The following is a 72,089-nucleotide window of genomic DNA, read 5'->3' as shown; positions in this document are numbered from 1 at the left end:
TTAGTGATATTTAATTTCACGTCAACGCGGCGCCATGTTACGACCAGACATTAAGACAAGTCGAATTTAGCAATCTCCCGAGACCTAAAGCACAACGAGTAAAGAATCTCCCCAAACACCATTAATAAGGCCTATTCACACAAACACCATGTGTGCCACGATTGCGCGTCTACTTCAAATTCAAAAAGACCTAAGAGTCAAACAATGTTATACAAAGACAATAAGTGAGTAACGAGAGCGTTTGTATCACAAACTTACTGTAAATTATTTTTATTTTTAAGAATGTGATATTGTCATTTGCAAAATGAAAGCAAGTACCTATATATTTTCGATTTGACGGTGCGGCGCGGCGGCTGGTTTCGTAAGGCTCCTTAATTAAACCTACCTATTTAATAATTATTATTTTTCTTTATTTATTCGACTTTTTGCCGGTATAAGGCATACACTGTAGGTAATCAGTTTTTATCGATGTTTACTTGCTGACGATTTCGGAGATACGACTTATTGATTTTAAGCTCTGTTTAGCAACCCGTAGTCCCATATGGGGTATAAATCAGGCCATCGCCTGAACAAACGGACAGACGAACGCGTATTGTTTTAACAGCGGTTGGAGACAAATTGCCCTTTTGGTGAAAAAACTTCAACTCCAGCAGGCAGGCAGGCTGCGCAAGATTACCGCCTTTTTTCTGCCGCTGGTCATAATTTTTTTTTCGACACTGCCATAAAGACAATACAGCTTCATAGTAGCTTTTAAGTTGCTGATTAGATTAGCTACTATAATGCTTATAGCTAAATTACTACTATATCAAGCTAACTATCAATTTTCGACCAAGTGTAACTATAATAACATAGGTACCGAAAAGCACGACTTTTCCCAGTACGGCGGACAGGAACCGCTATTCCTGCATTATTAATAAACAATTGACAATCGACGATCAGTAAAAATCGTGGCCACGCGCCGCGCGTCCCCGGAATCGTATAATTTTAATTGGATTCCACGAGGCGCCATATTGTTTTGATCGTCTTGCACGCCAGTACGTGACGGCTTTGCTAAGAACCTGGGGTTTTAAATTTGGAATGGCTGATTTTTCTAATGGATTATTGTAATTCGAATTTCGAATTGTTAAATTGTTATAGAGATGGGACATCGTCGATTATGTGTCGTGTCGGTGATTATAATTATTGCATGGTTAAGCCGACCATTTCTGAAGCGCAATTAGAAATTTCAGGACATGTCATGGTGCATAAAATGGTAAGTATGTATTGTAATTTGTGAGGGGTGTAAATGCACAACAATGGGTGTATGGTAAAAAAGACATGCGGAACATTTAAAGTAGGTATATGTATGTTTATTATGTGGGTAGTTGTACAAAATAAATCGAACGACACGAGGCTCGACAGATCATAGTGGTCATTCTTGGGAAAATCCTTGTATAAGTAATAAATTAATAATCAAAAGTTGCTTTCGGTTAAATCAATTAATTCAAACTATTTAAGGTTCAATTCTATTAATCTAAACAACTTAATTTAAAACTACATAAAAAATAACGCCATTAAGTATGTAAACAAGCTACTAAGAATTATGTGGCGGTTCTGCCCAATCCGTTTGGCATTCAATTGCACCTCCCACTCGAGACGGGCTCCTTATTCGGAAACCAACTAATGAACGATATTTTGAACGACACCGTCTAGGCTAAATCCTGCATCAGCCAATAAAACCATTTACGGCATTTTGGAATAATGTTTCATTCTTGTTTGGACATGTTTGGGATTGTCGTCCGTTAAAAATGGCCAATTTGCTAATAATCCACTTTAATACGCATTCCTTTCCAATATTTTACATGTTGTTTATAACACGGATAACACCTTTTTAAATTTCATCAACCACGATTTTTGTTGGTTTACTTCACTTAGCAATAAAAATAATCTTTTAAACTCTCATTTACTTGTTCACTTAAGTAGCTTAATAATAGACAAAGAGCAACTATTAAGCAATGGTATGGTGATGCCCGTGATGGTGGTTATCACAGATCGATCCACATAAAGGTCAGAGAAAGCAATAATCCGGTAGCGCCAGCATTCTACTTGAACCACATGTTCGGCTTATCACAAATTAGAGGTGGAAACTTACGAGCTGTCAAACTAAGCCAACTGACGCTTCTAATAAATGTGTCACCGGCCATACTTTTTCACGCTATGGTTTAAAAGTTCTCTGCCCTTTCTTTGTCTCTCGATTTTCAAATCGGGAGTGACGCAACGGTTTTGAGATTTGAAAATAGAATCTTTACAGACAAAGGGAGTATTACAAATCGTCATAACGGTCGATAATGCGTTTCGAGAGTGACAGCTAATTTATGAAACGGCGGCTTCTGATTGTTTTCACTGGGTGACGGCGGGAATCCCGACTGAAATTTATTAATGGCTAAATCCAAATAGCTGGTTCTAAATAAGATTGAAGTAAAAATTACAACTATGTATTTTCCTAGGGAAGCTTGACAATAGGTTACGTTTGCATAAAATAGTTAAAACAAAGACATATATTATCTAATTTCATACAACGTATTAGTCCCAGAGTCCCAGACTATTCCGACCATAATTTGCTATTTTAAGATTTTCAGTAGCAAGAGTTTGACTAGAGCATACCTGAAAAAAATACTCCTTTTTTAAATAACGTTTACGATAAATAAAAGAAGTCAGTAAGATGTATAGAGGATATTTTTCTGTTGTTCAAAATACAAGTCACTCAAATAAATAAAAAATCAAACATAAAATACTACAGTCTCTTAAAACGATTAGTCTCCTTATTTCAAATTATCGATGACAGTTGACATTCGATAAACTCCAGTAAAAAAGGAAAAGGACCTCAATTGCGTTCTATTTTTAAACATTATTGTTTGACCTTTTTTAAACGTTAACTGGACTAATTACGCTGACAACGTGGTTTGTGGCTTAAACTCCCTAAACAAGCCCTCGGGATTATGACAAGGACTTTATTTGTATTTAATAAGGGCTACATTCAAGTGATTGTTGGAAAAGTTGGCGTTGAGTAATCTTTAGAGGACTAATTCGTTTGACAGTCGACAGTCAAGTAAATCTCCGTAATCATAATCGAGACGAGTCGAGGCGCGTCCCTTCCCTAGCGAGCACTGGCGCCGTCACTTTTTAATTTCATATTACTTTCCGAATGTCACATTATATTAAATTCTTCATTTTAACTTGGACTTCATTCCGACATGACAAGAATGCTTTTATAAAATCATGATGAGGAGTAAAAAGATGTGAGAGTACTTAGCGATTATATTTTTTATTTCTGATGACACAGGCTGACAGTCATAATGCTGGCTATTAAACTTTTTTTAAAGTTTGATAAAAAGGTGTTGGTAATTGGTGAGATTAGGAGTGCCCTCAAATTGGGATGTTTTACTCTTTAATGTCAACTGTAATTTTTCTGTCAAAGGACTAGATCAAGAACCATTTAAGGATTTAAACATTTCTGACGTCAATTAAGTGACCGATGAAAATACTTTATTATGATAAAAATAAAACTATGTATTTAGGATACATGTTGTTGGTTGGTGCCTCTCTCTCAGAAAATGACTTATTTTAAATAATTAAACTTTATTTCTCATCTTAATCAACAGCATCCGCACCAGCAGATTGAACGAAAGGATAAGGAATGGTGAACGAATGTAAACCGACCGGAAGGAACGATTAGCCCAATATCCGGACACGGAGCGATTAGGCAGCAGTTATAAAACGCGTTTAATTGATAAGTAAACGAGGTAATTGCTGTTAAATCACTCAGGGTCATAATGTTAGATAAAACCACGTTATTATGACCAATAGACCATGGGAGTTGAAAGCCCACACTACTTGAATGTAGACGCGGCATTACTGCAATGCTGAAAAAAAACTGGTAAAACTTTCAAATGAAAGTGTCCTTATTACACTTGCAGCATAAGAATCCTTCTAAAACCACATTTTTTTGCCTACGTTTTAGTAGAAACTGTGCTCAGCATTCAGAAGCTGTGAATACATTGACGGAAATAATGTTGCAATTTTTAAATGCCTAATAACTGATGAGATGAGTGTAGGTAAAATGAAAATGATCGTTAAGTAAAATTTAACTTATTTAAAACATCAATAGTATTAGGCATATAAAATAACACGTAATACGAATGTCATGTTACAAATTAATTTAATTATTTTTTTGCAAAATTGCGCTGATCCATGCACTACCTCATTATCATTAACAATTTAACACAAACATTTGTTGGCCCGCCTGCGTCGCTCGCGCACAAAAGGAACGCCCTTTCTGCGCGTGCACATATGGTCACTATACTACTCCATTTACGTCCAAAACGACATAAATTTACTTTAACCTATGTAATCCTATGGCTTTTTAAAAATTTAATAGGAGTTCCATTGATCAGAATAGACATTATTCCAATGGCGTAAAGAGTCGTATGTTCAAGGAAAAAAGTAGTATGAGGAGTGAAGTGGACCTAATCACTAATAGTCATCTCAAGAAGCTTGTGCTGTGGGTACTGACGTTATACTCATAGCCGATGATTATGGCTACAATTTCACTATCCATAAGGCCAGACTGATTGTCAAATGAATAATGTTTTTATTAAAGCCTGCTTGGACTTTGATACAAGCGGACTGCCACCCAACTGTTGGCGTGTAGTCTCCATATTACATGTTGCAGTTCGGTTGCAAATTGCAATCCATTTGTATTGATTTCCCCTTGCGCTGTAAGCTACGAGAATAAGAACACATTGCAACAGCTGTTGGCAGAATCAGCTGACGCGACGTGACATTCGCATTTCAAAGTGACAGTTGGGTGTAATTTATGTTGGGGTGTATGGGTCAACTGTATGAGGTCTCTCTGGACAATAGGTCTCTGGCATCTTTGGGTCACAGGCTTTGAAGCGGCATTGTTATTTTGTAAAGAAGATGGTGACGCGTTTGAGAATCGCAAGCTGACTTTTTATATTGAATGATAAGATTCATTGAAAAGTTATACGGCTTGAGCCGCTTGAGATACCTTGAGTTGTGCCATTGATTGTAAGGAATTGAAAGATTTCAATGGCTTTTAACTTTTTATTTATACGAGTAGCAATGGATATTGAATCTTTTTGGTCTTAATAGGAAGGGATGAAAAAAGCTCCCGTGTTTTAAATATTTTTAGGTTAAACAAATATTCTAATTTATGATATATGATTAAGTTCATACATAGTTGGATATGAGGCTGTTTGTATAACATTTTGCCATATGCTTTGGGGAACCTGAAGGGCGATTTTTGAATCTCGCATACAGGAATTTGTCACTAAAATACCGGTTCAAAACGGCGACTTGCTTATTATTTTCAGTGACAATTTTCTGAATTTGAACGCGTGAGACTCAAAAATCGGCCCGCTGGTTACAAAATTTCGTTTTCATGGGTTTTGGACGAAATGTATCTGTAGACAATAATCGAGAAGGGATTATAACCATTTTTGACCAAGCTGAAACGACTGAAACGGAACCACTTCTATTCTGCACGCTTGCGCAGATACTGCTGTCAAGTTGACATGTAATCCAAGACACAAGGCCAAGAGTTACGAGCACAAGTTATGACACTGTCACTGTCATGGTCGTGGTCCGAGTAATCCTAGACATTGCGTAACACAAGTATCTCAATCATGTAATCATAAAACAATATCCTGTGCTTCAAGCTGCAACGCCTGAAGTAGATAACTATGAGTCCTCCTTGCTTCGCTCTCCTCAAGGCTGCAGAGGGTCATGACCTTCTACGTGGATCACATGACTCCGGATGACATAATATATTTCCAGGCCTTTCGGTCCCTTGCGACTTCTAAGGCATCATGGAGATAGCCATGAGAAAATTCAACAAAATTGTCTAAATCGACGTCTTTCTATAAAATTAAATTATAATCGTCATCATGTCAGCCTTACTGCCGAGTATTCTTGCTAATCGCAAGGCGGGTGCAGTCATGCACCATCAAAGGATGCTCTTGGATATCTGAACACTCCTCTATCGTCACAGGGTGCATCTAATTATGTTTGAACTTAATTAATCTCGTTTCTTTGTTTACAGGTATGTCCGTCATTTGATTCAACTAGAATCCCAAGACTGGTGTGATAATAGCTCAATGTAAGTAACTGTGTTTTAATCGCACGTCAAGCTATAATGACGCTTTACCAATATCATCATGAATAAAAAAGACCGCAAGTGTAGCATGATAGATATTATGCTAATATTTAGTGAATGAGGAAACGCTGTTAATGAGGGTAGTTAACAGGCTGATTGTACACGCCTACGCCACGCTACAAATACAAAAAAACCACTTAAGTTGACAATCAATTAAATGAAGTCGAACTTCAAGAAGACGCAATCCTTTATAACAAATGATAAGCAGTGTGTAAATCGAATACGGGCGAATCTCTCCATGGTGGTTAATACATATACCTAGGACAAGAAATGTAATTAGATAACTTTTACGTATAAACGAAAATGTTATCCAAAATAATTCGGCCCTCAATGTAATGCAAACACACTCGCATTAAACGCTCGTTGGAAGTTACTAAAAGCGCGTATGTAATGTAACCCTCACCTTGTTTAGGTTAAGTATATTGCGGCTGAGAAAATTTACAAAATATAATTTTGTGCTAAATATTAATTTAAAAAACCGCTCAATTAACGACAACACTAAAAATTCGGGTGTGTAATGATTGGTATAACTTTTTTTGGTATAGTAACATTTGATATAACAACATTTGGTATATTCTTAAAGGATATAATCACTCATTTGACATAATTAACATTTGGTATAACCTCAAAAAATCTACTTTTATTTTGTATAATCATTATTTCGTATAACAATTATTTATAATAACCGCTATATGGTATAACTATCTATTGATATACGACTAGTATAATATAACTAGCAAACAGTATAAATCATTTCATGAATTAATTTTATTCTTTTTTTAAGGGATCACAGTTTTAACCTAACCTAGCCTACTTTTCTGACAGTAGATGTATTTAAGGGTCACAGTTCTAACCTAACCTAACCTATTTTTCTGGTAGCAGCGCGTTGTGTGTAGGGGTCACAGTTCTAAGCTAATCTACTTTTCTGGTAAATGATGGATCTAATTTATTGTACATTTTTTTTATTCTAACTGTGCTTTGGAAATAATTAATTTGTGTTATACAATTTATTTAATATCGTACATAAGCATTATACTAAAAGTATGTTATAATAAATGTTTTTCGAAAAAATGATCATTATAAGAATTGTACAATTTGTTAGTATATTATTTGTTGTTATATGATTCAATAATTATATCAAATGATCGTTATAACGACTAAAAATATATCAAAAAAAGTTATATCGATCGATACGCACCCTAAAAATTCAATGTGTGATTTAATTTATCGCCTGTATACGTACTTACACTTGTGTAAGTGCGAACCACCCCTGTATGTGTTTACCTACGACACAGTGTTATTTTCTTCCGTCAGAACTGAAGTTTGAAAAAAAAAGGGAACATGTGACTAAGACAACATTTACTCATCTTATGACAACTATAATGGATGCGCCTTCGGGATTCCATTTGGACCATAAAGTAAATCTAAAGAAATATCCTCACATTCGACCTATTGTTGACAATCACAAGAATTTTATCTCCGCCTAATCTCTGGCCCAATTAAGGTCTATTATACTATGATATTTAATATAAGTACTATCCTCTATCTAAAACGTCCAAAGTCCATATAACTTCACATGCTAATTTAATACTTATTGTAAAAAAACTGACGGTTTAAAATTGGTTGCCATTTACCCATTTACCTAGGTTTCGGTTTTATAATCCAATCATCTAAGTTTACATTTTAACACATGATTATTGTAATATTTATTAGTATCTAAAATTCATAATATATTTTGTTCCGTAGAGTTTAAGGAATGTATGTGAGATATTAATTTGTATGTAACTGGCGTGGCGTGGCGGTGGTCCGGCCCGGCAGGCCGGCAATGGATCCTCTTGGTCGTTTTGTGGCCTGTCACGGGAAAATGTCAGTTCCTGTTGTATTGAAAGAAGCTTGTTTTGTAAGGAATGCTATTGACAAACTTAGTAGGTAAGTATTAGCTAGTTTTTGTTTAGTATATTTTACTTTAGGTATTTAAGTCGATGTATTAGATATGTATATACACGTTTAACTATTTTAATTTATCATAAATTCAAAGATATCTAAATCTAATAAAATTAAATGTTATTTATTGATATTTATTTTAACAAAAAAGAATCATTACTTATAAGATTTTTTGTCAAGGAAGTGAAGGAAGGAAGTTTTGCAATATTAGATATAATCACATTCCAATCTAACGCATCATATTTAACGCCTTTTCAAAAATAGCCATGATATAAACATAACGTTGTAAAGGTCACTAACATATCATAACATATAACCGACATACGAAACTGGTCGATCAGCTGTTCACAAACTCGATATTCGACTCTTCTGTCTCTTTCACTCTACAGTGTTAGTAAGGATGGTAGAAAGAGATGGAGATGTCATCCGGCCGGGCCCGTTTGGCCGTTGATATTGAGGCCTGCGGGTTAAGAAAGTGGTTTCGATTGATTTTTTTTATGTAGCATCATTACACTGAACTAACAATTAGCTTCGTGCATTTTTGGTTCATTCATTTTTTCGATATAACTAAAATGAGAAATTTTCAATATCTTGTTACATTTTTATAATGGTTGGAATTTAATTATGAAGTTTTATTTCATAATTTAGATTCGAATGTTATCCTTGTCCATCCATATTTGAAAAAGTACAACATAACTGCCTCTTTTCTTCAGGATTTTTGTTAATTCTGTATGAAAATATGTTAAGGATGTTTGTCAAAGAGTAGGAGTTGATGATTTCACTTGTCAATTCAGAATGTAACCAAAATACGTTTTAACAGTAAATCGCTCAGGAACGTATTCATCATTATTGTTTGTTGTTGTTAAGTTTATGTTGATGATTATCTAATCTACCCCTGTACAATAATAATAGACACATTTACCATACATCATCGCCATCTAATACTTATCTCCCCTAACAATATTTGCTTTTCCCACAAAGCATTAATTCTATTGTTTTCCTGAATATATCGACTGTCACATTAACGGCATAGCTCTGGATAATTAAAAAAAAACACGTGTGCAGTCCTATGTTACCCCTATACCCACAACCCAATCCAAAATAGACTGACTATACTTTATATTCATTGCATTATCAACTTTAATACAATGTCAAAAGTTTTCAAATAGGATGGAAAGGTGATTGATATTTAGGACTTTTTGATTAAGCCTTTGTTCAATTGTTGCATTTGTTTCGTTACTAATTGTTTTAAGGATAAATTGTTATTTTCTATTGTTAAGACCGGAAATCATTTTTAACCCTCGTTAAGTGCAATAATGTGTTAATACCCTTATCCTCATTGAGGGCTCTTCATAATACTTGTAATAAACAATCCAGAAAAGGAATTGTTAGAAAATATCCTAAATATTATGTACAAACTTAAGGAAGCCAAAAAACCGTTGCCTGATCATTTGTTTGTGTAATTACTTAAATACATAATTTAGGTGTCCGTGCCTTCGCTTGAACCACTAATGAGATTAACACCTTCATAACTCGGCCCTAATCGAGTGAATTCCTCGACTAGTAGCGCCATCTGGCGCGCCAGTCAAGTACTAGTGTCGCCCGGTTACCAGCGCTCGGCTGCTTTTTCCTCAGTACGCTTTTGTAACTCGGCCGAGCAACACGTTTACAAAAGCAAGTCTTAAAAAGTTCGAAAAATTTAAAACTACGAAAAAATTATGATTACTTCTAACTTCGTGATATTCCGCTTGGTGCCTTTGGCCCAGAGACGAGACGCAGTGACCTCCTGTAGGCACCGTCATAAATACGCGGATACATATGCCTCACTCACGTGAGACTGACATGGCGTCGTCCCGTGAGACGACAGACGTCGTCCTGTGAGACGACAGACGTCGTCCTGTGAGACGACAGACGTCGTCCCATGAGACGACAGACGTCGTCATGTGAGACGACAGACGTCGTCCCGTGAGACGAAAGATGTCGTCCCGTAAGACGATAGACGTTGTCCTGTGAGACGACAGACGTCGTCCTGTGAGACGACAGATGTCGTCTCGTGAGACAACAAACGTCGTCCCGTGAGACGAAAGACGTCGTCCCGTGAGACGACAGGCGTCGTCCCGTGAGACGACATGACGTCGTCCAGTGAGATGACATGGCGTAGTCCCGTGAGACAACAAGCGTCGTCCCGTGAGACGACAGGTGTCGTCCCGTTAGACGACATGGCGTCGTGCCGTGACACGACAGGCGTCGTCCAATGAGACGACATTGCATTGTCCCGCGAGACGACAGGGTTGTTCCTGTGTGGTGGCATGGAGACGATGAAGAAAATTGACAGCGATGGGACGCAGTGTAATCCTATGCACCGTCATAAAGAATATAAGGGACAAATGCCACACTCACGTAAGACGAGACAGAGCGACGTCCCGTGAGACGACATAGGTTCGTCCCTTGAAAAGTCATAGCTTCGCCTCGTGAGGTGACAGGACACAAGAGATGTCTTGAAACGACAGATGAGGTCCCATTAGATAACCTGGCCTATGAAAAGATAGGGCCCACGATCCGATAGGGCATCGCCTCGTGATATGACAAAGGAGATCATTCATTGTGCAGACATGATTCGTCATTAGAGACAACATGAGTAAAGTTGTGCTGTGCGAAAAAGTACACTGTCATATAAATTGACAAGCGTCGCCCCGTGAAAGATTAAACTTAGCAGCGACTTGGAATTTGGATTTCGTTGCCCTATGCAATGATTTACGACATCCTGTGAGAACCCATTGGGTTATTACATGCTATGCACTAATTCACCTTTCGTGTCATGAGACGAGCGTTATGATCACGAGGCAAAATGTTGTATTTGTACTCGAATCTCAATGAGATTATGTCGCTTTAACATCTACTTTGCGGTAATTAGCACAACTCTTAACTAAACATACTTTGTATAAGGTATTTCTAAACATATGTACTTCGTGGAAGGTCTTTCGAATCAGAACCACAGCGTACGTGTTAACCTGAGACATACACAATTACACTTCATTGTCTTATTAGACAAAAATCATCACGTGATGGGTTCCCATAAGTGGGGTCGTTTTAGACAGGTAAAGTGAACGACATCGGCGTCGTCTCAATTGCCTAATTAGCTAATACATAATAAGCGTGGTCACCTGACCAACATGAATGATTGTGAGGAATGTCCAAATTTCTCTCACTTGTGAATATCTGAACGGCTATAATGATGACGAATGTGTGATCCAATTACTGTAAAGCAACGCTGTTATTGCCAACCTAATTTGTCATGTCAACTTTTAGAATGCTCGTCATGATAGAGGTTGATTAGGTTTGACGTTGTGAAAATCCACTTCCACATCTAAAAACGTGTGGGTGGAGCTTCGATAGCAATTAACTAGCACTTTGTTGCCAGATACTAAGCGAATTAAGAAATATACATAATAGTGATGCTAAACAGAATGAAAAACCACTTTATATTACAAAGCCCTTCTTGTCCAATCAGAAAGAGAGAGGGGGAGGCGAAGATACCAATGGGAAAAAGAAAATCCATTAATTTATGCCACTGTTTTACGCTATTCCTAGAGTGCAGATTCTTTTAAATGAATGATTAGAGCTCTAGTCTCATCAACTCACGGGCGTCAATAATTGACGCATGGTCTTGGGTCTTGAGACGGACTTTAGAAATGCAGAAGAACCACTCAGGTACTTAGCAAATGTTGACTATTAGCTACAAAATAACTTACCGCAAAGGAAAATTCTTGTACTAGGCTCATTACTCTGTGAAACCTGGATATTCGTCTGTATTTCAGAAAACTTATAGCTGTCCGGCTGAAACATCCAGTCGGACTAATGGCGGATAATGTTCCAGTATATGTTGTTCAGTATACCGAACTGACAAAAGTATTACTTCTGTAACAATCGACCCAGTAGAGACTTCTGAACCAATTTATTTAGAAATAAAAAGCTACAGCTCGGAAAGTTTTCTAAGTACGATATATACATATATGTACTACAAATTGACCTCAAATTGCCGTTAATCGACCAACGGTTAGAATACTCTATCATGCATTATTACTAACGTTAGCTGGACCAAGGTTACAGACAATCCTTGAAGAGGTTAATTACAAAGACAACAAACTCGTACCGGAAATTTGACTCCCAAATATATACGATATTTTGTGGATAGTTTGGCAAGATGACTTAAAGGATATGTTATTTAGTACAATAGCATTTTAGTATGCCTTGTTGCATTGTTACTCAGGACGGACTCTCGTCGTAAAAGGATTTGTCGGTTGCCCAGTTCGATGGCGTAATGTTACGAATCCTATGTTTCTATAAATAACTAACGAATTAGATTAAAGAGACGACCGAACAATATTCTCAAACTATTTACAGCGAAGAACTATGGCTTACATCTCTTGACCGAAGTAAATGAAGTTGGTCCTAAACTTAAACAACTACACAAAACAAAGCAAGAAACCTTGTAGGTAAATTGTATTCAAAGTGCTTATTTGTTGTATGATATATCGAAAACACTTTAAGCTCATCAAAACCAATAGGGCAATACATTTTCCGAGAGAAGCCGATTTTCACAATTTGCTAAGGCACTCTTATGGATAAAATGTTGAAAGGTAGTCACTGAATGTGGAGGCCTGTTTCTGAAATAATAAATTAAACGGAAATTGAAGGATGAATCTCTTTCGATTTTAGACCACAGTTTCCTGTTACAAATAAAGAGGCGCTCGCATCCTAAAATTATCGCCCGCTACTGCGGTATTACTAACAGAAAGTTCCCGTTTATTTCATTTGACAAATGTTTTCTGAATAGGTTTCTGGGGCCTAGAGAGATTAACAGAAGTTGTATATTTACAATTAACTTTTGGGAACTCCATTAGCGCGTTGTAGGATCGATACACATTTCCGCAGTTGCTTACTAAGCACCATTTATTAGAATTTTGCGGCGGGACTATTTGTCAGTAACAGAGGAGACGCCACAACTTATTCAAAAACGGTTCGTAAGGTCAGAGGACGAGTCCCAGTCCCAATTGAATTTAGTGTAAGGAACTAGAAATATGATGTTTATAACATTACTGTGCTTATGACTTAATTTAGAAGACTTCGGACTCCTAATATACCTGACATACAAGAATTTGTTAGGACACTCATAAAAGGGAGCGCAGATTCTAGGCAAAATGGGTTTCTAGTGGTAACAGAAAACTTAAAATTATTGCCGTTTAAATAGATATTGATGAACTATATTTATCAGAAGTAAGGTCTTGAAACCTAAATGAAAAATAAAAGCTCAGCGCTTAAGGTACGCAGTACTTATAGCTACGATATTTTGACCTATTGGTCTCCGATGACAGGCAAGTGTAAATACCATTGTCATCGTCCATGGCGCTACATGCTACAGCCGTGACGCACGTACGACTTTTAAGAAAATTCTAATTGTATGCCATACGATAAATAAATGATTGTCATCTCGATATAATTGTAGAATCAGGTATTACCCTACATAACAGTTGCATCTTGTTTGTGGGAAGTCCCGCTGCATATGGATTTTGGGAAATAAGCAAGAATACAGTAAATATTAACCCGTATGTTTATGTGTATACATCAGTTTATAAAGAACGTGAGACATATATATTCGCACAAAAGAGCAATATAAATTATATTGCTTTGCAATGTGATAAATTACGAAAGTTCTGAAAAGAAAACTATTTGCTATCTTAAGCTGATGACTGAATTTTAATTATAAATGGGTAATCGTACATAATGATGTTTGAAGCCCTTATTTGAAGAGTTATCTGTCGTCTTACATTCTTATTAGAATATCGAAATGGACTAAAGAGCCATAAGTCGTAATGTTTTAGAATTACTAGCTCACGAATCGTACAATTTTGCCTTTATAAATTCGGCTAGCCAGCACATAAGTCATAAAAATGATAAGCCTAAAAATATATGCATCACATATTCATAATTATTCAAACACAAATTAAATATTTCAAATATCTAAAAAAGCATACTAGCTAGACATAGTAAAAGACTAAATAAAGTTGACATTTCATGTATATTCATGGAAGTATCAAAGTCAATTTAATTAGAAATAATTGCCTTCATTTGATCTTCGCCTAAGTATGTGTGACTCATTAGATCATTGATTCGTTTCAATCGCTTGTATCCCAAAGCTTTTTGCTCAGTTGACCCATTTTAATTTAATAGGAAAAATTTTCATAGTTTCCGTTCTCGTAAAGACTGAGTAGGAGCTTACCTTTTTTTTTTTATATGGATCCTTAGCTAATCATGGCCATGGTATTGTTAATTCAGTCAGAAGCCGAAAATGTATTATCATCTTATTTGCAGTTTTGCTACCAGTCCAGCAGTAACGCATACATTATCGTGATGTGGGTATACATTACAAATTAACATATGATAGTGTGCAATTTCTTCCAACTCAAGCGTCCATTTCAATTGTTTTGGCAAATGTATATTTCATATACAGAATTCATAACACATTATGCTATGGGAAATATTGATATTTGGCAGTGGGCTGTGTAAGACAATGTTTAAGCTATGTCAATATTGCTTATTACTCAGTATACTAACAATAATATATGCATATTCGGAGATACATATAGGCGCATTACTTATGGTACAGTAATCAATTTACATGAAAAATAAAAATTTCAACATAATGTCATAATGCTCATGGCAGTGCTATGATATAATTGTGTATTATAGTTACATGATATAATTATAGTTATCTTAAGCAGAAGAAGACTAGTATCTTGGTGAATTTATAAGAAAAAAAAAAAAAAAAAAAAAAAAAAACATGTATATGATCTTGTTCTGACTAGGGACTGTTATAAGGGAAACGTGAGACAAATTTAGCCGACGTTGATGTAACACCCATTGATGAAGGGGAAGCTCTTCAGAGTTTGGGTTGCTACAGATATTTTCTCACAAAAATGTTATTGAAATAACAGGTTTTATTTCCGTAAATATTGTAATACCGATCTATTAACTACTGGCTTCCTGTCGGTTTTATGTTATACATAAATTAAGTGATTCACCACCATCATAGAGTCATAATGGATAACTGTGCTGTGCTGTGTGGAGTCAGTTTCAACTCATGAAACCTTAGTGGCTAAATTTTGAAACATCCCGTTGTATACCTTCCTATTTCTCATTATGACATTTCTGTATAAATAAAGTATATCAGTCACAGTACGCCCTAACCAGCGCCGGCAGAGGTTTAAACACGTCTCATTAGTGGTTCAAGCGAAGGCACGGACACCTAAATAGAACCGTTTTTCCCCCGAAGGGTAAAAAACGGATATTTAGGTTCCTGCCGAAGCTTGAACCACCCTTAAGGGCCTTGCCGGCTAAAGGTACTGAGGAAAAAGCAGCCGAGCGCTGGTAACCGGGCGACACTAGTACTTGACTGGCGCGCCAGATGGCGCTACTAGTCGAGGAATTCACTCGATTAGGGCCGAGTTATGAAGGTGTTAATCTCATTAGTGGTTCAAGCTTCGGCAGGAACCTAAATATCCGTTTTTTACCCTTCGGGGGAAAAACGGTTCTATTAAGTAACAGAAGTTTTTCAGCAGTTTTCCTTAAGTTCCTCTAAATGACTGTTGGGAATTTTTTCCTTACCAATATCCTAATGGCAGAGTACATACTCGTAGGAGGGTTTGCGGAAGATAGCAGGAGACACATTGTTTTTCTTATATGATTATAGGTATATAAATGTATGTCGTACGATTTCTATACTTATTTTACAAAATTATGAAGTGGGCTCAATTAAAATGTCAATAAAAAGATACTTACCTAATTATTTTTACAAAGGGGTGGCAAACTAAATGAACCTATGACATCCAATCAGGAGCGTGTAATAATGCTGACATAGACAAGACGTGCATTTTACGCTCTGCCTCTATAATTTATGGGCCCCGAAATACCCTCCTCATTTCGGCTGCAGCTTTAGACGGGAGACTAATTCCGTGTAGTCGGCGACAAAGTACGGGTTGCAGTAGAGATGGTAGGAATAGTGATTTTTGCCGAATACCGGATATTCGGCTCAAATCAAATCAACACCATGAAAAATAATAATTTGAAATCAACAAAGGCTTAAAAAAGAATCTCCGTAACGCACAAATTTTCAAGACTTTAATGGAAAACTTCTTGATTGCGCAAATGTCAGTAGTATTTTTTCCTTTTTAGTTAGGTACTTACTAGTATAATTAATATTGGGATTAGGTTGTTGGTTTTCGGCCAATAGTAGACAATATTCTGCCAAATATCAATTATTCGGCAAAAGAGGCAAATACCAAATAGTTGCCGAAAATTCGGTACATCTCTACATTAGCTTTTAGCCCTTCGTCGTAGGTATGTGCCGTAGTAACTTTTCTCTGACGATCTTTGAGCCCTACTGTAAGGATATACGACTCATGAGTGGTGAACGGAGAAAGTTGTTTTTGATGTTGGTACAATAATGAACCGGGACAGTTTGCTTACGTCAGTTTAGTTAATGTGACAAGGTGCTAGTGACAAGTAGTAATTGTTTTGTATGGTGGGTATCGAAATATGGGAGGGTTCGGAAAGGACGCAATTAGGACTAAGTATGTTTACATGTTGTCGATGTAGGATTTTAAACAATATGATGTTGGGGGTCATGTTGTGAAGAGGTAATAAAATAATAATACTACTTATTACTTATAGTTTTTTTCTTAAATAGCTACAACAGCTAACAAACAATTCGTAACAATCAACGCTCCAGTGGGATGGCCCCACATTCAATTCAATGAAATTATTTATTTATTTATTTATTTAAACTTTATTGCACATAAATAAAAAAAAAATGTACAAATGGCGGACTTAATGCCTAATGGCATTCTCTACCAGTCAACCATCGGGCCAAACAGAGACAAGTAAAAATGGTGCAAAGAGAATGAAAAATAACAGATTAGAATTAATCGAAAACAGCTGAAGTACAATACAAAATAGTGATAAAATACATAAATAAAAATATTATACATATATACTTAATAAACTTATTCTATAATTAATACATACAAATATTATATATATACTAATATTGATGGATGCTACTCGAACTCTTGTTTCAGCAGATACTGATGTACCAACCGCTTGAAAGCTAACTTGCTTGGGGCTTGTCTGATATTGAGAGGGAGCGAATTCCAGAGACGGCTCGCCTGGACAGCAAAAGAGTTAGTCATAAACCCAGTACGGTGAGCTGGAATAGAAAGCTTAAGAATACGAGATGTACGCAGCTCACCGCCTGGACGAGGGGTGTCAAACAGGAACTTGTTTTTTAGATAGTTAGGAGCAGAAGGCTCAAACAGGATTGAGAATAGGGTGCAGAGTATTCGAAGGGACCTACGACGGCGGATGGAGAGCCAGTTGAGCTGGCGACGGTAAAACGAGATATGGTCGAATTTACGTAAGCCAAAAATAAATCGTATGCCGTTGTTGAGAAGCCGTTCCAGTTTATTAAGGGACTCTTGGGTGGCATTCGTTGTACACACATCACCATAATCAAGCATTGGCAAAATCAACGTCTGTACTAACATCTTTTTTGTGCTCACTGGGAGAAAATTTTTAAATTTGTATAACATTCTTAGAGTGCCAGTGACCTTCCGACTAACATCAGCAAACTGGACGTTCCAGGAAAGGGTAGAGTCCAGCATTAGTCCTAAATTCTTAGCCTTAGTGCATATGGGAATGACAGACTCATCAAACAGAATCGGTGGGATGGCAACTGTATTCAGCTTGCAGATCTGACGCTGGCTGCCCAGAATTACAGCTTGACACTTCGTTGGATTCACACTGATTCCGAAACAGCTAGACCATTCAGCTATGTGGTCAAGATCAGCGTTGAGTAAGGAAATTGCAGTGGTAATATCATCAACATCAACTTGAACATACAACTGGAGGTCGTCAGCATACAAATGGTAAGAGCTGCGAATGTTGGTGGTGATTAAATCAATAAAAACTGAAAACAAAAAAGGCGAAAGAATGCCGCCTTGAGGAACTCCAGTACTTACTTCACACCAATCAGAAAGGGAGCAGCTAGCACGCACCGCCTGGACACGATCCGACAAATAGGAGGAGAACCATTTTGTTGCATCGGCCGAAACCTGAAGGTGTGCCAGAGTAGCTAGGAGCAAGTCGTGGTCAACCACATTGAAGGCGTTCGAGAAATCGATAAGCACCAGAACCGTGATCTTTGATGCTTCCATCCCCAGCCGAATATCTTCGGTAACTTTAAGAAGAGCGGTGGTGGTACTGTGACCTGATCGGAAGCCAGACTGAAATGGGGACAGAAGATTGTTCCGGTGAATAAAACTTGAAATTTGTTTATGGGCCGCTGCCTCGAGAATCTTGGATAAAAATGGAAGAATAGAGATCGGTCGAAAATGATTGAGAGAACTGGGGTTGTTTACTTTAGGAAGAGGAATGACAAAGGCCTTTCGCCAGCAAGATGGAAATACCCCAGTAAATAAGGATGTGTTGATAATGTGCGAAATTATTAAAAATTATATTATAGGTACGAACCTAACCAGGGTAATAAGTAATAAAACTACTACATAATAAAAGTACCTTCAACACTCTCAACCACTCTCAACACATAGATATGTGTACCAACGTATAAATTGTTATGTTCGAAACGAAGTTGTGCACAACTTCTTATTTTGAATATTTTAATTAACCCCGACGCAAAAACGACGGGGTGTTATAAGTTTGACGTGACTGTATGTGTGTGTGTCTGTCTGTGGCATAGTAGCTCCCCAACGAATGAACCGATTTTGATTTAGTTTTTTTGTTTGAAAGCTGAGTTAGTCGGGAGTGTTCTTAGGCAAGTTTTATAAAAATCGGTCGACTATGTCGTCGGGGGTTTTCAAAATTTTTTTTTTCTAATTAACTGTGACAAATGTTAATAATTAGATTAATTTGCTACCTAATAAGCATGTACAATTGTAAATACTATACGAGTATGTTTAGATCTAAACATACTCGTATATTTACAATTGTCTATGATACGTCTGTCAAGCCTAACCTATCATAACACAGAGAACACAGGGAATCTTCAAACAAAAGGGGTGTGTACCCCTTCGCGGACCCCCGGGCAATCGGGGCCCTTTGTCCTCGAGGGCCTGCAGTTGCGTCAGGGGAGACTCATAAGGAAGCTTTGCCTGTTAAGATAGTATCTTAGTTCTAAGCCATGCGGACTCCCGTGGCGAGAGACATGGGGACGTAAAGCGCAATTTTCGACGTTTATAATGTTTTCATTAACGAATTGTTTCGGTGCGCGAAATGTACCCTGCGTGGCAGTGACAGTTAACAACATAAATATTGATGAAGCAGTGATGAGACCTTTGTTAAATAACAAACCCAAATTTTAAGATACATAGTCAATTACATTTCAATTTGTATTTGTTAAGGGCAAGTATCTATTACTTCTTGAGATTGTTTTTTTTTATACCACGCCGGTGGCAAACAGGTATACGGCCCGCCTGATGGAAAGCGGTCACCGTAACCTATGGACGCCTGCAACTCAAGGGGTGTCACAAGCGCGTAGCCAACCCATTAGAAACTTGTACACTCCTTTTTTGAAGAACCCCACATAGTGTAGTTCATGTACGTAGTATCATGTAGATACGTGTATATATACGTATCATCATGTACATGTATATATATTCTTCTTCTTTTTCAACTTAGCATTCTAGCGTTTCTAGCGTTTTTTTTATAAAAGGGGACATTTAAACCCACTAAACCCAGCTAAGTCTTATACACGTTAAACTTTCGTGAGATATATATTCAAATAATTAATGAATCTACGATTGAACTCACGTTATTATATCGCTATTGCTGCGACATGTTTCGGGCCAATTCGGAGGCCCCTCTTCAGGCATATAGGAGTTCACGCGACGGCTAAACTCTGTGGACTGAACGCTAATTCTTGTCTACAGAGTTTTTACAAGCGCCAAGTTCGTTAAAGCTACTTTCAAGAAGAGCCCTCAGCCTTCCTAAAGGAAGCTGGCACGAGATCTCCCTTGGATCTGAAAAGCTCCATTTTTTAATAGCTTCCTCGCTGCGGGCGGCAGCTGCGCGCGCGCGTGCGTTGCCGCGGCGCTGCGCGGGCGCAAGCTCCGTGTCCGAAGGGCTACACACCACGCTACACTCAGCAAAAAGACGTTCTTTAATGCTATTTTATATTCCAGTACTAATACAATAATAAAATATTGAATTTGTTTGTGAAATTACGTTGAAATGCCCACGCGTAGGCAAAATATGAAAAATACCTAAACTCTACAAAATTTGATGCCTCAGAGCAATTTGAATCTGTGTAAGTTATAAAACTTTTATAACTTAAAACTATCAAAATTCTAACCAGATGGTTACTTGAATATAAACTTACAAATTATAAACTGTTTTAGTTTTTAATTACAATATGTAACTTACGTCAATTTTGTTAGTATCCAACAATAGTTATTTGTTATACAAGGGGGCAAAGTTGTATTTTAACGCCGAGTGTGGAATTGAAAAACGAGCAAGTGAAATGATTCTATAGTTGAACCACGAGTGAAGCGAGTGGTTCGAGAATAGAATCCTGAAATTGCGAGTTTTTTAACACACGAGAAGTAAAATACATTTGCACCCGAGTGTAACACAAAACTTTTCACCTCACTATAGCGAGGAAACTACAACGCAAAAAATGCGTTTATCACTGCTTCCAGTAGTTCCACAGGTGGTAAATCATCTTTATTACTAGATTCACCTACTTTTATCAATTTTAAAGCAGTTAATTTGACTTTATTCAAGGTCAAATTACTTTACCCACTAGTGGATAAAATGCGTTTTTACCCGCTGGTATTAAAGGACAAAACACGTGTTTCCGAGCTAGTGAGGGGAAAAATTATTTATATAGGCAATGCTGCGTACAGTTTACAACACAATGCAATGTTAATACCAGCCAGCTCCACCATTAAGAGTTATTTATACATTGACCGTTTAAATTCAAACTGTCCAAGTTTAAAACTGAGTCCAAGGGTGGCACCCCGCCGTAATAAGTGTTATTCCGGACCTTCATGGCCACCGCGCCGCTCATTCCCGAGATGTGGGTCGAATGCAAGTGCAACGACCAAATGCTGTAACTGACATGTAATTATGCACCATAATACTGATAGCAAATCGATACGATTATTAAAGGTTAGAATTAGAATCTTAGTGTTCTTAGACATGATGAATTTGTTGAATATTTAATGCAGATAAATATTAAATAGGTCGCGTGCTTCATATGTGCGTAGGTAATTTTATTTTAAATGGAAATCCGCGATCTCTGCCTACCCCTCTGGGAAACAGGCGTGATTGTATGTTTGTATAAATGTATGAAATTATTGTACTACCAGTAAAAAGTTATGAAGAAGGATGTAGTGTAGACATTAGAAAATAATAGGTAACTATGTATATGTACTTACTTCTACATGTATGTATTTTATAAGCAGATGTAAGGATTGTAATGTAAGGACCCTTAGTGTTTTCATATTGTTGTTCTTTATTTATCTTCCGTTTTATACTTGGATAACATAATAATTTCTGTAACTGTCTAAATAGACAATTGCCGATTTAGACCCGACAATATTTTGTAAATATTGAATGATATTATAGAAAGCAATTACGCAGTAAACGACATAATAAAATAATGTGAGTTACGTCATTTGGCAGTTATGGGGAGTGTATGTGGCGAGTTATATTGGTTATTGTTTCGTTCCGCCGGCAGCTGCCGGACAGAGGTTTACTTCGCCACATGTCGGGCATAAAACTTCATAAATAACCACAGATGCATATGTTATATATATTAACAATGGCATTTATTGAACAGGGAACCTAAATAGGGATATAAATATTTGTGTCACATTCGATCCAGTCATTTAGCAGTTTACACAATAGAATCACTAGATACTTACATAGGTAGTACAACTCCTACAAGTCCTACAACCTATAAATAAACTTGTACAAATTCAATAATATTAATGAAGTCAAAACTAAAACTCGTAGAAATCAAAATACATAGTATACATAAACATATGGGCCTTCAAGTTGAAACCAAGTACTCACATCACACTATAGCAAGTACCTACCTACTTATAATTTATAACCTGAGGTGCAATATACTGTAACTATCCTAGGTGTCATAAAAACGCTAGAAATGCGAAAGCGAATTCCTTATTAGCTCTGAACTTTACCGTACCAATTAAACTCAAGCTAAACGCGAACGCATATCAATAAACAAAAGAGTGCACGGCTTGCATCGACGCACACACGCGCACGGCGTGCACACAAGGTCGTAAGTGCAGCGGCGGCGCGGCGGGCGGACTTACGGCGCGCCGCCGGGGGGCGGGTCGCGGCTGCAGGCTGTTGTAGACTAGTATCCGGCACTCGGCACTCGGCCGCCGACCCCCGCGCCGCGCGAACGTGTGTGAAGTGCAGTGTTCATGGACAGCCAACATGGTGCGTTCCCTGTCTCAGTGGACGAAGACGCTCAGCTTCCCGGCGAGGCTGTCCCCCAACCGCACCTCCAAGGAGAGTGTGGTGAACGTGGCCCCCGGCTCCCCGGGGGTCTCCCCGACCCCCAGCGCCTCCTCGCTCCCCCAAGGATCGGATAAAACGGTCTCCCCCATCCCCATCACGGAGATCAGCCAAATCGTAAGTGATTATTTACCATACCTACATCTCACCCTCCAAGAATTTTCATTAAGATTGTTGACGCGATGCGTTTTGCATCCAAATAGGCACGTTGCACGCTTGCATTCGAATTTGATGACTTAAAACTTTTTTGTTTACAGTTTTTATGATTTAAATTCCAATAGAATTATTGCAATTTATTTAAAAACAATTTTTAGATGATACATATACCATGTAAAGTTTTTTATATACCTACTCACAAAAAAAAACTTTTTGTGCAATAATTACCCAACGATATGTGAAAATTGGTTAATGCACAGTTACACCATAATCGATTAATGTTGCCAAAAATGTCCTTTACGTCACCCGGACAAGGTTTTAGTATCAAGTTCAATGTAATTTAGAATGTGCCCAAATTCCGCCGCCGAGCTTCGTTATCCTTCACCTTAATTCATGGTGCTGATGCCCAGACTCGTTAGCTCTTCACGTGGCGACATCACATTGATGTGCACTACTGAAGTAACGCATTGTTTACCTCAAGGCATTCTGACGTTGCCAAAAGACTCATCATTAGATCTGAATTCAATTGGAAACTACCTTTTGTTATTGTTGACACAATTCTATTTTGTTAAGAAACTTCAATGGAACTTCGAATTGGCACATAGCAACCGTCTAATAAACAAGTTATTTATTTATACGTCCTTTAAGGTTGTGCCACAGTTAGATCCACATCCCGAAAAGGTCTGCTACGTGTCTCAAATCCGAATATGCATTCCATATTTGCGAAGCAATCCATAAAGGAAGAGGATCTGGAACAGGTACGACTGAATCAATTCCTGCGTTGTAGAATGCTGTGTCTCTTCCTCGCTACGCTTGGCCGGTCTTGTCAGACGGGCGTTGGATAACGTGTTAGTGTTGAGTAACGATGGTGGTGGCGTGTCGTGGTGCGCAGGGGCCGGTGTAACCGTTATGCCCCCCCTGCAGTCACCTTGGCAAGGCCGCTGAGATGCGAGTTTTTGCAAGCACATGACTTTCACCGCTGGAGACACCTTTCTAAATGTTTCAGGCCTTTTGGCTGGGATATGATATTTTGTACATACCTAGCTAGAAAGCTCTTACCATGCAGATATAAATAAAGAAAGTCCTACTAAGTACTTAAATACTCCAACTACCTGGGTATGATTTTTGATGTCCTTTACAACAATTTACAAAAGTCACAGAATACATATTAGTACAACAAAAGTTAAAAAGTAACGTCACTTACTTGAAACACACATGATACTTATCAACATTTAAGTTGACAGTCAAATTATTCACCTTAAAAATCTTGTCACCTAAACTATTATGAAATCTAAATTGATCAGAGCTTCCGAGGATGCACTTCTGGATTAGATACTCATCTGCTACAGCTACACAATAAATACCAATGGTAATCACTGCGGTTTTACGCAATTTTAAATGTAGAATGAAACAATCAACGCAACTTTCATTGTCCTACAGATAAGTTTGTGGCCATTGAATGACTATAGCAATTACGAAGATTTTAGATAACACGGCATAATTCACTTTCCCCTATCTAAACACTCTGTTGTGTTGTAGTTTCCACAGTAAAACACCTATCAAAGTGTTGCTGTTTGAAATTTGCATAAGTGTTGCTAATTTATTATAAACGTGAGAATTCGTTCATTAAGAAGTGTGTTGTAAACTTTAAGCGGATTGATTTTAATGACAATTATGAATTACATTAACCTCAATATGGTTACAATATTTCATACTTTGAATACTCAATCAATGTAAAGAAACCTATTCAGATAATGCACATTAATACCTTAAACTCACAAGTTTAATCTGAGAACCACTCACTGTGAAGCCAGTTCCTCATGGTATCATAATATCATAATCATCAAACTAATCATTTTTCAGGGCTCTAAAAGTAATTTCCCTTACGACTTGCACGAAGTCGTTTAATGAGTTTAAAAAGTTGTCACTCTCGTTTTTATGCTGCTACATATATTATATTGAGATTGGTTTTGAGCGGGTCTTTTACAAGAATACTAAGTATTAAATGAACAATGATCCAGGACACTACAATAACTTGTCAAGTCTCGTGACAGTAAATGACACCGTAAACAAGAACTATAAAACTGGAGCCGTAAAAGAAAGCCATCAATATTCTGCCATCCGGATTTATAGCACGCCGGTGCCGCGACGAATTAAAAAAGTTTTATTTAAAAAGTTCGACTTTTCATTTATTGACGATAAAGTTGTAAGGCCGCTTGCAAGTTGCAAGTACGTTGAACTTGACTTGTTAATGTCAGCAGCGTTAATAAATTCTTGTTCTATTTTAAGTAGATGACTTGCTTGATACCTATTTATTGCAATTAATAAATTATTAATAACAACCACTTGAAGTCGTAAGTTAAACTTTTAGTTTTAAAATATTTTTTCTAGTTATTTACTTATTTATATACTCGTAAACACAACTGACGTAATGGCTAATTTTAATCCTTTACAACAGAATTCAAAAAAGTATATTTTTAAAATTTACTACTAAAAAAATGTTTGTTTGACTATTTCTTGCGTTGTTTTGTTCATTATATGCTATGTTATCCGTTTAATTAATGTTTAAGAAACTTATTACCTCATAATTCCATAGTTTTATTTCATATTATGTATAATTACTGCGGTAAACGACAATTATATTATAGGCGACTTGTTTATTACGCAAACATTCGTAGCAGATGCAGATGCTCGGTGCAAGGCGTATGTTGCTTGTTGAGTCCGATACCTGGCGCTGGCGGATTCCTGCGTGGAATGCGTTTGATTGCCGCACACTCTGCCGTTAAACCTCCGGTAAAAGTCAACGTTCTTCCACAATATGCACATTCACGTTCTGCGATATTGTACAGCTTTCAAAAGTGTTGCTGCTCCTATTATATCGGCATATTATGTTGTATAAGCGAAAGATTTTAAAAACATTATAGGCTGCAGAAGTCTATTACGACTTCGTATATACGTGGATATAATGATGATTTCAGTGAAATGATATATGAAGTAAAAAGTCTTCTGTGTTTCCCCAACCCAAATAATACGAATAACACTTTACTCTCGCGTTTTTATACATATTTAAACGTATTACCTAACGTGACATATTAGCTTTTCATTATATTTCCAACGTTTCAGCTGGGTTATATCGTGTTAATATTTTGTCTGGTTAAATCACCTTTTCACTTCATATATCATCCATTCACTTTTTATAATACGAGTACATACAATAACAGGAATTACGCAATAAAAAACCGGCCAAGAGCGTGTCGGGCCACGCTCAGTGTAGGGTTCCGTAGTTTTCCGTATTTTTCTCAAAAACTACTGAACCTATCAAGTTTAAAACAATTTTCCTAGAAAGTCTTTATAAAGTTCTACTTTTGTGATTTTTTTCATATTTTTTAAATATATGGTTCAAAAGTTAGAGGGGGGGGGGACGCACTTTTTTTTCCTTTAGGAGCGATTATTTCCAAAAATATTAATATTATCAAAAAACAATCTTAGCAAACCCTTATTCATTTTTAAATACCTATCCAACAATATATCACACGTTGGGGTTGGAATGAAAAAAAATATCAGCCCCCACTTTACATGTAGGGGGGGGGTACCCTAATAAAACATTTTTTTCCATTTTTTATTTTTGCACTTTGTTGGCGTGATTGATATACATATTGGTACCAAATTTCAGCTTTCTAGTGCTAACGGTTACTGAGATTATCCGCGGACGGACGGACGGACGGACGGACGGACGGACGGACAGACGGACAGACGGACAGACAGACATGGCGAAACTATAAGGGTTCCTAGTTGACTACGGAACCCTAAAAAGTCGATTGCATCGCTTGTTCAATTCCGCTTCTAAACGTTAATTTTCATAGAATAATTGATTATGTTAGAGACATTTTAGTAAATGTCAGAGCCCTTTAATGTTTTTAACAACAGGCAACATTTAAACATGTCAAAATGTTCAATACGTGAGACTGTTATGAGTAAAGCACGCATCGCTAATGGACGTCCCAGGCCAGGCACTTTCTTAATCGGTCAAATGGCGACGCCGTGATTCACATTATGCCAACTAGATATAGTATGAATTTTTTGAAACGAACGTTTCTAAACAAAGGTATTGTTCCTTTTGTGTTGAGCGGGAGCTTCTGTATTTGCACGCGCTAAGACAACAAGAAGCAACTGTATCCTGATAATTGTAAGGTTCAAATCTGTACAGCAGCAAATTTGAGATAGATTATTTTGGAAATGTGAAGCGATAGACCACACCGCTATAGGTGCGAAAATACAGCGCTTCTAATACTTTGATACTTGAAGGTGTAAGTATAGTACATATAGTTATAATAATCATCGGTGATATGTCAGTCTGTATAATAAAAATAACACGTTTAAACAGCGAAACTGCCAGATTAAAAGGTTGATAAGCACCTGGCACCTTAAGGTGTCATCGCAAAGTGACAATAAACACTGATAAGGTTTTTCAATCTGACCGCCATTGTTATGTTTTGTTATAAATACGGTTTACGGTTTGTTTAGTTATTTATGTTATTTTATTTATCAAGACTTGTACCTAATATTTATGTAATTACTATTTATATATTGCTATATACAATTGTTGATTGTTAACAAAATCATTAATAAAAAAACCGGCCAAGAGCGTGTCGGGCCACGCTCAGTGTAGGGTTCCGTAGTTTTTCGTATTTCTCTCAAAAACTACTAAACCCATCAAGTTCAAAATAATTTTCCTAGAAAGTCTTTATAAAGTTCTACTTTTGTGATTTTTTTCATATTTTTTAAACATATGGTTCAAAAGTTAGGGGGGGGGGACGCACTTTTTTCTCCTTTAGGAGCGATTATTTCCGAAAATATTAATATTATCAAAAAACGATCTTAGTAAACCCTTATTCATTTTTAAATACCTATCCAACAATATATCACATGTTGAGGTTGGAATTAAAAAAAATATCAGCCCCCACTTTACATGTAGGGGGGGTACCCTAATAAAACATTTTTTTCCATTTTTTATTTTTGCACTTTGTTGGCGTGATTGATATACATATTGGTACCAAATTTCAGCTTTCTAGTGCTAACGGTTACTGAGATTATCCGCGGACGGACGGACGGACGGACGGACGGACGGACGGACGGACGGACAGACAGACATGGCGAAACTATAAGGGTTCCTAGTTGACCACGGAACCCTAAAAATAACAGTGATAATATACGTGTTTCATTACTTACAGCACCACCACCAAGTATCAAAGTATTAGAAACGCTGTATTTTCGCACCTATAGCGGTGTGGTCTATCGCTTCACATTTCCAAAATAATCTATCTCAAATTTGCTGCTGTACAGATTTGAACCTTAAAATTATCAGGATACAGTTGCTTCTTGTTGTCTTAGCGCGTGCAAATACAGAAGCTCCCGCTCAACACAAAAGGAACAATACCTTTGTTTAGAAACGTTCGTTTCAAAAAATTCATACTATACTACTTTCACGAACTTGATAAAATATGGCTTTAATTCTTTAATGGACGTTAGCTTTGCTAAGAGAAACATTAGTCTCGTTTTAAAGCTTTGACATATTCTTTGATATTTTAATGTGAGAATTCTTTTATAAGCAATGTCCACTACAGTGTACATAATTCGCGTTGTACGTACTGGAAAGTCAACAATTCGGATGTTTAAGGGACACTATAGGTGCCTGGCTGCTCAACTAAATTATCGGAAGCTCTTTAAACGGAATAATAAAAAAAAAACATAACATTGTTTACAAAAAAATACCTAAATGTTACACATATGATAAATTACAGTAAAACAGATTTACTTTTTACGAGCTAATGGCAGATAAAATTCGAGAACAAAATCATAAAGCATTTCACAGTTCCACATTATTTATCATTCAGTATAAAACATGTTCTATTTCCGACATGGCAACACTTGAACGCTAAGACAGAAAGTGCAGCCACATTTATTAGGTATTTTATTCAGTCGGCAAAACATCTGCGTGTCAAATTCCGGAGTGCCATGTGCAAGCGGCCTCGGTGGGAGCGGGAGCAGAGCGCTCACATGACTTGAAATATAAAGTTATGTAGATTCGAAAATGGAACGTCGTGCTTTGTTGATTTTGGGCTGGCAGCTTGTCTATGTTTTAAATCTTTCGGGAGATTGTAATGTTTGATAAATGATTTTTAGATGGAGTTTGATAAACATTAATTGAGATTTTTAATAATAAAAACTATAAACCAATATAATTTTAGTAAACTTTTGAGTAAATATTTGTAGATACATTAGCTAACATTACGTATTACGAACCAAACCAAGGTCAACCTAACAATGTTCTTAAATCTTACAAAAGTTACAGAGTAATGTAAAGAAATCATGATAATACATAATTAATGCATATAATCATCTGCCCGTGACGGCCTACTGTACGCATTTTCATAAATAAGGTATCTCATACATCTTCATGCTCTTTTTCTTTGTTACGCCATTTCTACTACAATTAGTAGTTGCTATACATTTCTTTCCGAAGAATGATTGCCAGTAAAGTACGATTAAGACAAAAACTGGAGCTAGCCTTCCACATATGTAATTACCCCCGTACAATATGAAGCAGTGAACCATAGACAAGGGTTGTTTTTTGTGCCGTCAGCTGTTCGTCAGTGTTGCGGAACCCGACACCCACTCGCACAAAGGGCATAAATAATAGAGATTTTGAACGGAACCTTTTTTTTGCGTGGCAACAATTTTATGCTTTATTCTTGACGCGTATGTTCCTTTGAATAAAGAGTAGGTACCTAACAATATTACATATTACACGTGCGTGTTTCCAAGTATTAGCACTATTAGCCAAAGTGTTTTTCAAAATAAATGTTGAAATGTGGTTGAGCTGTTTAACATTTTTACACAATCTCTGGCTGGACTTACTGCAGAAAGGAATCATGCTTTTTTCGAAAACGACCGGACAAAATATTTATTGAAACTTTATTTTTGAAAACATTAAACCTTATCTTAGGTTGCAAAAAGTTATCAAACAAACGTTGCAAAAAATTCTCGTACACATAATGCCTCTTAACGATATCAAATATCATCGGCGAGTAACGGATGCGATACCCGATATTTCTCGTCAACATATCAATATGACCCTCTTCGTGCCGGATACATAACAAAAAACAAAAAAAACAGTTCCGGAATTTATTCGTGAAGAATGGATGTCAAACGGTTAGAACTGCCGGGAGTAGATAAGATTTTACAATACGTCATCCGTTAGGGTAAATAACAAGAAACTACACAAAAAACAACTTATAATAAAATATGGTGATATGGTTGTTACAAATATAAAATACAGCAGCACCTTTTCTATTATAACCACGCATAAAGAATGATTATTTCATGAAAGTACTACAACGCACGTAATAACAAAGCGGTGCGTGAAATAACGAAATAAGACAATAAGTATATACACCCTACGAAAGGCTAAGAGCGTACTTGAAATAATTGTCCAGTGGCAACACTCAAATTTAAACACGGAGTTCGAAATACAAAATGGCACCTGCCGAGAGCAGATGTTGGCATAATGAAAGGAAGGCCATGCTTAAATACAGTATAAAATTTGGGCGCACGCACCAAAGACCAGCTGACGGTGTAAAAAAAAAGAATTTAGTACCTGGTTCGAGAGGAATCAACAATGCTTGTCGATCAGCTGAGCAGATGGTTTCCGAATTAAAAACCTTTCTGATTTGGTCGCTACAAAAAAATAGCAGCTCGCGAAATGTGTGATGCTCGCAGGACTCAGGAATGTGCTTTGTGTCAAAATGGTTTAATCCTGAAAAAGTTCCTTGCTTTTGAAATATTAAGAATATTTAATTTAAATCCGGAAGGCATTTCATATCCGATATAGACTACGTTCCTTTAAATACATATAGCATTAAAAAAACATTATATTCTAAACAAAATCAAGAACATCCTTGTTTAGATTATAATTTTTATGGAGCCATATTAAGCGACTCAAAGGTATAGTACTTGAGGTTTATTTATAAAGGAACAAAAGCCCTTTCTAGTCGGAAGTCTGGTTCGTATCCCAACTGTTTATTATCCAAGTCCGAGGGAACCTTCCCCCTTATAACCTTTAAGTTGTAAACATACTTCAATGTCAATCTTGTTTTGAACAGAAGTGGCTGATGCTTCCAACGTGTCCCAATCGGGTTATTTGTTTACTGATAGATAGGCCCATAAGCAAAAAGGAGGAGATGCTTATTCATACTTAAGTAAATAATATAGCTTGAGATGAATTTCTGATTGGAACCTAATATTATGTTACATTCAAATCCAACAGCAATTATAAAAAAGAATAACGAAACGATTTGGGTCGTTTTGAAAAGCTAAAGTTTATAACATTGTCCGTTGATTTAATATAACCCATTAGGGCTGATCCTTTCGGATGCCACTGTTATTTTGATAGGTTTTATGTTCAAAACCCTCAAACTAATAACGGGTCTTGGGAACCAAACGCATTCCAAGCAAAAAACTGTACAAAATTCAAATCACCTTTAAGTGGTCAAAACTTTATTCTTTTTTCTTAAATTAGTGGTCCCAATGCAAGTTTTTAAATTTATAACTTTTTAATCACTGGAAAGGATTGTAACGATCACATAATACTTGACAGGGCATCATTTGAGTTCGGATCAGTAACCGATGATAATGACGAAATTGATTTAATTATTGTATCGTTAGGTGTAATTGCTAGGCGTGTTAATGATTATAATAATCATAAGCCTTTATTGTTAATGGAGGATGATTGGAGCGTGAAAGGGTAACGTACTTGCGCAGACGTGATTACTCCGTGCGACGTCAGTCTGTTTAAACTTGTCTATTTGATTGCTACCGAGAGTGTTCGAACAGACATTATTAAGGTATCGATCTTGCTTTATTCGTTAATAGGCTGTCAATAACCAATGGCTGAAGGCTTATCCTATTAGTCGTCAGCTACTTACGTTGAGCGGCTTAATAGGACATGACAATGCTTAAGCTGTCAGTCTTTTGTTGATTTATCGATCCCATGGGAACTTCATAACGACCATCCATTATAGAACCAATGTTTAGAAATCACATAAAATTTTATGTTTTAGCTCTATGTTGTTAACTAGGTCATCCTTTGCTTTTACATATTCCTTTAAATATATGTCTTACTTTGTTGTCTTCTTCAATAAAATTACGTGCTTTGAATTTAGCTCATAATGACTCACATCTACGTCTATGTTCTGACTCATTGGTTGTGTCTGTTCTTTTCACATCAAAGTTGTTTCAAAAATGTTATCAAGCTAAGTGCTAATCTAATTTAGGGCTATTAAATACTATCGTTTCATTAGATCTGTTCACTGTGTCCGAGCACGGAAGCATCACTGTTAATTTATCACATGGACCCACATTTTGTTGCATGACAAGAATACTTATTCCACGATTATATCTTTTAGGGATGAAGGCTCATTTGGGTTAATTAAAATGTTGATGGTGGTGCACTGTAGGCGGCTGATATCTTTATTGTTGGTTAGTTACATTAGGGGCATGATATTTAATATATTATATTACAAGTAAGAAGTGTTTAGTAAGTAACCCACAGGTGAAACTTGAATTTATACATATATGTATCTCTGATCTGGTCAATGACCATGAGAACTTCTTATGAAAATATGCCGAATAACAGATAAACAGTGATACATATTTCGAAAGAAACAAAGTTATTCCAAATGTTGAAATTGAAAACGATAAAATTTGTAAAACCCTTTATTTATTTGCCCGATTAGATAAACACAAATGGATATGGTCAAAAATTCATTAAGACCGCACGAAAACGGCGGTCGAATATTTGAGATGCGATCACAAATGATCCAAATAAAAATTTGGTTTTATCGATTGAGATCTTTTCATTTTACCGGGTCCCAATTATCCATATGGCTGCGACACTCAGTTGACCGGATGTCGGGTAATATTTAAAAGTCGTACCGCATTACGCACTTGATTTCCGGCGTCCTTCGCCGCTCCTTCGCCGACGTCACAATCCAATTTAGACTTTTTAACAACATTAATAAAACACAAAATACTTCTTTTAAATTGTACAATGTTGCCAGTACCTATCCATTAGTGGATCCTATAGTTTTTATTTAATCCGTGGGAGAATGCCTGATGCGTAACGAGCGTTTCAAATTGTCGAATTTTATCAATTCGAAGGCGAATGAAATTGTCGCGTCATTATTCTTCAAGTATGTTGAAACGTTTGAGATATGTCTCATTGTCAAGACAATTTCGGCTGCGATTTAACGGTCAAGTAATCGAGTAATAAATATCTTCATTGGGTTGTCTATTGTTTGCCCGACAGTCATTTAACATAATATTCATTTGCCCGAATCTAACTTGCCTGAATTTCATTTGCCCGAATGATTTGTTTACCATAAAAATCATATGACATACTCGTTGTTTATCCGAATATTACCTTCCATAATCATACAATGCCATACTATTTGTTAGCCATATTATTAAATGCAATAATATGGTTTCATAGAATATTCAAACGCCATAAGCAATTATTCCCATATTAATTGTTGCCCATATTATTACCTAACCTAACCTACTTTCTAATAGCAGTTTCATTTTCCAGGGGTCACAGTTCTAACCTAACCTAACCTACTTTTCCAGCAGTTTCATTCTCCAGGGGGGCACAGTTCTAACCTAACCTGACCTACTTTCTGATAGCAGTTTCATTTTCCAGGGGTCGCAGTTCTAACCTAACCTAACCTACTGTCTGATAGTATTTTCATTTTCCGGGGGTCACAGTTCTAACCTAACCTAACCTACTTTTCAAGCAGTTTCCTTTTCCAGAGGTTCACAGTTCTAACCTAACCTAACCTACTTTCTGATAGCAGTTTCATTTTCCAGGGGTAGCAGTTCTAACCTAACCTAACCTACTGTCTGATAGTATTTTCATTTTCCGGGGGTCACAGTTCTAACCTAACCTAACCTACTTTTCAAGCAGTTTCCTTTTCCAGAGGTTCACAGTTCTAACCTAACCTAACCTACTTTCTGATAGCAGTTTTATTTTCCAGGGGTCACAGTTCTAACCTAACCTAACCTAGTTTTCGATTCTGCCAAAGCACATTATGGAAATTGACTTTTCTGGACGCTAATTTGTATGACAAATGATGGTATGGAATGTGGTAATTACGGATTTCGATGATTCTGACAAATGACATTATGGAAACTGACTTTATGGGAAACAAAGTTTCTGGCACTAGATTAATATAGTAAACAATGATTATGGCATAAGATGTTATGAGAAACAATATTATGATTGTTGAATAGGATGGCAAATAAAATTATGGCAAATGAAATTCTGACAAATGGGGGTATCCCATCTTCATTGTTTAGTTTTTTAGTTCTCAATGTCATGGCTCTTCTGTTTGGATACGCTTGAGTTACCGAGAATTTCCATAAAAACAGACGTGGATAGGATTAGACAATGGTGTCATTCAAACATCAGACCAGGATATCTTACCTTCCGAGTACTTCAAGCAAGAAAACTACTGTCAAGTAATCAGTGACTATTTTCTTGGTTTTTAATTTTACAGCTCTTTTCAAGATGTATCTTTTATGGATTCAACTTGCGCACAATACGCAAATATATCATCGGGTGGGTATCCTCGTATTCTGTCGCAATGCACCGGTTTATCCACATTTGCCGAGAGTGCTTTTAGTTAAACGGCTTAACCTTTATCTAGCTCTAAGATTCTACGCCAAAGTATTACGATAATCCTCATTTTTCTACCCTGCAAGAGTATAGGTACAAAATATGAAAAGAATATGTTTATCTACAACGTGATTAGACCGATTATTAGTATTTTATTAGAGTAGTTTGTTTTTAACTAGAATCTATCATATTTTAACGTGGCAGTATAAATAATAACATTATGCCAAGATACAGATCTCCCGTATAGAATCAATGGGCATTAGTCATTATGGTTTAGTCATCCTGTTGTTATGCGTGCGCGTCTGCCCGGTGCCCGCACCTCGGTTTAATTTACTGACCCCGTGTGTAATGTGTATACGGGACGCATTCGGAACGAATCGACCAGCATGCAGATTCTGTAGAAATTGTCACCTCTGTAAAAATGTTATTTGTTTGTAATGAACTGAAGTTAATACAATGAACATCTTTTTGGCTAAATTATCTTCTTCTAGCGTCACTATTACTTGAACCTTGTTGACTTGCGATCAAAACTAGTGTAGATACTACATTTTGAGGAAGAAAATGATATAAAGTAGATAAGTATTTTTTTAGCTAAACTTATGATGACAATTATCAACAATATAAAATTGTAAAAAAGAATTTAACTGTCAAAAGCATTCTTTCAGTAATCCTTGCAATGACAATACATTTATTAACAGACGTAAATGTACAAATCAAACTCAACTCCCGCATTTATTTGATTACATCCGCTACTTTTTATGCCAAATCGCTGTCGCATTCGCACCGCCATTGTGTTCATTGACCGTAGACAACGCCCTTGACTACAAACATTAAAACAAAAACACTTCAGTCTACCAACACAACAATTTAAATTTCGCGAAACTGGCAATCCAGATCATTTTCCCACGGACCATACACGCGACTGTTTTGTTTTCAAACTTAACATATCCGTGCCCGAGGCGATTTAAAAAAGTAAAACGTCATGCTTTCGTTTGATAGTCGTTTGATTGCCGGTTGGCCCGTGCAGTCTATCATTAGTGTTATTAACCGTATGCTACAGATGCGTAAGCACTTTTTGACGTGTGTAAGTACCGTGATTTATTATCACGCTCTAGACAAATCGCTCAGCGTCCATATGGTGTACTTCTGTTCAAATTAGACCCTTTTATTCAAACGTTTTTTTCTTATAAATGCACCACACGAATTACAGTGTAATACGTTCATTATGTGTTTAGTAGTGTGTAGTGTCGGTCCGTACACTTGTTACGTTTGTTTTTTATTGTTTTCCATATATGACATCAACAAATCGTCCCACGTTTATTTAGATCGTTCGATGATATTCATAACCATATATTTATGACTTAATCATATCAATTGTAAAGTTAAAGTCGGGCTGCAGTTTAGCAATCCGTTACAACAGTTGTTTCATGTTAGCACGCCATAGCTCTTACCACAATATACTTGCTAGTGTGTTGTTTGTACCTAGGTATGTCACTCTTAGCTTTTCAAACCGGGGATCATACAAAGAAAAGTAATTTAAACCCACATTAGCTTGTCGCAAGATTTAAACGTGGCGTTAAGTCCGCAAGAAAGGGAAACGTATAGGAACAAGAATTTAATGCTCTTTTTGCCGGAACTATTCTCGTTCTAACCAACTAATTTATACCAGTTGAACCAATATATCAGAATCTCTATATCTGTAATAACTGCTTGATTATAGAGTGAATTTGTAATGGTTGGCTTGAGTAATCGCGACGACGTCTGTAACAATTTCTTGTTTACCAACACCAAGACGGCAAGATTTTGCAAGCCTACTTTAAATAAAAACCGGTTGGCTCTTCAAGAGTTCGCGGTGAAGCTTTAAGTCTTTCACTTTAAGAGCTAGACAATTTGCAGCTATCATTACGAAAGGAAGTGCCGTGTCCTTATATTATAACATGTTGGTTTGAGATGTTTTAATGGGTCGGATAATGTGCGCGTAGCTCCGAGTTCTGACTTGTTGGGGGACGTGTCAGGACAGGTTGAAGGCTTTCTTCTTATTGTATCATCAGTAATCTATTCCTACCTAATTGGTAATTCATAACAGTGCCTTCCTTCACTGTACTTTTGCGTGCGACCTTGAACTTTTTGTCATCAATGATTCAATGGTTTGAATAGAATCATTCATTCCAACGATGGCCTTAAACACTTTTTTAGATACTGCAATCACTATGTTGGCAAGCGGATTCTTTAATCTATAGATGCTACATCATTTTGGGTTAAATTTATGACTTTTTTGTATTAATATTATGATTTAAGAGTTTCACCAACTGCAATCGTGGAGCCTAATCCGTCAAAACTGTAAATATTTTCTTTATCTAAACGTGTTTCGCTGGCTGGCTGATTAGCGGCCTTATAAGGCCTTGCGTAGGCGCATGGGTGAGGCATAACCTCCCGTCAGCTCCGGTGGGTAAATTGGGCAACTTTGCCACTCTTCCGACGGTCGGTGTCAAGTTGCAACGTGTATATTTTAAAAAGAAAAATAACAAAACATTGTCCGGAATTCAGAATTTGTCAATATTTCTTCGAGTTTAGTTGCCGAGCAATGTGTAAAACGAGTTACGTGGAGTTCCTGTATGAGCTTTTGGAGGTAGGTTTGTTCATATTGTTCATTGACGGTTAAATTTTTGTACTTTTCCAAAGTGACAATCAAGCCAATAACTGTAAAAGCCACCACCTTACGATGTGACGTGAAGCATCATTGATGAAGCGGCGATAAGAACAGAGCCATTGACTGTTGTAATTCATTCCTCTTCTCCGTTCTGCTTGATTAGTGTTAAGTATATTTATTCTATGATTAAAGTCAATGCTATGCTTATTCCTTACACGTCATCTCTTATCTCCGCTTCCGAAGAAATGCATCCTAAAAGCATCATAAATTCCTTGCATTCAGTGGCATTGTAAATTCTTTGATCATACATTGAAACCACACATTTATTACACCAAGTGATAGATAATCAAATGCCTTGTCGAATTTCCTTGAAGGTGGGCGTTGGTTAATTTGTAGCTTCTCTGGTAAAATCCAGGGATTGCAAGAATCTTATTACCTACTAGAATTATGGAACAACAGGGTTACTATATTGCACTAAAATGAACTTAGAAGTATGTATAATGAATATGAAAATTGTTTTGACTCGTTACAATGTCTCGCCGACTTACATTAGTAAAAGTGGGTCAAAATCGTCGCGGATTTGTTTGCATATTTTACTTACACGGAGCAAAATCGGCACCACAACCGGTCCAACGAGTTTTCTTTGTTTGATCTTCGTGTCAGTGCAATAAAAGTAATTCGACCTTTTTACCGAGTATAAAACTTGGCAATAAACGTGATATGGTACTAAAAACTAGAATTAACCTTCTTTTTTAAAAGGCGTGTTATATGGCTTTTGCTAGAATTCGTCTAAACTAATTGGGTGGAAAAGTATAGGAGTCACATTTTCATACTTTGTTTGATATTTTTTTACTGTCGCTTCATCATTGCGTTCTTTGTATGGAGCTAGCTTGGTTTCAATTTACAAATACCTACATAATGAAAATTGTTTCTAAGTATGTTCTTGTACTGATATAACCAAGATATTAAATGAACACGAAGGAGATAAGATATTAAAAGCAAATCGGCAGGTGTAGGTTGTCCTATAGAACTTGTAGCACAACATGCATTTCAAAACAAACAACAACATGTTTCAACTCCATTCATTTACAGTCTAGTTTCGCTTGTCTTTATAATATCATTAAGCTCTTTTAGTGTTCATTAGTCTAATTAGTTTAAAAGACTTCAGCGAAGCAGTCAGCTGAGCGTGAGAATATTCTGCCATATTCAATCCAAAACGACTCAAACTCGAGTATTTTTCCTATTAAACGCGACAAATATGCGGGGACATCTTAATAGCAGCTACTTAGTTGATGCCAATTAAGTTTAAAGCCTTTTTAGGGCTTTTAAATCAGCAATTTAATGCATTTTATCCCACACCAATTACTTAATTAGAATTTGGTGAGATAAAACTTAAATGATGTCTTTGGCTTAAACAAATAAAATGTGTCGTAGTAATTGGAATGTATTGGTAGCTAAAGAACTATATTACTTACACACAATACATTTTTTAGATACAGGTACTAAGATTAAATGTACAAAAAGTATCTCTGAAAAGAACCAACTTTATTAACTAGCCTCTCCAGCGAAAAACACAAATTTATTATAAATCTTTGAGTAATTATGTTAACTAGAGAGGGCACCTCAACTTGATTTTGTGTAACAACACTTAGAGCCGATCGGCACAACCGCGCTTAGTCTGTGCCGAACGGCTGTGGTAGATTGACGTATCGCAATGAAAAATATTTCGTCTAAATAATGCCGTCATGTGTAGTGAGGTACTGTACAAACTGCTCAGGAAAATCTAACTAAAGCCAAGGAGTGACTTTTCATACGTAGGTTTACTGAATTTTTGTTTAAACACGCTTACTTTTTAAAAAATGTATCAATATAAACTCATGCCGAAGTGCCATGTTGCGGCGGCCATGTTTCGAATTGAAACCAAAGAGTAAAAAATGCAACAAAAGCAGACGTGACAATATCGCAAGTTAGTTCAAGTTTCCTATCATACATTAAATTATATATATATGTATCGACGCAAAAAAGGTTATTTAATTATTATTGTCAGAATTGCACAGTTTTCCGACATGTCGGTCTATAACAGATTCTCAATACGCGTGTCGAATTTCATGTGAGTATGTAAATGTAAGTGCAGTACCTAACCTATCTGAATGAATTTGGGTAGGTAGACGGTCAAGCAAATAATGAGAGTATAAAAACGCGCGAAATTCAAATTTTGTACGGGACGATAAACCCGCGCCCATACATACATGGATGTAGATAAAGTTATGTATGCGACTATACATAATTAGGCATTAAAACATTCATGTTATCTTATTAACGCAACAAAAACAACACTCATGTTTTAATGCCTACCATTATGCAACAGTCACATAAATAACTAATATCCAGTTGCGGCTACGTGTACACTTGTATGCTCAGTCCGTATGCAGCTTTCTATGTGGGCATTTAAAAAAATTGGGATTGAGTTGTTAAGAAAAAGTTAAATCGCTGTTAGTTTTGCAACGATAATTAAGTATGGAATTTCAATAAAAACATCGTTTTTGTTTTAATTATGTAAATTATACTAAGCTATAATCTAAATTCAGAACGTGAAAAAAAGTTAGTTTTAAATACAGATTTCAAGCTTGACGGCCCAGCCACGACATTGGTCTAAGCGCGACAGCGGTGAGCGGCAGCCATACGTGCGAATGAAAAGTCCCATCGCTGTGTCTCGCTCCAATGTATGGACGCCGCTCACCGCTGTCGCGCTTAGACCATTGTCGTGGCTGAGCCGTGATTGTCGTTACAAAACTAACAGCGATTTATGTTTTTTGTTAACAACTCACGCTAATTGAGAGTCATAAATTAAAAAAATGCCCATGTAAACCCATGTCACTTCTATACTACGACTTCTAATCTATGCACTCTATGCAGGGCTCATCATCGCGACCGAAACGTCGTAAGCGCCGAGTAAAATCGTAGCGCTTGCGACGTTACGGAAGCAGGCCATTGGTTCACACCCCGCCCCCTCGCCCCGCCTTCAGCTTACAGGCTGTGACCTTTGAGTAATTATGTTAACTAGAGAGGGCACCTCAACTTGATTTTGTGTAACAACACTTAGAGCTGATCAGCACAAACGCGCTTAGTCTGTGCCGAACGGCTGTGGTAGATTGACGTATCGCAATGAAAAATATTTCGTCTAAATAATGCCGTCATGTGTAGTGAGGTACTGCACAAACTGCTCAGGAAAATCTAACAAAAGCTAAGGAGTGACTTTTCATACGTAGGTTTACTGCATTTTTGTTTAAACACGCTTACTTTTTAAAAAATGTATCAATATAAACTCATGCCGAAGCGCCATGTTGCGGCGGCCATGTTTCGTTGAAACCAAAGAGTAAAAAATGCAACAAAAGCAGACGTGACAATATCGCAAGTTAGTTCAAGTTTCCTATCATACATTAAATTATATATATTTATCGACGCAAAAAAGGTTATTTAATTATTATTGTCAGAATTGCACAGTTTTCCGACATGTCGGTCTATAACAGATTCTCAATACGCGTGTCGAATTTCATGTGAGTATGTAAATGTAAGTGCAGTACCTAACCTGCCTGAATGAATTTGGGTAGGTAGACGGTCAAGCAGATTATGAGAGTATAAAAACGCGCGAAATTCAAATTTTCTATGGGACGATAAACCCGCGCCCAAACATACATGGATGTAGATAAAGTTATATGTGTATAATTAGGCATTAAAACACTCATGTTATCTTATTAACACAACAAAAACAACACTCATCTTTTAATGCCTACCATTATGCAAATGTCACATAAATAACTAATATCCAGTTGCGGCTACGTGTACACATGTACGCTCAGTCCGTATACAGCTTTAAAAAATGTGGGCATTTGAAAAAATTGGAACTCACAGAGTTGTTAAAAAAAAGTTAAATCGCTGTCGGTTTTGCAACGATAATTAAGCATGGAATTTCAATAAAAACATCGTGAATTATACTAAGCTATAATCTAAATTCAGAACGTGAAAAAAGTTTAGTTTTAAATACAGATTTCAAGCTTGATTATCATTACAAAACTAACAGCGATTTATGTTTTTTGTTAACAACTCACGCTAATTGAAAGTCATAAATTAAAAAATGCCCATGTAAACCCATGTCACTTCTATACTACGACTTCTAATCTATGCACTCTATGCAGGGCTCATCATCGCGACCGAAAGGTCGTAAGCGCCGAGTAAAATCGTAGCGCTTGCGACGTTACGGAAGCAGGCCATTGGTTCACACCCCGCCCCCTCGCCCCGCCTTCAGCTTACAGGCTGTGACACGTTCGTTGTTTGCTATAGCTCCTCTATACGAAGTAATAATTACTCAATGGCTGTGACACGTTCGTTGTTTGCTATAGCTCCTCTATACGAAGTAATAATTACTCAATGTTATAAATGAACGTAATATTGCATAAATGAATCGAACCAAAGTTAGTATCGTAATCAAGAATCAACGCAGGTAAACAGAAATGTTCGACTTTGAGGTTGATTATGGATTCTGGTCGCTGGCTGGTCTCGGCAGGTTGGGACACGCCGCAACTATGTGACCAACTTTTTAATCGGCTTATAAACTTACTAGAATGTATAAACTGCTCATTTGTTTGAATTTTGATAAAGGTGTATTGTTTATGCATTTGCATTAAGAAACAGAAATAGGTATTATATTTAGAACAAACAAAAACATTGTTTTAGGCCAGTTCATTAACGTTTAATACGATAACATTTAAGTAGGTAGCTTTATTTTGCTAGGTCCCATCAGAATCGTCTTAAGCGGATTCTACTGAATCTTAATCAGCTAATTTATTAGTATCATTAAATTCATTAGTTGCCAACTCGGTATTTATTTCCTGAAATAAAACTGGCATAACATAATCGGTCATTGTCCGTTATGCCCGTATTATCATTACCCGTTGTCATTATTTGAAAATTTTAGGTTAATGTCTATGTTAGGCTTTATCTTACGAGTCGTTTGAAAGTTTCCAGTTTCATCAGATTAATAGTTATTTGTTATATAAGGGGCAAAGTTGTTGTTTAACCGCACGTGCCAATATTGATACCCGAGCAAACGAAAGATTCCAATATTGAACCGCGAGCGTAGCGAGTGGTTCAAAAAGTGGAATCTTAAGCGTTGCGAGGGTATCAAGGCACGAAGGTTAAACAAACTTTGCCACCGAGTGAAACACAATTTTTTTCACCACACCAACACGAACAAAATACTAACTATAAAACATCAAATTAAATCAAATTCCATCAATTTATTCAATATTTATGATTCAAAATCATCATTTATAGGTAAATTGTACCAGCCAGCTTTTAAGACATCAAGTTAAAATTTGTATGAAATTACTTTGCACTCTTGTGGATAAAATGCAATTTTGCTATCTGTTTTCGAATAGCAAAGTAAGCCTTTAACAGTTGGTATGGTGAAAACATATTTTACCTGTGCCCTAATTTTTTAAGCCCTGGAATCCAGTCGATCAGCCACAGGTACTTTTCCCAAGGAATTCCTCTCGCAGCGATTAGCCAACTTCCGTTCTCGATAGCGTTTGCGCAAAGATATTAAACCGAACCGGTGGCCGAAATGGGAACTAACAACTGGTTAAAGGAAAATGTAAACACGAGCGACACTAGCGCCACTTGTGGTGGAGATTTATGGAGGCGTTAAAATAGAGGTTAGTTAGTAAAAATAATGTTACGCAATGATGTTCAATGTGAACCGGTGGTCGAAATGGGAACGAACTGGCCTTAGGAATATAGGGAAGCGCAGTAGGTACTACAGTCAAATGGTCTACAGCAAATATGGCTGCAGGTAATTTTGGGGAGGGATGACATTGAAAAAAAAAAAAATAGCTTACATGTAAGTTTTTCACGAAAATCGCGAAGCGTCTGGTTGAGGTAAGGTAACTGGTGATCGAAGAGTTGGCGACTTCCTCCCACAACGTATCAGCATTGCTAAACAGCGAGGAAATGTCGCCAGCATCCTTGTCCTCCGGGGCCTATTTCAGATATCTTAGCTAGCTTTTAAGTGTAGTCTTAGTTTCTTCTATAATTATGTAAACATATTGTTATTTACAAATAAATGGTCTCATCAAATTACTTATGACTAAACGAAGCCTGCCAGTCAAAAATTATGTCCCTTTCTAACATAAATAAAAGAAAAAGGCAAAATGCTTACTACGTCATACGGTGGTCAGGATAGCATCTACGGCCTCACAACGTTATGTAATGTAGCCGATGAACTGTGAGATAAGCATGTGGGAACTAGACGAAGCGACAAGTCATGCACCTTATGTTTGTAGTAAGTAAAATACTTTTGATACAAAAGACAATGCTAACAAAAAAACCGGCCAAGTGCGAGTCGGGCTCGCGCACAAAGGGTTCCGTAGCAGCAAATATAATAAACCAATAACTTAACCAAAATTACAGTTAAATCAACCTATCTCAAAAACTATAAGAGATACTTTGATCAAACCAAAAATCGTTGAAAGAGTTAATTAGCATGCATCACCTCTATTTTTTTTAGAATTTTATACCCCGTAGTTATAAAAATAGAGGGGGGGGACATACTTTTTACGACTTTGAGAGCTGATATCTCAAAAACCGTTCACTTTAAGAAAAATGTTTTTTAGAAAACTTTATATCATTTTAAAAGACCTTTCCATTGATACCCCACACGGGTATGTACATCGAAAAAAAAATTTTCATCCCTCAGTTACATGTATGGGGGCCCCACCCCCAATTCTTTTTTTTACTATTTAGTGTCATAATTTTGTAGCGGTTCATACAACACATATTCCCATCAAATTTCATCACTGTAGTACTTATAGTTTCCGAGTAAATCGGCTGTGACAGACGGACAGACGGACAGACGGACAGACGGACAGACGGACATGACGAAACTATAAGGGTTCCGTTTTTGCCATTTTGGCTACGGAACCCTAAAAAAACAATTGACAAGGGCCCTATACGCCAGAGTATAACCTTCTTTTTAAATTAGTTATAAAAGAAGATGATTCGGAATAAATAATTGAGATCGCTGCGTTTTCGCATCCGGCGATAATGGCGCCGTTTCCGGTGAGGCTGCGGTGTCCGGTCACTCACTTCTGGTTTGCACTTTGCACTGCAATTGTGACTAATCAAACAAATACCTACATAGAATATTTACCAAAGTAAACGACTAAACCTTTTAAATTCTACGAGGAATGAGGATTTACGGCAACTTCTACCTAACTTACCTTACTTATACCACTTCTTCTGTATTGTCTACGACAACTCTTCAAAATAACTATCAAACCTGTCAAAATAGTCGGACACCATAAACTATGGTGCCATCTCTTATCATTTTACCTGTACTACTAAAAGTCTTGCGAATTGTGTTGTCTCTCTAGCTTACTGTTACTGCTACTCACTACTCAGTTAAAACAAAAGTGACTTGAAAACAAATGACAACCAGCGCAGCGCTTGCGCAGACGGCTAGTGAAACAAGTGACTGCTCGTGATTCACGACTGAATCACTGTCCACTCCATTGATAAAAGCTTGCTCTACATTTGTTGCGAGCTTCATTCAACAATGCAAATATCGTCGTATTGTTTTTGTTATTTGATTAATTAATAGGTAGTTTATTGATATTTCAATTTATGAGTATAAACGATCGTTCACTCCTGTGTCTGAGATATTATGTGAATATCGGTAACTGAGGATGTACACTTATTACTCGATGATTTTAACTTTGAATTGATAAGATAATGGTATATTTTAGTCGTCACTTTTTCACTTTTTAATTTTACTTTTATTGATTGATTGATTAACAAGAACATGGACATGGAACAAGACATTGACATTTTTGAAATTGCTTTAGCTTTCGTCTAGACATTTCCATATCTTCCAGTAGCTTAAGTAATATTTAACTAAACAGCCAATGTATCTAAAACAGTGCCCCCTAAACAGTCTAAAACAATAAGAGGTCTGGAAAACGTGTTATTGTTTGCACCGGGGCTCGAAACGTCTGAGCCACCAACCGGCAGGTGACCTGGATTTCGCCAGTCGTCAGAATTAGCGAGCAACCGCTACTTTGACAGCTTGACACCTTCTGTTGACACTGCTGACTATTGTTTCTTTTGGGTTTAGCAAAAGTAATGAAACTTGTGTCGTTAAGCTTTAGAACTTATAGGGTTACACTTTGGAAGAAGTTTGTGTAAAGTTACCACTTACCAATGTTTGGTGCAAGGTCGCTTTGTTCTGCAGACAAGTCAGGTATGTGAAGTAAGGCACTCCAACCCAACCAAATGTCGATCCTTCCTAAATCTTAGCCAGATAAGATTGAATTGAAGGCGCTGGTAGTAACTCTTGAGTAGTTTTTAAACGCTCTTCATAGTCAACATATTTTTTCATGTGTTCATATTTGCTTTTTTAAAAGATATAAGTTTGACGTGTCTGTCTGTCTGTTTGTCTGTCTGTTATTTTCGTAGCTCCCGAACGGATGAACCGATATAGATTTAGTTTTTTTTTTGTCATGTTGTCATGTTCTTAGATTTTCATGAAAATCGGTCTAAATAATTTTGTAGAAACTGATCAAGTTTCTAAATATTAAGAATACAAACTGCAGAGCCATATACAACTGCATATATGTATATTTCAAATTTATACGATTGTATGCGTAACACTAACTATGACTTTAACAACCAGTAAAACGTTCAACGTTCATGTCTTGCCAGAGGCCAGGCAAGGCGGTGGCAATTATTACAGTTTTACGTCCAGCAGTATTGACTGTACGGTCTCCACGTTGAGTTACTTACTCATTAACTGCGTAGCTCCCGTAACTCTTTAGCTGTAATTAAATAGCGACAGTAATCTACAAGATGACTACAAATCATGATTATTTATGTAAAATTTTATTAGTTCATAATTGAAGGTACTTTTAATGCAAGACAATTTAGAAATATGCCAAATAACTTCTAAACATTTTTTAAATTACTTTCAAGTTGCAGTAGCGTAGATTTTGCTACAGAATTTTAAAGCACCTCTGTCGAATTTATATTTCTTTACCATTTATTCAAAATTAGGTATGTATCTAAGTGCTATCAGCAGCAAAAGTGCATGGAGAAATTATGAATGAATTCATTGATAAATTTGCCATGCACTTTAACAGCTGATAGTACATAAAGTAAGTACGTAGTTTTCGAAGTTAACAAAATCTGTTTGAATGCATGTTATTATTAATTTATAATAGGCTAGCAGAACTATAACCATTTTATATAACAGACAAGTTAAGCTTTATAAGCGAGGAGATGAAAGTTTTACAATTTAAAAACACCTCTGAAAAATCATACTACCTCCTATCATGTTTTCAGTAGCTTTTAGTCTTGACTTGACCAGCGTAAGATTGACCTGAGATGAAACATGTTTCGTAGCGATCTGTGGGTCTTATTTATATTGGATCTTTAACAAGCTAGAAACTATATATCTGAATGCTGTTGCATCCATCTCTTTTTACAGCCCATGAGAAACAAGGACGCAAGATGGAAAAGTAATAAAGCTGTCTATTTGCGTTTCGTCTACTTATAGTTCGGCTCGTAAACGGCGAGTTTCGGTCCGTAAGGTGGATTATAAATAGGTGTTGTTCCGAACTTGTTATGATTTCGAAGCTTACTTTAACACTTGTCTTGTTAGTTCGTCTTCAAAACAAATGTGAAATTGAAAAAGCGAAAATTATCTCAGCATGTAACGCCGTGTCTTGCGTGGGCGACGGTCGCGCGACCGTCGCCGTCGCGTCTCATACTTCCATATCGATAAGGTTTGATTTCGTATGCGTCGCATCGCCGTCGCGCGACCATCGCGCGACCGTCGCCCACGCAAGCCACGGCGTAAGTCTTGTCGATACATGGGGGAAATTTTCAAGACACATTTTGAATTTTATAAAATTTCTCGAATGTTACCAAATCAAAAATAGAAAGGAATGACCACAAGTTGAAAGTGGTACGACCGAATTTAACTTGATAAATAGGGAGAAAACAAATCATCATCATGACTGACATTTCAGAGCCACTTACTATCAAGTGACTAAAAAAACTACCAAACGAATATCATTTGAAAAATTGGCGTTTAATCCGTCAACAACTAACGAGCATACACTTTAAAAAGCACCCATAACAAATGCAATCAAATCAAAACGCGATCTGTTGACCTTTGTGCGCCTCGAACCACTCGGCGGAATTGGATGATGGGATGGATGGGTCGGAGGGCAATTGACACGAGGCTCCGAAACGTCGCATGTGCTTTGAAAGCGGAATGACATAAATAAATACGCATGTGCATATTTTCTATGCCTGTAAAAAACCGAGGATGTGTACCTTACTTTATAACATTATATCTACTTAAAATGAGTTAAACACGAACACTTCCATAAACTTTTTAATCTATACTTACTTGTCAAAAATACTAGCCAGCCTACAGAAGCAAAAGTTAAGCTCTACTTATAGTATGAATACCTAACTGTTACCAACAGCTATACCTAGTATTTTATACTAACACGACACGGTAGATGGCAAAAATAAAATTACCTAGTCGTACCTATTTACAATAAGATAAATGTACTGGAAATTCTAGCGTTGCGCGTGACCACAGCTACAGCTAAGTTTAAAAACCGGCCAAGAGCGTGTCGGGCCACGCTCAGTGTAGGGTTCCGTAGTTTTCCGTATTTTTCTCAAAAACTACTGAACCTATCAAGTTCAAAACAATTTTCCTAGAAAGTCTTTATAAAGTTCTACTTTTGTGATTTTTTTCATATTTTTTGAACATATGGTTCAAAAGTTAGAGGGGGGGGGGGGACGCACTTTTTTTCCTTTAGGAGCGATTATTTCCGAAAATATTAATATTATCAAAAAACGATCTTAGTAAACCCTTATTCATTTTTAAATACCTATCCAACAATATATCACACGTTGGGGTTCGAATGAAAAAAAAAATCAGCCCCCACTTTACATGTATGGGGGGTACCCTAATAAAACATTTTTTCCCATTTTTTATTTTTGCACTTTGTCGGCGTGATTGATATACATATTGGTACCAAATTTCAGCTTTCTAGTGCTAACGGTTACTGAGATTATCCGCGGACGGACGGACGGACGGACGGACGGACGGACAGACAGACATGGCGAAACTATAAGGGTTCCTAGTTGACTACGGAACCCTAAAAACGAGTTATACGCAACTCCAGATTACGCATTGTAAATATTGGCACAGTCGCATACTGTGCACATGCGCCCTTTTTACTTTACAAGTTTTCGCGTCGCCCGCGCAGATTGATCGATCGCCGGAAACCAGCGCTTGTGTCCGGAATGACGATCCATTTTAAATATTTAGCGAGTTGCCGAGCAATTCAGGCTTATTACGTGTCGGGGCTGCAAAGTACGCTTTCGATCACTTTTATAAGGTTTTTGACACTGATGGGAACTATAGGCGGAAGTCATCATAATAAATAATTGCACATTGACCTTTTCGAAAGCTGTTATATTGAATTAAAAACAATGTATATACCATACCTACCTATGCCACATGTCCCTTATTGGACACATAGTTCACTTTAAATATGTACAATAAATACAAACCTGATAAGCAACTAGACATACTAGAATCATCATAACCATCAGAAAATGCTATGAAATATGTATTTGGTTTCGTTAAAAACATTCTCATTTTTTCTGCACCCTCACTAAAAGTTTATCCATTGTTTGAGATCTCAAGAGAATATCGATTTATACAAATGTCTGAATCACCCGGGTGTGCCTCTATTCTTATGAGAATCAGCGAGGGTGAAAAATTGCGCCCCATTCAATTAGTGCGTTTTGGAGGGAAAAAACACCCCTAAAAGTTTTATAAGTGCTCGTAGAACAAGGGAAGTATAAACTGCGATTTGATGTGTATGTTAATGGCTTTTATCGTAATAATGCTGTAATAATTGTGACTGACGGAAAAGCTTTTCAAGTTCAACTTAACGCGAGTTCAATTAATGAATAAATCTTTTCAACGAAGTTATCGCGAGAAATAAACTGAGCTTGAATAACTTGTAATTGGTACGTTTTCCGATCTTTGGATTATTTATACTGACTGGTAGAGAATGCCTTAAGGCATTAACTCCGCCTTTTTTTCAATTGTGCAATAAATTAAATAAATAAATAACTCGAAAGAAACTTGAAAAGCGTGTCTAAGTAAAGATTATTTTACCATAACGACATCTACTTATTGCGAAAATATTGACGTGTAGCAACATCGACACACGTTATAAAATAAACAGAACGCATCTCCGGTTGCAGATTTAAACGATTATGAGAATAATGAAGGCGTGCCTAATAAGAAGACCATCATATTCAAGGATGATCATAAACTTTGTACAAAAAGTAATTTTTACTATAGGTACCTACATAATCACAGCACGAGTAGATGTGCCTGTACAATGTAGATACGTAGGAGTTTTTAAAATGGTCTCGCATTTCTGCAGTCTCTCACGCGTCAATCCAATCATACGGAAGTTAAACTAAATCAAAGATGGCGGTTCGCGGTCGGCGCTAGCGCATGACAGCTATGCGATCAGACGATATTCGCAAAATACTCTTGGATTCAGATTCCATTGGTCTTTGGTTCTTTTTGTAAAATATCCAGATGAAGATCAGAGAACGCTGGTCGGTTTCTAGAGTTGACAAATAAGAATAACAGTACTTCTAATACGTCGCCATAACACCACGGATCTGATACAGTCTGTAGTTACTGTAACGTAATCTTTTATTACTGTTCGGTACAACTATTATACATGGCATTATGGACTGTAATATAAAATACTGTTCACTTTTTGGGGATCAGTAGCTCTAAATAGTTTGTTTCTTATTTTAATGAGGTAATCTGAACCTATTAGATTTTTTTTGAATGATTTTGAATATTTAAGTTTAATAAATGGGTCAGAATATAATTATCATATTTCTGATAACAGAATCTAATGGTTATTTTATCACTACATTTATTACATTGTAGGTAAATATTTGTGAAACACATGTACATAAAGAACAATAGCCTGATACGAACTTTTGTATCGACCGTTAACCGTTATCAAAACGCACCAACTCTTCCTTTCAATAAAATGCCACATGTCATTTCTGAACGCGTTGCAGATACGTCATTATACCATTTATACCTCAAAAGCTCGCGTCTGATAACGCATATAAATCAAACATACGCAACATATTATCTTCAAAGTTACCGATTCCAATAACCGATATTGTTAACTGTATTACGAGAAGAAAGGTCGTGTCAGACCGACAAAAGAAAATTACGAAACGCACTTGTGATTTAATTTGTTGCTGTTCAGTTCCCACTTTATGCCGAAACGTATCTACGAATCAAAGGTCACTTGATAGACAATCGAATGGCACTCGGTACAATTAAAGAAAACTGTCCTCGTGTAAATTTAAACATGCCTATTACAATGGCTACAATCAAGACCAAAACTTACCGGTGAAATCTTAAATTGTCAATAAAATTCGATAATCTTGAACAGATAAGCAAGTGGGTTAAACCACTACCATTCTATCATGGACCGCTACAATACCTACGTGCCTAACGGCGACGTACGCGCATATTTGTGGTTTCAAAAACGATTGTCATTATGTCATATGTGCCAATGTAATCTTCATGCAGATGCGGCTTTTTATTCCTGGATATACCAGCCTGTAAAACGTTTCAACGGTCTCTTTTGAATTTAGAATGACTTTTAGGAAAGAATATATTTCGCAAGCAAAGAATTTACAATAGCGTTGAGTTTTGCATATTTAAATGGTTCTAATGATTTATATTATGATCTTATGATGCGTCGATGACTTATGTGTAGGTGGCGAAACGTTGTTTGGAAAATACTTAATAAAACAAGTGGTATTTTTTACATTTCATTGTTTAAATACATATGTCGTAATCCTCTACAATAATATTTAAAAGAATCGGAATTATAAGAACCGTTAGTTCAGTAACCTAAAATAAAATAAGTTTGTTGTTGTAAAATTTAATTTCTGCTAACAGCACTACTTATTACTGCATTGTCATTATCATATTTGCATATTGTGCATATTTATAATGTAGTAAACAGTTTTCAGTTCAATATTAAATATTGTAACCTATGAGAAATTATGACTAGCGACATTTGATTATTATTACATACAATTATTATCATTTATTTACTTGTGGCCAGTGTAGTTTTTTACTTTAAGTAACGGGATTATAAATCCGATCCCAACACCCATAGGTAGCCGAACATGTCAACACTCTTTTATTTAGAGAATAGAACAAATAGCTGCTCGTACTTGAAATTAAAACTTGTAACCGAACACCCGACGTCTCGGCGACAACCAACTTAATTGATATCATGTTCCACATTCAAATGAAGTGTTCTATTTTCAAACACCTTTTATTCTTTAGAAAAACAAATCTGGATTTCTTTTTTCTTATTAATACATGGTTGGGTTGCCTTGCCAGCGTCGAAATAAATTTTGACGTTTGAAATGACGTTTGTAAACAATAAATGCATTAGCGTTGCGTTCAGTAATCCGTAATGTCAGTTATTTTTATTCCATAGTGGCGTATGTGAGTTTACGATGTATAGTCAGATGCGTCTTTATTTTGATTGAAAGGTTTGACTTGTTATTGGCTAGTTGAATGAAACAATTGGTTTCGGATGCTCCTACGCAAATGTTTCAGACTTTTATTATTAATTATGTTTTGTTATGAATTATTATTTTAAATTTATACCCAATGGTTAAGTTTCAGAAATGCTAGAATCAAACCAAAGTATTATTCGAAAAACACCTGACTGTCTCGTATTACTATTAATCGTGAGCAATAAGACGCCATTCTTTTGTTTCAATCATTACATAACATGATGTGCTTGTAAAGTCCCATTGTTTCTTTAATTGTCAGTTGTCTTGCTTCTAAACAAAATGCTTATTAAATGTCTTTGATACAAATCGCTGCAATGACTCTATTTTACGCCTACGACTTCTATTATCCAATTGTTTCTTGGTCATTATAAAGTAATAGATAATCTTGGAACAAAGAAATGCATTTAATCTAACTAACTTAATAGTCATAATCTTTAATGACAGTGCTATGTTTTTATTTGTTAAATATTAAAATTTACTTGTACCTGCAATGTGCCATCGGCCATCGCCATCAAATTATCTTATCTAACTATCTGGGACATTAATAAATAGTTTAGAAATAAATCGCAACTACTAGAAAGACTAGAAGTTTAAAAGGAGCAGCATTGTAGTGTCATCCCTTTCAATCAATATGTGTGAGAACAGAACACTACGATGTTTTTAATTTTTACTCTTTTTTAACCGGAGTGTAAACAAAACAGAAAGATCACAATTAACACGTAATCTCACGCGCGGCCGACGAACTTCCGTCGTGACTCGCGTCCATAGAATAGATAATCGCTTCTTTATTCACTTTGTCTTTGATTTTGACACTCAGCTTTTTTTTGCTTTAGGTTGGAGTTCGACGATTTAATTTTTCGATTTAAAGCTAATTTATTATCATTTACTTAGTACTTTATATTGCAATCCTGACAATACTCATCAATCTCAACACTGCAGACGGTGGTATAAAAAAAAACCGGCCAAGTGCGAGTCGGGCTCGCGCACAAAGGGTTCCGTAGCAGCAAATATAATAAACTTATTATGTCAATTTATACACCTGCCAAAATTACAGTTAAATCAACCTATCTCAAAAACTATAAGAGATACTTTGATCAAACCAAAAATCGTTGAAAGAGTTAATTAGCATGCATCACCTCTATTTTTTTTAGAATTTTATACCCCGTAGTTATAAAAATAGAGGGGGGGGGGACATACTTTTTACGACTTTGAGAGCTGATATCTCAAAAACCGTTCACTTTAAGAAAAATGTTTTTTAGAAAACTTTATATCATTTTAAAAGACCTTTCCATTGATACCCCACACGGGTATGTACATCGAAAAAAAAATTTTCATCCCTCAGTTACATGTATGGGGGCCCCACCCCCAATTCTTTTTTTTACTATTTAGTGTCATAATTTTGTAGCGGTTCATACAACACATATTCCCATCAAATTTCATCACTGTAGTACTTATAGTTTCCGAGTAAATCGGCTGTGACAGACGGACAGACGGACAGACGGACAGACGGACATGACGAAACTATAAGGGTTCCGTTTTTGCCATTTTGGCTACGGAACCCTAATAAGATATAGATAGGTACATATGTCTCATCGGAAGATCAGCGCTGGAAGTCACCAGCAACACGCTGAGATGAGGCCATTTCGTGGCACTTCATTCCTTTCTGTCTTGTTGTTATTATGTGTATTTTGTCTTACCTGTGTTCACGAATAAAAGTTTATTCTATTCTATTCTATTCTATATGTTTTTATAACTTCAAAGTTAAAGAGAAAAAAGATACATCGTCACCAGTTGAAACAATAAAATACTTAAATAACAATTGAAAAAACCGAAAACGGCACTTTTCAAGTTTAACTACGAAATAATCCTCAAATCGCAATAACGGCTTACGAGCAGTGCCTTCATAGTTTACTACGAAAATACTTCAATCTACGTCCGTTCATCGCTGACCTTCGAGATTTTAAGCGAGTCATACAACTACAGGTCAACATGTGTTGGTTTCTGTAAGTCCAGATATTTCGGGAACACTGTTTACATTCCCATGTCACCATCAACACTGATATGCTATCGATTCTTCATTTGCCACAGCAATCTTAACTTTATCGCCTGTAGATTAAAGATGAGAATGATTCGGTTGCGCGTGCGCAGGCGCCGTCACTTGTCAATCATTTACAAGTTTCGAAAACAGTTTGTTTATGGGATCTAAAGTAATAAGTTAATTTGTTGTTTACGTTGGTCTGTATTTATGGTTCAGAGCGGCTCCCTTTGGTAATACATTGAAAGGTTACTTACCATTTTTAGAGAAATTATCAATTTATTTTCGGCTTTAGTTGCTTTTAAACCATTTTATTTAATTTTATTAAAGTATTTCTGCGTAAAACTGACCACGTGCAAATTTGTGAACGATCAAAAACTCCCTGAGCTATTTACTTAAAAGTTACAATGAAAGTAATGGAACGCGTGCAAAATTTAAAAATGCGCACAAAAATTCGGAAATTGAATTTTAAACGATGGAAATAATGTCAAGTCGTTTATTACGCCGGGTAAATTGTCGCCCGCGCCCGCGGCGGACATGCTAGTGTTGCAACACGAATAAATTGAAACTAAAATAACTTTTTCATTATGTCCAATTTTGCAAACAAGAACATGACAATGTTGTTTAACAATATATTTTTTGAAGAGGTGTCAAGGATTAATGTTCGTTGTTAATTTAAACATGACAGAACACTAGAAATCAGAAATTTATTTGTGTTTCGTTGATTATGTCAATTAACATCGTTTTACTTGGAAACCGTTAAGACTAATTAATTTTAATTTAGCTTTAGCAAATAAATGATAGTTTCTCTACTTTTCATGTTTATTTCTGTCTTAGTTATTATATGCAATGTGGTATGTTTAAAGATCGCCCCTTATCACCCACTAGTGGTCTTTCCAAACGTCATCGATTTGCGATTTGTTCTTCTTTAGCGAAAATCGCATGCCATTTATTGCTACTTTTGTAGAAGTCTTAACGACACCTGGCAGTTCAAAATCATACTAGCTTCATCAAAAATGGCAATGTTTCTAAACAAGCACGAATTGATCGTTATCGAATAATAAGGTACTAAATAGTATCTAATTACATAGTTATGGGACTCCCACGCGCTGCATCGGCGCCCACGCAGACCTTCGTGCAGCCTTGAACGGTGTTGCCACTTGTCAAATGATTCCTTATAGGGTAGTCGAGTGCGTGATCAACAAATTAGCCATTAAAAAATTGTGTCATTTGATAAACAGTAACTTTATGACCGCCTGAAGTCAGCATTAAAATGTTATGTTTGGACATTTTCCAATTACATAGTTAAAGCTGAACTTATATGGTACAAAGTTTATAACATATTATTTTTCCCAAATGTACTTGTTTCATAAGTGGGCGCAATAGATATTGAAAGTTATTAGGAAGAGACAAGTAGGGGATAGAATATCCTAATACAAAATAAAAGTGTCAAAAGAGATCCAAAACTCTTTCATTAAATTATAAAAAAATCTAGAATAAGTAAACATAACAAACATAGTAAGTAAATCTGGCAGGCAAGCATGGTCGCGCGATAAATTATATAACATCAGGCCGTTCCTTTCGCACTATTTGTAATACAAGCCACCAACCACGACCCTGCTTGCCTGCCTGGTTTCCTTCCCTAGACAATACTATCAATCAGCAGCCGTAACAAAATAAATGCCTAATAAGCGAAGAAGATAACACAAAACAATCATAATATCATATTTGTTGATGTATTTCCCTGTAATGATAACGGTTTAGCCAGAGCAGAAACAATCGTTGATTAGGAGTGTTGCCTACGCCTCGTGTCGTGGGCGGCGCCCGGGAGGTTACTCCTCTGATTGCGTTTCGTAAAGCACTAATCATTTGCATTCACTACGATGTTTGATTGATCGCGGCTGCCCACGCGCGTGGACCGATTGCTCCTTTCAACCGGATTCTTTACGGAGTCTTTCCGGAAAACGGATCTTTAAAAAGGCTTCCAAGTTCCAATGCTGCTGTATACTCCAACACTTATGTCACTGTCAAAATACTTTTCATGTTATTGATACCTGAAGTGATACAAGCGCAATACCAACTTTACAACTAAAAATCACGGAAAAAAAGAAAAAAAATCGAGCGACCTAGTATTTATGTACATAATAAAAGACTATTAAATATATAAATCAAAGGATTGAAATAAATAATAAATAATTTATCTTGGTTATAAAAAAGGATTATACTATTTTACAAACATTTTATTGCAGTGGCAACATCGTAGTAGTTTTTTTGGACTCGAATTAGCAATTGGAGTATAGTTAATATAGCAGTACCTACGTAAATCGACTTTTTTTCTTCTACATTTTCGATTACTTGAATTAATTTCAATAAACAACAACATGCATTTTTCTTGTAAATGTTTGGAGAATACCACATTCTCGTAAATATTTCTTCTAACTACTTTTGGCCTCTGGTTATTATGGGACAAAATAACAACAAGGAGTAGATGATCCATCCAGTTCACGGCATATTTGAGTGAAAATAGTCTAGGAATTTGATTTCCATCCACAACAAGTCCAGGACAGGAGAGCTGCCAGCATAAACTACAACGATCGGACCATTTTGATCAAAATAAACCAGTAGCAGCTCCAACTGAATTATGTTTTACAAATTTCATCGTAACATCCTCGTTCTCATCCTCTATCCCTTTCCAACACTAATGACACGAAAGGGCCATAAGTCAAGCGCATTATGTTGGAGCTTGTGATGTTCCCGTCTTGTCTTCGCCATACAACGAGTTCTATAATTGAGCGATGCGGGAGAGTTCAACATCGCACTCTATCTTTTTAGAATACGACACAAATAACATTCTATATTTGAAAATTTATACACAAACTTTGTTAGCAGCATTTTCCTTGAAACTTTCACAGAAGTCTCATCTCTAACACTTTGAAAGACGACTTATAACAGTTTGGTGTTTTAGAAGGATCAGGTGCGTGGTTTACTTTGTAGAAATGCATCTTAAGGTGGTATGGTTATGCGGCAGTCCTGCCGATGACCACATGCATCAATGTTTGTAAATAGAACCCGCGCATGACGAGACTATTTCGATCGTTCTCGTTCGCTGCACTATTAAGTCCATCGGCTGCTCGTCTCCGGAGTAGCATTACGATCGTGAACAAAGCCATTGATGTAACGAGACGTGCAGGTCGCGGTCGTTAGATGATGGATGGCGCGCGGGGCAGGCGTTTGGCCGGTGACACCGAGCGCTTAGTGGGTATGCTTCGGATGCTAACAGATCTCTAGTTGGATTGTTTACAAACAACTTTTGTTTATTGTTTAGTAAATACATAACATATACTATTATGTCTTGAAGGACAAATATGATATGATAAACCCAGAGGCGTGAGAGTTCAGAAAACGTAATTTGCATAGCGAAGAAAAAATCAAATTTTGGAGAAATCAATCTTCTTGCGCCGCTGATCATTGATTATATTAAAAAAAATATGAAAAAATGCGTTAATTTCTTTAGAGTGAATGCATATTAAAACGTTGCGCTTTGGTGTTTCAAAGAATTAGCTAAGTTATGTGAAGAAACCGAGTTCAAAGGCTCGAACGAGTTTATTTGCCCATTCCATTACCCAGCTGGTTTGGGAAGTGAAAAATCACGCTTATCTCTGTACAAACAGGCAGCGGTGGTCTCCAACCAGATGTTCGTTGCACCCATAAAGATAAAGCGTACGAGTGCATTCATTTAGTACCAGCGTTCCGCAGCGAGCGCGCGTTGTGAACAACGCGCGAAAAACAAACTGAAGCAGCCATCGCGATGTGTTCCATATTCGAGCGCGCGGTGCGTACGAGCGTTCGTTTTATATTCTCTTTTTGAGATGGAGTTTATTTATAATCGGGTTGTCCTATTTAATCCATTATGCCAGCGCTCAGTCTTCGCGTGAACGTTAGCTACGCGTGTTTTCTGATCACCATTCAACATGTTTAAACTACTAGTTTCTAAAATTAAAAAAGTGACTAATATGTCAAAAGTGAGTTTGTTAATGAGAATGTTTGTAAGTTAGTGGGTGACATTTGTTTATAATTTGTTTGTTTTGTTCCAGATATACCCGGACCCGGAGTCGGAGAAGGCGATCATGGGCTCCGTGGTGTACTGCATCCACCACAAGGAAGGGTGCCAGTGGTCCGACGAGCTTCGCAAACTCAAGGTAGGTTTTAAAAAAATCTTTTTGAGAATAGCAACTACTGAATGTAATATTCATACTAAAAATATGAAATCATGACTCGCGTTACCTTTTTTGTAGAATTTAGGTTTCACTTTTTAACAGGTCGCTTCCATTAAACTAGGTTTCTAGGCTTTATATTGACAGTTGTTAGAATCTAGCGCGACACTTAGTGATAGTGAAATTAGATCACGAGAAATCTCAATAATACCTATACCTCACGCGGCACAGTTATGTCGCTTTATTGTCAACTTACTTTTTATCTTGTTTACATGTTTATGTTAATTTGGATAATGGACGGCGTGTTAATGACTTTGGGTTTAAACAAAAGTTACGACATAAATTGTTTCTTAATTTCGGTAGCATCGGTATTCCGTGATAATGCATGGGAAAGGCTTTCTCACTTGAGTTTTATTATTTATTGGTGTAACTGTGACTGGACCTATTTATCTATGAGCTTAACACTTAAATTCCATTTAATAAACGCAATGAATGCGCTATCCAAAACATCCTACTCAAATTTATAGTTTCGTACTCTTCTGATTGTTCGGAATTCCACAAGGGACAATCCTAGGGCCTGTCTTATTTCTGATATATATTTTATTCTTTTCTACTATTCGTAGAAGGTGCTTTATACCAAAAATATCCAATAAGACACGGTATCGCAGCATTCCAGCTCAAATCAGTTTGCCGCTCAATTACGTTAACGCGGCGCAGAAGTATTTGTGGAGGAACATGTCCAATATTTACGGATTCCAAGCCTGCCGTTTATTGACCGTGTCTTAGCCGAGTCATGGTCTCGACTTTAGAATACTTCGGTCTACCGCCAAATTCTGTAACTAACGATAAGTATCGTGAAACTATTACATTTTTATTAATTAATATACATTATTTAAAGCATGGTACAAAATCGGAATGGGGTAAAATTGTTATAATACGAATTTATCCAAGGTTTCCTTAAATAAATATATTCAATTGGGCCTCTAATAAAAAATAAATAGAAGATCCTTGAGAATATTATACGGACGCATATCAGAATTCATAAGCAAGTTTTTCGTACACTTTTGTGTTGTTTTCAAGTTTGATTCTGATAGTAACGGAGAAACTATTTCAAATGGGCCCTACGCACGAACGCGTGGAGTTTCTCCAAAGTTTTACGCAGATTTACGCTTTCTTCACTGTCTAACGCACTCAGTCATGTAACTGGACTATTCCGATTTTGGAGTAGAAAATTCTTCCGAACACCTTTTTTGGCAAGTGTTGAAAGACAAACGAATTTGGAATCTGTTAATTTAATTCTCCAAGCTATTTTGAAACTTTTTGTTTTCTAATTGGCATTTTTAGTAAATCAATCTTTTAACGATGGAGTATTCCCAGACTTGCTAAAGATCTCAAAAATTGTACCCATCCTAAAGCCGGGAGGTGATAAAACGAACCTGAATCAATATAGGCCCATCGCACTTTTACCCTCTATTTCAAAAATTTTTGAAAAGTTAATGTCGAACCGCGTGTACAAATTTTTCGAGAAATATAATATCCTAGATAATAACCAATACGGATTTAGATGTAAGCGATCAACCGGCCTTGCTGTGTATAATTATATCCAAGATGCCTTAAATTGCATAGATAATAAACAGTACGGCGTCGGATTGTTATTGGATATGTCCAAAGCATACGATCGCGTGTCCCACCAGATTTTACTTAGCAAATTATATGGCATGGGGATCCGCGGGAACGCACATCAATGGTTCAAATCTTACCTTCAGAACCGCAGACAATATGTACAAATAGAGCACTCAGATAATAGTACGGGAGAAACGAATACAATAACTTCACAATTTCGGTACACGACTTGCTCAATACCACAAGGCAGTGTAACAGGGTGTCTCCTCTTTATAGCGTACATAAATGACTTGCCAAAAATATTAAATACACCATGCATTATGTTTGCTGATGACGTCTCAATACTACTGAACAGTAAAGATAGTGACGAATGCAACACTCGCCTTATTGAGACCCTCAACACAGTTACTGACTGGCTCCTCGAACATAACTTAGAAATCAACCTAAATAAAACTAAAATAATTCAGTTTAAACCAAACCAAAAAAATCCGCTACAGTTAAATCTACAAATTGACAACAATAAAATCATTGAAGAGGTAAACGAATGTAAATTATTAGGTATAACACTAGACTCCAGTATTAATTGGAAATCGCACATACAAGATATAAAATCCAAACTGGCGAGGTTCATTTACGCATTAAGTATCTTAAAGATCAATACAAACATTGAAACCGCTAAATCTGCATATTTCGCGTATGCCTACGCATGGTTACGCTATGGTGTCATCCTGTGGGGAGAGAGCACCAATGTGCACCAACTGTTCGTCATGCAAAAAAAATGCATTCGCATCCTGACCAATACTCGCGTACCAGACAGCTGCCGCTCACATTTCAAACAACTGAGAATATTAACACTACCCTCCATTTATATAATGGAGGCGGCATTATTTGTAAAAAGCAACCTTCAGTTGTTTGAGATTAAAAAAGTATCACGACCAAATCGAAAACCTGTCTGTACCCAACTAGTATTACCACCGTCGAAACTAGCAATGGTAAGAAACGGCCCTTACTGTCGATGCGTGCAAGTCATGAATAAAGTGCTTGGCTTACTCAGTCTAGAAACTAATAACAAAATATTTAAAAATAGACTAAAAGACATTTTAATAGATAAATCGTACTATACAATGAACGAATTTTTTAATGATGAAAGTTGGATTATATAATACAAATTAATTTAGTTATGATTAGTAGGATTATTATTGGTATTTTTATTGTATGATTGACATTTTATTATAATTTTTTTAGATGTAAATATTTTATGCATGAATTGTCGTTTATTAATGTGAAGTAGGCTAATATTATTTAAATGAATATGAATATGAATATAAATACAATTCATTTAATATTCTAATATTATTTGAAAGATTATGGTATGCTATCCAAACTATTGTCATTAAGGAAATCCTTAACCGAGTAATAGCATTTATCAATTAGTAATTTTTTAAATTTGCTTTTAAATAATTCATTTCTAGGTTCTAATTTGATTGTGTTAGGAATTTTATTAAATATCAAAATGCATTTATATTGGGGACTATTTTTACACATTTCTGAATTAGTTTTTGGTAAAAGGAGTTTATTCCTGTATTGCGGTCTAGTATTTTCCTTATCTCGTTTTAATACGAATAAATCTGAATTTTCCCGGACAAAAAGCGCAGCCTGTAATATATAAATGCAGGGTAGGGTTAACAGCCTGTATTGGATAAAGTATGGGCGGCAACTGTTCGGGATCCGGATATTAGCTAGGATACGAACACATTTCTTTTGCATCACGAACAGCTGATCGGCCTCGGCGCTGTCCCCCCACAGCTCCACGGCGTAGCGGAGCCACGCGAACGCATATGAGTAGTAGGCTGATAAGTTGATAACGCACATTTAAAATTTGTATTTCTTTTTAATACACTAAGTGCATATAGAAAACTAGACATTTTTGTTTTAATTTTTTGGTCGCGCGATAGACGATAAAATAGCAGGCCGTCCCTATCGCACTATTAGTAAGTGCGATAGGAACGGCCAGATGTTTTATCATTTATCGCGCGACCATAATTGCCTGCCTGGAGTGTTACATAGTGTGAAGCTATGATCCCTCGCGTGCTGATGCAGGATCACCTCCGCTACACCTGTCCCCGCAGGCGAGCCAACTGCGGACAGTGCGGGTAGGAGTTTTCAGGCAGCGCTCTCGAGGTGAGGACCTTATCTCCTGGAGTGTTACATAGTGGAGACACAGGAGCTAGGTTCTAATAAATCAGATCGATCTTCATTGCCATCGTTTTCCGGTTTTCAAAGGAAAAGTCACATGAAGCTCCTCTGTTGAAGAACAGGTCCTCTTAAAGCAGAACGTCCGATTCTGTAAGAATCCCTTCCCAAAGAAAATCCTTTCAATCAAATTTTTTTCGAACTACTTGAATTTAGTGCTGTTCTATATTTAACCCATCTTTCTATCTCCTTCCAGGAACACCAAGGCAACTGCGGCCACGAGCCGGTGTACTGCGAGAACAAGTGCGGCGCGAAGGTACAGCGGCGGCACACGCAGCAACATGTCCAGCAGCACTGCAGCAAGCGGCTCGTGCCGTGTAGGCACTGCGGACAGCGGTACACACAGGTAAAGACAACAATTAAGCTAAAGAATAAAAGAAGTAGCTAAGAATTTACGCGAGCAATTGGCTAAACTGATTCACAATCTGGAATAACAAAAAGGGCTGGACACACTCGGGATGAAGATAAAGGAAAGGAAGAAGAAAGAGAGAGGAATTCAAACAAATGCCAACATAATTATGCTAGTGACTCCAGTGTAGGTTACGTACTTAAAACCCCCTGATAGCTTGATGCAACGCTGCTAATGGTCGTTGGGTCCATATTTTCATTTAAACTGCTTTCAAGTATTTTGAAACAAAAATCCATCCTGGTCCGACAGAATTATGTATACGAAGAAAACTTGTTCACAATCTTTTTTTTTCGTTTTCAGGACACAGTGTCAGCGCACGGCGCGACGTGTGCGCGCGCGCCGGTGCCGTGCCCGCAGTGCTCGGCGGCGGCCGCCCGGGACGAGCTGGAGACGCATCTCAGGGATCACTGCTCCGCCGCCGGCGCTTGCGCGTTTAGAGACGCCGGCTGTCGGTTTAAAGTGAGTTTATTCAACATCTAGCAGTAGCTAAGGTTCACAAGTACTTGTCTATATTTGTTGTTTAATGACAGAAGACAGTAAAGACTTAAGAATCCAACTCAGCACATTTTGTTAGAGTATACGTGGCTTAAATAATTTTGAAAAATATTAGTACATATATTTAGATGCTTAGATATATTTGTGAAAGTTTTTAGATGCTTACATATATTTGTGAGAGTTGCTCAGTTTAATATGACAGATGATTTGTGCACATATTTTTGAATGTTTAATCTGTTCAGATAAAAATGTACCTTTCTATGCGCATTTATTTTTAAAGCCTTGGATTTGCTCATATATTTGTGAACTCGACTGTACATCTGATATCGGATCGGATAATGTGAATACGCTCTATCATATCGGTGCCGTGACCAGGATTTATACAATACGTATGTCGATTAATAAATAAATAACACATCGTTATCGGCTAAATCTTGACAATTTGTTTGTCTGTTTCTGGTTGATAACAAACTTGTCATTCCAGGGTACCCGCGCGGCCGTGGAGCGGCACACGGAGGAGTCGTGCCAGCAGCACCTGGCGCTGGTGTCGGCGCTGGCGGCGCGGCAGGCGCGGCAGCTGGACTCGCTGCGCGCCGCCGTGGCGCGCCTCTCCGTCAACTGCTCCGGCGCTCTCGTGTGGCGGATCGGCGACTGGGCCGCCAAGATGGCCGAGGCGAAATGCAAAGATGGCGTCGAGCTGGTGTCACCCGCGTTTTATACGAGCCAGTACGGATACAAGTTACAGGTAAGACTTGTTGGAAATCTAACAATATACCTGCCGATTCGTCTCTCTCCGTCGACTGTTCCGGTGCTCTCTTGTGGATTAGTGACTGGGCCGCGAAAATGGCCGAGGCGAATGACCAGTTAGTCCGGATATAAGTAGTTCGGGTCTTTTAAATCTGCTATCTCTTCAAAAATAATATAGAAATTTGCGGTTTGTTTCGCATTGTGGATTAGATTTATAGATTAACACTTCCCAGGTAGTCAAAATCGTATAGTATGAGTGATCAATCTGAGATTTCTCAGAAGCGGACAGCGGACCTGTTTTCACCTTCAAAATTTAATATTTCCTTTGAAAGAATTTGTATCTCCTTGATATTTATAATTATTCTACATAAATCTTAATCAACCCATAAGTCATCCTCACAACACATTCAACTCGCGATATAATAATTTATCATTACAATCAGAAATGACACCCCAAAGCTCTTTGTTTACCAACACGCTCACTGACTCACTGTTACGACGGAATTAGATGTTACTCACTGATCCTCGTTTAAACCGACTGTTATAGAACGATGACACACAAACGCGTAACATTATAAACCTATAATTATAATGAAATATTGTTGACGTCCAGATCAAAACAGTAACAATATAATATCAAATCTAACTTTATACCAACCGCCTCTCTTATAAGTTGTCTATTTCTATCAATTTTCATCATAAACCGATTTGGATTAGCGCGGAGACTCTTTACTAGAAAAAGCCTTCAATACTCACTCCAAAATCAAGAGCGGGGCATTTTCTGAATCTGAATCGGACAAGGAACAAATAGACAAAGTTCACACCCTACAACGTGGCATTGGAACAATTCCTCAATTTCCTCACCTATTTTTAAAAGGAAGGGGTAAAATTCACACCTCCGGCAGGACTCCAACCTGCGACCAACTGCATTGCCGGTGCAGTCGCTATTACCAACTTGGCTCAGCTTCTATTTTTCCTTTAATTTAAAAATATGTAGCAAACTCTGGCAAACGGTTCTGTGTGATACAAAATAAGTTTGATTCCTAACCTATATTCATCTTTCCAGGCATCACTGTTCCTAAACGGCAACGGCGCGGGCGAGGCCACCCACATGTCCGTCTACATCAAGATCCTCCCGGGCGAGTACGACGCGCTCCTGCGCTGGCCCTTCGCGCACACCGTCTCTTTCACTCTCTTCGACCAGAGCGCCTCGCCAGACAGAGCCTGCAACATCGTCGAGTCCTTCGTTCCGGACCCCACGTGGAAGAACTTCCAAAGACCCTCGAAGGAGCCTGACGCGCTCGGGTTCGGCTTTCCTCGGTTTGTCTCGCATGAGATGTTGAAGAAGAGGAGCTTTGTGAAAGATGACGTTATGTTCTTGAGGGTTAAGGTGGATCCGAGCAAAATTGTCGCCGTTTAGGTTAGAATGTAGGTTGTCAGACATTTTGAGAATACCAGTAATTTTTATAGTTTTGAGAACAATATTTTTGTTTAGATTCAATCAGTTTTGCTATTATGAGGTTTTGTTTCAATTATTAGATCATGAGTTTTTTGGTACTTTTAGTACATCTGACAGTAGTTATTGAAAATGAAAGACATGCTGGCGAATACCGCACAAAATTAAATTAGTCATCGTTATTTAGTATTAAAATATTTAAAAGTCATAGATTTAATGTAAATATTAATTAAGTTCATTATAATTAGGTTATTTATGTGAATATTTGTAAATATTTTAGGGTAGGAGCACATTTGATGCATTGTTATCCTTTCACTAAAGATCTCTTGAATTTTATTGCCGGCAGACGGACGTAACGAACTGAGCTGTTTCAAAGAAAATTGAACATTATTTATAATTACAAATAGTTGTATATCGCTTTGATAAATTAATGCAATTAGGATGTTATAAGTGCCATAAGAAAGGACACACGTTTTTATAGGGCTCTGCAAAAATAGTGTGTTGTCAAATATAACGTTGAGGCGTTTTTGTCAGCCTTCAGACTAATATTAAAGGCTTTTTGAAAAACGCCAACGACCCTCCCACAGATTAAAAATAATTGTCTTTGAAATGTGTCAAGTTCCGTTACCTCGGCAGATCTTTGTACATAGAACTCTGTTTTAACAAAAAATAATTTATCCATAAAAGTTATTGTAAATACAAGACTATCAAAGAACAAAAATTGTAAATATTTTTTCTACTTTTTTAAAAAGTCTCATTATCTGTGTGTTATAAGGCTGGAGATAGACCAAAGTGATGACTTTGCCAGAGAGAAAAATGGAGCCGAAGATTTCTGTTTGTCGATTAGAAAATACCTTAAATTATAGTAATTTTGGCGTTTTTTCAAAAGTTCAAATGGCAAACACAAATTGAAGGCGCTCCATACATTTCTTGCAGCAAAGTCCATCAACATGTAACAGCAAAATGCTGTAGTTATATGTGTAGGTATATTTAGGCGTTTATCATTGATCCTTTATCAAAATCATTTAAACACAGAAATGTTCATTTGACAACTGTTGGAGCGTTCATTATTTTTGTACATATTTTCTAATAATTGGTATTTTCTCTATGATTGGTGTGTTTCGTTTTTAAAATTGTTAAATTGTCAGATCTCTTGTAAGTTCGCTTTAAAGTAATCTCAACGGTAATGATACATTCCAATTAAAACATATAATAAGTCCCGTAACCATTTGCCTTTTTTTAAATAAATATATCTTTGCTGATTCTGATCAATATGTGATTATCAAATTACTAAAATTTTACATTTTAATATTAGATAATACAGTGTTTGTAACTGTACATAATTAGGCATTAAAATACTCGTGTTTGGGTACGTGACTCGTGATTTGGTACACACATAGGCATTTTGGCTTTCATTATGTAGCAGTTACATAATCTATAAAGCCCACCGTTGTTTTTTTATCTCCACATAGCTTTTTACTGCCTACAAGTAGAGTATAACAAACATTTGGCAATTATTAGACAGGCCGTTTTGTTTGCACCAAAATGTAACTTTAAATCTCTTTTTAATTTAAACGAAATGTTTCATTAAAATATTCCACGACTATTTAAAAAAATATTTTCGAGAACTTTAATAGGTACTGTTTTAATGGAATATTTTTGTACAATTTGTCGCTTGAAAGTACATTCAAATACCTAAGGTCTGTTTTTGAACTAAGTTTTTTTGCATATTTTTATAGTTCATTCCTCATGTCGCAATATACTAGTATATTTAGTTAACGAAAATAAGACAAAGTAGTTAAGTTAGAATAGCTAAAGTTAAGTCTACGCTTAGCAAATAAGGACTGTACATGACTTTGAATTAAGATAAAAATATATTATTTTTTTCTTAAAATATTTTCGAATTTTTATTCAACCAACCTTTTGAAATTGAACAGACACAACATAGGGTAGACTACCTAAGTCCTTTGTGATGATATCAGTTTATACGGACCAGACATCACAATAGTGGGGACGTTTATCGACAAAAAGAGGCCAAACCTTTTTTTTCTTGACCAAAGCATGAAACTTGGCACAGTTGTTCCTTATATCAAAATAAGCCGATTAAGATCGGGAGCCTTCGGGAGCCTCCCCCCTGGGGCTCGGGAGGGGGGGTCAAAGTACCGCTTCACCCGGCTTGCTTTGAAAAATTCTAACATACCCCGTTTAGTTCATAGGTCATGTTTGGTATCGTTTTCGAGTAAATCAATAACGTAGAATTCATTTTTGGTACTAAAATTATAATTTAATGGTAAATAAAAAAAAAAAAAATGAAAAGTTTGAAATTTTCATCTATGATTTACAAATTCAAGTCATCATAAATGTCAAACTGTTTGCTTTTTCTACAAATAAAAAAATATGATATGAAAGCCTATTTAATATAGATTATGAATAATATAACTTTTACCCACCTTTACTAACGTTAAGTTTTAGAAAAAAAATCTTTAAGCCTCGCGGCGTCCCGACGCCGCGAGCGTAATTTTAAAATGCCTTTATTTTAAAAAACTCTATTAGAACCCGTTTAGCTATTAGGTCATGTTTAGTATCGTTTTCGAGTAAATAAATAACGTAGAATTTAGTTTTGGTACTAAAATGACCATTTAATGTTAAATGAAATTAAAAAAAAAAAAAAATCTGTGAGTTGCAAATTCAAGTCACCATAAACGGTTTGCTTTTTCTATAAATATAAAAATATGATATTAAAGCCTATTCACAAAGGATAGTACGCGTTCACCTACGCGAGCTTATACTGTGTGCGGGGAACGCGCCTCTTTCATATATTTGATCGCCAGTGTCAGAGGTGTGTTAATGCATAAATAGAAAAAGATTCATTATTATTGACTCCGGTGTCGACAACGGCAACACTCGGGTCGGGCCACACGATCTAAAGACCGACTGTACCTGTTATTTATTCATTGTAGTGAATCCTGTAAGAAATTTATATAATAGTATTTTGTACAATCGTGATATAATATAAAACTTTTCAGTCGAGTACCATGTGTAGTACGGTACGAGAGTGAAAAGCTTAATTATATCACTATTGTATACAATACTTTTTCTACGAGTCTATCTTCATCATCAATGGACGGAAATATCACCATTCATGCAAGTTAAAATTAATGTCAATAGAGTCGTTCACCGTTGTATCAACATCGAATTACCTAGCAACCAATTGTTTGTAATAACCGTCTCTGATTGGCCGATAACGCGACAGATAAAAAAAATGTGTTTCAGATGCAGGAAAATTTGCCAGATATCGCAAATTAGTATAGAAATTGTATGAAGTTCTATTTTTGAAATTATTATAGTTAACTAAAGTCAATTATAATGAGCTTATTATAATTGAGTCGGAACTGCCATAGAGTATCCAACACTGAAAAGTTAGCACTTATAGTTTAGTCTGTGGTGTCCTAATTGACAGATTACTCATACTCATACTATACATTCCCTTCGCAGAGACATAGCTGGGTACATATGCAACTACATAAAGAGGGCTCTACCCTCTTTATGCAGTTGCATCGGTGTTTGCAACCTGATTTACATTTACATCTTGTAACTTCTAAGCATATACTGGCCACTTCAGTGTTGCCTGACTGGGATGGAAGGAAGAAGGAGACGAATGGGTACCACACTACCCATTCGTCTCCTTCTTCCTTCCATCCCCAAGAAGACGGACTTGGCAAATTTTGGTGTGGCACCAACGCCTGACTCCAAACAAGAACGCCCTGAGTCCCATTTCTCAAAACTGAAAGTTACAAGTTACAAGCGGAAGTCTCTTTGCAACTTGTCATATTAGACATTGACAACCAGTTGAAAATTGTAACTTGTAGCTTCGAGAAATGGGCCCCTGGTACACTGTGCGCAGTATATGCTGATGCAAGGCAGCCTCTGAAGGAGGTGTGTTCTCCAATTGTCGATCTTTTCTGGTACCTAAAGAGGTAGGTGCTTCGACCACTCATTCACCGTTACGCAACGACTTGGTCTGAAACAATATGTGCATTATCATTTTAGAGTCTACAACTATCAAATTACAACTTTTTGGTGGATCACGTAACCTTCAGTATTACCCACTTACGTTACGTATCATACAAAATTATTACAAACTTTAGTAGAATCTGATTTGCCTCTGATATTGCTCCATCTTGTAATAGTTTGACACCTTGGGTGGCCTGGCTAAGCTTCAAAGCCAAAAAAAAACGTTTCTAGATTAGACATAGTATGAGATAGGTACGATAAACGCAGCTTGAAACGATCAACAAGGGAGAAACATGGCCACCCAAGACTTCAAACTATTACAAGATGGAGCAATATCATAGATAGGCTAATCAGATTCTACTAAAGTTTGTAATTATTTTGTATGATAGGTAAGTGTGTAATAGTGAAGGTGATCCACCAAAATGTTGTAATTTGATAGTTGCAGAATCTGTTTAAATAAAATGACAATGCACATATTGTTTCAGATCAAGGGTCCTTACGCAGCAGTGAATGAGTGCCGGAAGAACCTCTTTACTAGAAAAGATCGACACTTGGAGAACATACCTCCTTCCGAGGCTGCCTTACTTCATCATATACTGCCATTTGTCTAAGACTGGGGCTAAAGACATGCCAACCACACCCTTGCTGCCGACGCATTAGGACACCACGGACTCCACTGCCAGTATAGTGCTGGCCGAATTTTGTGACACGCTGCACTTAACGATTTAATCCGCAAGGCTCTCGGCACAGCGAACATACCGACAACCCTCGAACCTGTCGGCTTGTCAGCAGCAGACGGAAAGCGGCCTGATGGTTGCTCGCTTTTGCCTTGGTTTCTGGACGACCCTTGGCGCGTGACCTGTGTGGATACCTTGGCTCCGTCCAACGTCTAACGTTCGGCCCAGAAACCAGAGACTGCTGCTGCAAAACGCCCAGTTTAAACGCGCAAATATGCATTTTTAAAAAACAACTACATATTTGCGGCAATTGCATTTGAAACATTTGGACCATGGTCATTAGACACCAAGCAGTTCGTGAAGGAAGTTTCCACCAAACTTGTCTGGGTGTTTGGTGACATACACATAGGCTTTTACATCATATTTTTTATTTAAAGAAAAAGCAAACAGTTGACATTTTTGTTGACTTGAATTTGCAAATCATAGATGAATATTTTTTTTTATTTATTTACCATTAAATTATAATTGTAGTACCAAAAATAAATTCTTTGTTATTAATTTACTCGAAAACTATATCAAACATGACCTAATAGCTAAACCGGGTCTAATAGAGTTTTTAAAATAGAGGTATTTTTAAATTACGCTCGCGGCGTCCTGACGCCGCGCGTCTTAAAGTAATTTTTTTGTCGAACTTAACGTTTGTGGAGGTGGATAAAAGTTATATTTTTTATAATCTATATTAAATAGGCTTTCATATCATATTTTTTATTTAGAGAAAAAGCAAACAGTTTGTCATTTATGATGACTTGAATTTGTAAATCATGGATGAAAATTTCAAATTTTTTAATTTTTTTTAATTTTACTTACCATTAAATTATAATTTTAGTACCAAAAATGAATTCTACGTTATTGATTTACTCGAAAACGATATCAAACATGACCTAATAGCTAAACGGGGTCTAATAGAGTTTCTAAAATAAAGGCATTTTAAAATTACGCTCGCGGCGTCCCGACGCCGCGCGTCTTAAAGTAATTTTTTTGTGGAACTTGACGTTAGTAAAGGTGGATAAAAGTTACATTTTTTATAATCTATATTAAATAGGCTATCATGTTATATTTTTTATTTATAGAAAAAGCAAACAGTTTGTCATTTATGATGACCTGAATTTGTAAATCATGGATGAAAATTTCAATTTTTTTATTTTTTTTTTATTTTATTTACCATTAAATTATAATTTTAGTACTAAAAACGAATTCTACGTTATTGATTTACTCGAAAACGATACCAAACATGACCTATTAACTAAACGGGATAAGTTAGAATTTTTCAAACCAAGCCGGGTGAAGCGGTACTTTGACCCCCCCTCCCGGGCCCCAGGGGGGAGGCTCCCGATCTTAATCGGCTTATTTTGATATAAGGAACAACTGTGCCAAGTTTCATGCTTTGGTCAAAAAATTTAAGGTTTTTCAATAAACTCCCCAGCTACAATCACATTGGCATAAATGAAAGGAATTTCGACGACAGTGAGTGGGCACCATTTGTAGGCTCATATAGCATGTCCTTACGCTGTAATATATGTCTGCTCCTCCTTTGATATAATATCTTGATATTATTAGATAACTCTATTTTTGAAGGAAATTCACCAAGGATCACTATGGTTCTACCATTCGTCAACAAAACAAACGAAAAAAAACTTGATTGTGTTAGTAAAATATGATATATTCGTTGCATGCTATGATGTGTGATGTACAGGCCATGTCCCCGATGCAAAATAGATGGGGTGTTATATCGTCACTACTTTTAAAAAAACTTGTATATTCGTCTGTCAATGAAAAGAAAATTGTAGTAAGTATGTATGGAATGCATATAGACTTACTGCGCTTTAACTTTGAGAAGCAGCTTGAGATACGAGATTTTTTCAAAGTAGTGACGATATTATAAGTTTGACGTGTTTGTCTGGCTGTTTGTGTGTACACACACACAGACACACGTCTGTCTGTAGCATCGAAGCTCCCGAACGGATGAACCGATTTATTTTTTTTTTTGTTTAAAAGCTGAATTAGTCGGGAGTGTTCTTAGCCATGTTTCATGAAAATCGGTCACTAT

The 72,089-nt window shown here is 36.8% G+C and overlaps 1 protein-coding gene across 1 annotated transcript; it reads left to right on the top strand.

The window, feature by feature from the left end:
• Window positions 1–22,624: 22,624 nt before the first annotated feature.
• LOC125228102 (TNF receptor-associated factor 4) lies at window positions 22,625–66,236 on the top strand. Its single transcript, XM_048132549.1, is given in 7 exon segments — window positions 22,625–22,900; window positions 58,189–58,293; window positions 62,032–62,112; window positions 62,381–62,530; window positions 62,894–63,052; window positions 63,573–63,833; window positions 64,902–66,236. Coding segments are annotated over 7 exon segments (1,308 nt in total). The 5' UTR covers window positions 22,625–22,702; the 3' UTR covers window positions 65,256–66,236.
• Window positions 66,237–72,089: the final 5,853 nt, after the last annotated feature.

Source organism: Leguminivora glycinivorella, chromosome 7 (genome assembly GCF_023078275.1).
Source record: "Leguminivora glycinivorella isolate SPB_JAAS2020 chromosome 7, LegGlyc_1.1, whole genome shotgun sequence".
Classification (NCBI taxonomy): Eukaryota; Metazoa; Arthropoda; class Insecta; order Lepidoptera; family Tortricidae; genus Leguminivora; species Leguminivora glycinivorella.
Note: the sequence above shows the minus strand (reverse complement) of the source record. Positions and strands in the feature narration are given on the sequence as shown.